We start from the raw sequence: 72,089 nt of genomic DNA, 5'->3' as shown, positions 1-72,089 counted from the left end.
ATCATTCTACTCTAAAGACACATGCACACGTATGTTTATTGCAGTACTATTCACAATAGCAAAGACTTGGAACCAACCCAAATGCCCATCAGTGATAGACTGGATAAAGAAAATGTGGCACATATACACCATGGAATACTATGCAGCCATAAAAAAGAATGAGTTCATGTCCTTTGCAGCAACATGGATGAAGCTGGAAACCATCATTCTCAGCAAACTAACACAGGAACAGAAAACCAAATACCACATGTTCTCACTCGTAAGTGGGAGTTGAACAACAAGAACACATGGACACAGGGAGGGGAACATCACACACTGGGGCCTGTTGAGGGGTGGGGGGCAAGGGGAGGGATAGCATTAGGAGAAATACCTAATGTAGATGACGAGTTGATGGGTGCAGCAAACCACCATGGCACATTTATACCTATGTAACAAACCTGCACGTTCTGCACATGTTATCCCAGAACTTAAAGTGTAACTTAAAAAAAAAAAAAAAAAAAAAAGAAGAGACACAGACAGATGATCTCTCTCTGCCATGTGAGGATACACTGACAGGACAACTGTCCACAAGCCAGAAAGGGGTCTCTCACAGGGAACTAAATCAACTGGCACCTTGATATTGGACTTCCAGACTCCAGAACTGTGGTAAATAAATATCTATTGTTCAAGCCACCCACTTATGTAGCAGCTAAGTTCAAGCCACTTAGATAGCAACTCTAAGACAGTTAGCTTACCCAAAGTATCACAGCTAGCGAATGGAAGCAGCAGATTTAAAGACAGTCTAACTGGAGACCTTACACTTAACCTCCAAGCTGTAACAGAATCCCCAAGTGCACCACTGGGATTCTGTGCAACTGCCTGGCATTGCCAAGCAAAGGAAGAGCCAGCAAAAGGGTCTCCCAGAGAGAAATGCTGCAAGAGGTACTGTGCAGGAGGTGTCCACAGACAATTTCACTGGAGTACCAGCAAAGGTAAGGAAGCCACCTTGACTATCTAGAGACCCCAACAGTGATTCCACAGCCTACTGTGAAGGCCATGGCTGGAGAGAGTTGAACAACAGAAGAAGGGATAATGATGGTGTGAGGAGAGATGAGGAAGTGGAGCAGCAATGATGGATGCAAAGTGGGGTAACAATCTAGGAAACGTTGCAATGCAGGGCAGTACCTTAGAGATTCTGGACTCACTTCGTTTCAATGAAATAAAATTTCCTGGCAACAAATTATCCCAGTTTCTAAGGTCTTTTGTCTATGCTGAAATGCGATGAACCAAATCTTTTGCTTAAATTTTCATGATGAGGTTGACCAAGGTGTGTTTGTAAATCCTTGGCACATTCACGAAGGCATGTCCTGAGTCTTCCTCTTCCAGATACTGTTTACTCCATTGGCAGATAATAATATTGAAACATGTTTGGGAGGCGGCTCTGGGAAAATAGATGAAGAACAGCCCCTGCCCTCAAGAGGCTCACAGTTTAGGGAACAGTCAGACACTGACATGATCAATGGCAATACAGTGATCCTGAAAATAGAACAAAAGGTGCCCAAAAAAAAAAAAAAAAAAAAAAGCACTGACAGAAAAGCCTGACTATTCAAGAAAGTTTCGGGAAAAGTGTCATGACTGACTTTTGCAAGACGAATAGGAGTCGGCCAGGTGGAGAAGGATAAAGGACGGATGTTCATGGCAGAGGAGACGGCTGGACAAAGCTAGGGACGCATGAAAGAGCATGCTGGATTCAAGCATTTACAAAGTGAAGATCTGATCCTATGCTGAAGATCCTGTTTATTGCTCATTTTCTTTTATTCCCACTTAGGGATAGTTAGTAACAGATCAGTGGTAGATGATGGGGAGAAACGTAGATTGGTAACATGCTACACATATTCCCTGCCTTATAAAATACTCTCCTTCAGTTGAAAAACACAATGTAAAACTCTGGATCTATCTATAACTGTCTTTCAAATTGCTTTTTGTCTTCTGAGTCACTGCAGGGGTTTCGTGCACCTCCTTTGTACCCATGAAACCCAACCCCTTCCTAAGGATGGCAATAGCGCCAGCTTCAAGTCTCTTATTTCTTGTCAGTGGCAAATTTCTCCCTAATCTGATTACTACTTTGTTATTAGACTCTATTTTCATATTACCCTTTTTAGCATATGGAATTTTTAGTTTTTTCTAAATGCTTCAGATAATCTTTATCCCTTTAAACACCCTTTAAATGCGTTTTCAAAGAATGTTACTCATTACCGTGAGATTCATTCCCCTCTGGTTCTTTCCAAAGGGCAGAGCATTGAGGAGATAACAGATTTTGACAAGTTATTAAAGAAGGGTTAAATCTACAGATTTCATTGTATTTTCTCGCACAGAGTCTGGAGTAATACTTTATATTTATTTTGTTACATGTGACCTTATCATATAATCCCCCCACCTGCCACCACCACCAAAGGAACCTACTATGTGGGAGTTCCTGTGACAATATGTGGCTTGCGAGTTGCCTGAAAGAGATCAGAGAGTATCTTAGAAACAAAGTAGAATTTCTCTCTCTCTGATCACGATAACCAGAAATGGAAAAGAACACTGAACCAAAAATAGTAGCACCATTTACTCTGACAAAATAGGAAACTAGCAGCTTCTGCTTGTGAGTTTTAGGATCTCAAGCAAGCAACACCTCTGTGACTCCTTTTACTCATCTGTCAAACAGAAAGGATAATATAGATGCAAATGTATTTCCCTAAACAGAATCCAGAATTAGTACAATTTTCAGTCCAATTTGTGCAGCTCTGCATTTTACCAAAAGAAAGGACTAAAATAGTGAAGTTGTCCACCAGCCAAATGGCGAGCAGAGATTGCCACGGGCTTTAATAAAATTATATTTATAGTCAGAATTCTGGAGCCATATTCACCACTGTCTGTTAGATAAAATAAATACCTGATTATTGTATACACCATTTACAGTACAGTTTTAATAGAACATTTTAACACAGAAATGAGCAATCTTTAAGAGTTAGATGTTATGTGGGAAGGTAGAAAAATCACATGCTTTGGAATCCAAAAATGTGGTTCCTATGCTCTGCTTGGTTTCTTTGAGAGTCTCACACCCACCATAGCCTAAGTCATTAGTTCCCAAACTGTGTCACATGCGTATCCCTCTCTGCAAAAAAGAGCAAATAGGTCACTTGCCCAGGAATTTGGGGGAGATCCTGGAACCACCTCTTGTCATCAGAATATCGCCCATTGAAAATATTCTGATTTACTGTAAAAATCTATTTGACCTTCGTGGTCGAATCCCTCTTATATGTATTCTTGGTTTTTAAATAAAAACGTTTAAAAGTTATCACTGTCATCTAAAAATTTTAAAAGTTGTTCAGAGCTGTCCCTCATGTAGCCTCCATTTCCTCGCCTCCCTTCACTTTTAAAATTATTTCTGGCCAAGCACAATGGTTCACACCTGTAATCCCAGCACTTTGGAATGCTGGAGGATCACTTGAGGCTGAGTTCAAGGCTAGCCTGGGCAACATAGCAAGACACCATCTCTACAAAAACATTAACAATTAGCCAAGTGTGGTGGTACACACCTATAATCTCAGCTACAAGAGAGTCTGAGGCAGGATCACTTGAGCCCAGGAGTTTGAGTCTGCAGTGAGCTGTGATGGTACCACTGCACTCCAGTCTGGGCAACAGTGAGATCCTGCCTCAAAACAAACAAACAAAAATATATATGTATGTATATTCATATATATTTATATTCACACACATATATACACATTTGTATTTTAAAAATCCATGCATATATTTTTAAAAATTCAAATACTACTACAAAGTATTTATTGAAAATATAGTCCCCTTTCTTACTCTCTAAGTCCAAGTCTGCTGACCAAGGGCAAATACTTTCCAGTTTTTTAGCTTTTTCTTTGGATACTTATGGTCATATTTTAAAATAATATTCTTGGACCTTATGGAACTGAACACACAGTATGTAATCTTCTGCACATCGAATTTTTTGTTCAATGTTGTATGTGTAAGAGGCAGCCATGTGGTTCATTTACTTTAATTACATGTTGTGTAACATTTGGTTCAATAATTATGCCACAATTGACATATCAATTCTCTTGAGATTGGTCACTTGAACTCTTTCTACGTCTTTGCTATTATAAGCAATTTACTATGAACATTCTTATACATGTCTCCAAGAAATATAGGCAAGATTTTCTTTCCATCCTGAGATGTGGAATAGCAGGATCACCGATATACACATTATCAACTTGTGTGTTTCACTTTCTTAATAAAACAGAAATTCTTTCTTTAAAATTGTATTTTTAAATTTTTAATTACTATGGGTACATAATAGTTGTATATATTTATGGGGTACACGTGATATTTTGATTCAGGCACACAACACGTAAGGATCAAATCAGAGTAATTGTGGTATCTATCTCCTCAAACATTTTTCACTTCTTTGTGTTAGGAGCATTCCAATTTTACTCTTTTAGTTATTTTAAAATATACAGAAATTATTATTATTATTATTTTGAGACAGGGTCTCACTCTGTCACCCAGGCTGGAATGCAGTAGCATCACCTTGGCTCACTGCAACCTCCATCTCCTGGGCTCAAGTGATCCTCCTGCCTTGGCTTCCCAAGTAGCTGGGACTACAGGTGCATGCCACCATGCCCAGCTAATTTTTGCAGTTTTTGTAGAGATGATGTTTCCCCATGTTGGCCAGGCTGGTCTTGAACTACTGACCTCAAGGGATCTACCCACCTCGGCCTCCCAAAGTGCTAGGATTATAGGTATGAGTCATCACACCCAGTCAAATTATTGTAAACTATAGTCACCCTATTGTGTTACTGAATAGAAACTAAAATTCTTAATATAAAGCTAGGCAAATGTATCAGTCTTAGCTTTAGGATTTGTCCTTTTCTTATGCATTCAGAAGTTTTTTCTTACTCTAAAATCATGAAAATATTCTTCCATGTATTTGTAAATAAGTCCTGAATCCACCTGTGATTTGTTTTTGAGTACTGTGCCTATATCCTCTTCAAACCCTCTCATCTGGCTCCCACTTTCACCACGTAACTGAAAGTACTCTTGGGAAGGTAACCAATGGCTTCCACATTGCTTTATCCAATTCTCCTTTCCAAGCCTTATCCTAGATAATCAGTCAGCAGCTTTTGACACAGACGACGCCTTCTCCTTTGTGAAAGATCTTCTGTTCTTGGTTTCCATGAAACCACATTCTCCTAGTTTTTTTTTTTTAACACATCGGGCAGCTCCTTCACCTTTGCATGTCTCCATTCCCTTCATGACCTCCGAGGTTTAAGCAGTTCTCCTGCCTCAGCCTCCCGAGTAGCTGGCCCTCTCTTCTTCTCTTTCTATGCTGTTTTTCCAGGCAATCTCGTCTAAGGGCTATATGCTGATGATCTTTAATACTGAATCTCTAGCCTATACCTTCCTCCTGAGCTCCAGCCTTATAACCCCTTATGGATGTCTCTTGGCATCCAAAATTATTATGCCCAAAACTGAACCCTTGATCTGCCTTTCCCAATTCCATAAATGCCACCCACATCCACCCTGACATATACCAAATATCTGGTGAGGTCTTCCTTGACATCTTCCTCAACATCCAACACAACAGCAAGTCTTACTGAGTCTCACTAAAAGGCATCTGAAATCTGTACACCTCTCTCTCCTATGTTCGCTACCAGGCATTCATTATCACCCGATGACTCCTAATAATTCTCCCAGCTTTTTTTTTTTTTTTTTTTTGAGACGGAGTCTTCCTCTGTCGCCCAGGCTGGAGTGCAGTGGCGCAATCTCAGCTCACTGCAAGCTCTGCCTCCCGGATTCACCCCATTCTCCTGCCTCAACCTTCCAAGTAGCTGGGACTACAGGTGCCCGCCAATATGCCAGGCTAATTTTTGTATTTTTTGTAGAAACGGGGTTTCACCGTGTTAGCCAGGATGGTCTCGATCTCCTGACCTTGTGATCCGCCCACCTTGGCCTCCCAAAGTGCTGGGATTACAGGCATGAGCCACTGCGCCCGGCAATTCTCCCTGCTTTAACTCTTGTTCCCTCCAATTTTTTTCCCAGATGAAAGCCAGAATGATCTCACGAAAATATAATTGGATCCATGTCAATCATCTATATAAAACCCTTCAAAACTTATTATTGCAGTTAGGATAAAAATCCCAAATCCTTTATGTGGCCTAGAGGATACCTTGCATCAAATGACACCAGCCTCTTTATATATAATCCAGTATACCTTAAGGTCAACCTACAATACTCTTTCCCCATTTTTTTTGTTTGTTCGTGTCTCTCTTCCCTCAAGCTTCAGGTTAAGTGTCCACCCCTTTGTTATATGATCTCATAGTAACTTGACTTTATATCATCTAATATGATTTGTGATTAGATGTTTGTCTGATAGTTATTTTCTGTATCCCCACTAGATCCTGACTTCCTGGGGGCAAGAACCATGTCTGCATTATTCTTATTATTTCTCCCATACACCCTGCACCTAACACAGTGCCTACCCATATTAGGAACCCAATAAGCCCTGTTAAACGCCAAAGGAACGTAGAGAAGACAATGCCCCTCTTCTCACTGAGAAGACTCAATCTCGCAGAGTTCCTAGCAGCTGAGACTCAGTCTTAGGGCTGCATTCCTGTTTCCAGGAAGATGATGCTGGGGAATTCACTCCTCATGACTTCATCTTTTTCTTCTTTTTTTTTTTTTTTTTTGAGACAGAGTCTTGCTCTGTCACCCAGGCTGGAGTGCAGTGGTGAGATCTCGGTTCCCTGCAGCCTCTGCCTCCTGGGTTCAAGCAATTCTCCTGCCTCAGCCTCACAAGTAGCTGGGATTACAGGCACACGCCACCATGCCCTGCTAATTTTTGTATTTTTGTAGAGACGGAGTTTCACCCTGTTGACCAGGCTAGTCTTGAACTCCTGACCTCAGCTGATCCGCCCACGTCAGCCTCCCAAAGTGCTGGGATTGCAGGAGTGAGCAACCGCCCCCTGCCTGGGCTTCGTCTTCTTTACCTGGAAGCTTCCCCTTTCCCTGGCTCCTGTTCACACCCCCTGCCCCATAATTCCCACTACACTCCCTTTTGGGGCTAGGATTTCCTTCTAAGGGAGAAGACAGCAGAAGTGGATAAATTTTCCCCACAGAAGCCTGCCTAACTGTACAGGCTGTGTACACTGATTATTACTGTTACTTTAAATCAGAAATGTAATTAGTGTATTAGTACTTAATTGTATAGTAGCACAAAATCTATTCACCTAAGATTATTCTTGTAGGTGATTTGGACACAGTAAAGTCAAGCTTATTACTATTTCAGCATCGCTGTGGTATTATTGCCCCCTGGTGGCTATGCTAATTACTTAGCCCTGACTGACTGGTAGCTATTGCTCTTCAAAATAACAGCCAGGATGTTCTCAGAGGACTGTGGTACTTGCTTCTCTCCAAACAAACCTAGAGACAATCCGGGCACGGTGGCTCACACCTGTAATCCCAACACTTTGGGAGGCCAAGGCGGCGGATCACTTGAGGTCAGGAGTTCAAGCCCAACCTGGCCAACATAGTGAAACCCCGTCTCTACTCAAAATGCAACAATTAGCCGGGGCGCACACCTGTAATCCCGGTTACTCAGGAGACTGAGGCAAGGGAATCGCTTGAACCGGGTGGGGAAGGCTGTAGTGAGCCAAGATCGTGCCACTGTACTCCAACCTGGGTGACAGAGTGAGGTTCTGTTTCGAAAAGAAGAAAACAAAAACTAGAGACAAAAAGGGCATGAGAGCATTTTTTAAAATGGAATTCTCTATGTCAACCCCACCCACCCCTTTGTCTTTAGGGTGACCCACTGCAATCCTTTACTCCCCCCCTTCCCCTAGACTTTTCTGTCTCTTCTTAGGCATCATTCAGTCGGGCAACATCTGGAATCATGAAACAATGTGGTCTCCAAGAACAGCAGCTGGAGACCCCCAGTTTAGAGAACACCTGCAGTTCAACCCGATAGGCAGCAATTCCATGGGCCTTAGACTTTGAAGCAGCAAAAAAGTTTCAAATGTATAAAATCATAGAAGCACTGCCAGTCATCAGCCAGAAGTTACCTATAATTACTGTGCACTCTTAGGAAGTGTCACCTGTGCACTTTGGTTTCATGTTTCCAAATGCACACTCTTCAAACTTATCCACAAGACACAATTCAACCACTCACAATTGTACAGTCTGGTTCTAGCCTTTAAGATGAAATACGAGAAAGGTGGATATGGGAAATTTTGTGTCTAATAGATAGAAAACACTTTGGACGAGTTGAAAAAATATGTATAGCAGTTTTTGCTGTATATTCTTTCCAACAGAGAGAAGCATTTCCAAAAAGCCAGAGGTAGTTGCTTTTATCCATAACGGAAGCAATTCAGTTAAATGGTTGTTCACAAAGCATAACTTGCTATGGAACTCGGGCTTCATTGCTTTCTGCATTCCCATTTTTTTTCTCTCTAGCACTGATTTAAGAATCCTACAGTAACTGGCTCTGATTCTTGATCCCTTCGTTACTAGCTGTGTAAGGCAAGTTACTCAACGATTTCTAGGCCTCGGGATCCTCCCTTTATATCCATAAAATGGGTATAATACCACCTACCTCCTACATTTGTTGTAAAGAACTTATGCCAGGCACATATTAAGCATTCAAGAAGCAGTAGCTGTCATCACCACCACATTCTTATAGTTATTCAAAACCTTACGATTGATCTCAAGGAAGAAAATAAGCCAAAGCTCATCGTTTGCATCAGAGAACAGTATTTAGTCACTTCAAAAAGACTGTAACAACTGACAAATGACATCCTTCCCCTGCCCTTCTTTAATCTCTGTGGCAGGCAGAATTCCCAAACGGCCCCTCAAACTCCCGGCCCCTGGAGTAAGACTTTGGATAAGCCCTTTCACTTGGATAGGGGTAGACCCTGTGATTACGATGGAATGTCACAGTCATGAACAAGTTACACTGCATGGCAAAAAAAAAAAAAAAAAAAAAAAAAAATTCTGCAGATATAATTAGGGTTCCACATCAGCTTTTTAGTTCACAAAAGCAGATGATCCTGGGTGGACCTGATCAAATTAGGTGAGTCCTTAATTTTTATTTTGAGAGTGTCTAGCTCTGTTGCCCAAGCTGGAGTACAGTGATATAATCTCAGCTCACTGCAACCTCCACCACCCAGGTTAAAGGGTGCAAGCAATTCTCGTACCTCAGCCTCCCACATAGCTGGCGTGTCCGGAATTGGCAGGTTCTTGGTCTCACTGACTTAAAAGAACGAAACCGCAACCTCTTCTGGTGAGTGTTAACAGTTCTTCAGACACTTCTTCAAAGAAAGCGTGTTCAGAGTTTGTTCCTTCACGTGTCCACTTTTTTCCTTCTTGTGTATGTGTACTTGCTAACTGAAAAAGTGTCCTAACACTGAAACCCCGTCTCTACTAAAAATACAAAAATTAGCCAGCTGTGGTGTTGCACGCCTGTAGTCCCAGTTACTCCTGAAGCCGAGGCAGGAGAATAGCGTGAACCACGGGAGGTGGAGCCTGCAATGAGATTGCACCACCGCACTCCAGCCTAGAACACTCAGCACTAAGTTACAGCAGAGAAAAACAGTTACACCACCACAACCGAAAACGACATCAGAGCGACTGGTGCTGCTGACGCTAGCAGCCTACTTTTATTCCCTTATCTGACCCCACCCACATCCTGCTGATTGGTCCATTTTACAGAGAGCTGATTGGTCCGTTTTCCAGAGAGCTGATTGGTCCGTTTTGAAAGAGTGCCGATTGGTGCATTTACAATCCCTGAGCTAGACACAGAGTGCTGATTGCTGCAGTTTCAATCCTCTAGCTAGATATAAAAGTTCTCCAAGTCCCCACCAGATTAGCTAGATACAGAGTGCTGATTGGTGCATCCACAAACCCGGGGCTACACAGAGAGTGCTGATTGATACATTTTCAATCCTCTAGCTAGACATAAAAGTTCTCCAAGTTTCTGCCACACTAAGGAGGCTAACTGCCTGCGCCTAGTGGACCAGCGCTGGGGCCACGGTTGGAGCTGCCTGCCAGCCCGCATTTTTCAGCCTTTGGGCGGTCGATGGGACCGGGTGCCGCGGAGAAGGGGGCAGTGCCCCTCGGGGATGCTCGGGCCACGCGGGAGCCCACGGGAGGCAGCTGAGGCCCGCGAGAATTCGAGCGCGGCGCTGGCGCGTTGGCAGTCCTGGGGAACTCAGCGCACCCTCGGCAGCTGCTGGCGCGGGCGCTAAGCCCTTCACTGCCTCGGGTCGGCGGCGCCGACAGGCCGCCCCCAGTGCGGGTCCCACCGAGCTCGCCCCCACCCGGAACTCGCGCCTGCGCGCAGCCCCAGTTCCCGCCCGCGCCTTTCCTTCCACACCTCCCTGCAAGCAGAGGGAGCCGGCTCCGGCAGCGGCCAGCCCAGAGAGTGCCTCGCACAGTGCAGTGGCGGGTTGAAGGGCTCCTCAAAAGCCGCCAGAGTGGGCGCCGAGGCCGAGGAGGCGCTAAGAGCGAGGGCTGTTAGAACGTTGTCACTTGTCACTGGGACTACAGGCACGCACCACCATGCCCAGCTAATGTTTTGTATTTTAATAGAGACATAAATTCACCATGTTGCCCAGGCTGGTCTCAAACTTCTGAGCTCAGGCAATCTGCCTGCCTCAGCCTCCCAAAGTGCTAGGATTACAGGTGTGAGCCACTGCGCCCAGCCTGAGCCCTTTAAAGGAAACTCTAGAGGTTGGAGACAGAAGATGCAGAGGCTCTCTCTTGCTGGCCTTGAAGAAGCAAGTTGCTGTGAGTTCCACAGCTGCAAGGAAATGAATTCTGCTCATAATCACATGAGCTTGGAATAGGCTCTCAAGTCCCAGGTGAGACCCCAGCCAACACCTTGATTGCAGCTCATGAGTCCTGAACAGAAGACCCAACTAAGTCATGCCTGGACTCCTGACCATGAAACTGTGAGAAAATAAATATGTGTTGTTTTAAGCCACTGAATTTGTGGAAATTTGTTATGCAGGTATAGAAAACAAATACATTCCAATACCTTGAAAAATATTAACATGATATTCACTGGTGTTTAATTTCCCAAAGTACTAGGAAAGAGCCCAGATGTCAAGACTCTCAGCCCAGTATTTGATGGCTTCTTTGACTTGTGGGTTATTTATAGGAGAATATTTTTAGTTTCCAAATAGGAGCTTATCCAGTGATCATGTTGGTTTTTTCATTATACTTCCAGTACATTTCCATTTCTCCCCTCCTGGCCTCTGTGCTATCATTGTGATCCCATATTGTACATTCGCGTATGTCATGAACTCCACACTGTATTGTTGTTATTATTATTTAAACAATGAATTATCTTTAAAGTTAAGCAATAAAAAAAACTCATATTTACACATGTAGTTACCATTTCCAGTGCTTTTCGTTCCTTTTTGTAAATCCATAGTTCCATTTGGTATCATTATCCTTCCACTTGAAGGACTTAATGTTTCTTTTTTTTTTTTTTTTTTTTTTTTTTTGAGACGGAGTCTCGCTCTGTCGCCCGGGCTGGAGTGCAGTGGCCGGATCTCAGCTCACTGCAAGCTCCGCCTCCCGGGTTTATGCCATTCTCCTGCCTCAGCCTCCCGAGTAGCTGGGACTACAGGCGCCAGCCACCTGGCCCGGCTAGCTTTTTGTTTTTTTTTTTTAGTAGAGACGGGGTTTCACCGTGTTAGCCAGGATGGTCTCAAACTCCTGACCTCGTGATCCGCCTGTCTCGGCCTCCCAAAGTGCTGGGATTACAGGCTTGAGCCACCACGCCTGGCCAGACTTAATGTTTCTTATATATGGGTCTGCTGGTGATGAGTTATTTCAACTTTTGTATGCCTAAAAACGTATTCATTTAGCCTTTGTTTTCAAGAGATATCTTCACAGGGTATAAAAGTATGGGCTGCCATATTTTTCTTTCAATATTTTACAATGCTTAGTACTTTAAAGTACCTTGGCACATAGCATGTTTTCTTTCTCTGTCTGCTTTTAAGATTTTTCTTTTTATCACTGGTTTTGAGAAATTTGATAAAGATGGTCCTTGATATAGTTTTTTTTTTTTTTTAATGTTTCTTATGCCACGTGTTCCTTGGGTATCTTCGATTTATGGGTTTATCGTTTACACCAAATTTGGAATTTGATGGCCATTATTTTTTCAAAATTTTTTCTGTTCTCACCTCCTGCCCCCGCCTTCTCTTCTCTCCTTTGGGGATTCCAATTACATGTATATTCAGTTGTGTGACGTTTTCCTTCAGTTCACTTACACTGTGTTCATTTTTGTTATTAGTCTTTTTTCTCTGTATGTTTGATTTTGGATAGTTTCTCTTGCTATGCCTTCAAGTTCATTAATCTTTTCTTATGCAAAGTCTAACTGATCATTAATTCTACTCAGTGTATTTATTTAAATCTGTATGTCCAAAAGTTCAAAGTTTTGGTCTTTTTAGTATCTTTCACGTTTCTGCTTAATGTATTCATTATTTCCTCTAGCTCTTTGAACATATGGAATACAGTAATAATAAGTTTTAATGCCCTCATCTGCTAATTTGATCATCAGTTCTGGGTCGATTTTGATCAGTTTATTTTTCTCCTAATTGTGAGTCACATTTTCCTGCTTCTTTGCATGCCTAAGTTTTGTATTAGATGTCCAACATTATCAGTTTTACCTTATGGGTGCCACATAGTTTTGTGTTCATATAACTATTCCTGAACATTGTTTTGAGAGGTAGTTCCAGTAGTTCAGTCCTTGCTTTTGCAGTGTGTTAGGTGGGACCATAGCAATGTTTAGTGTAGGGATAATTTTTCCCCACTAGCAAGGCCAAACCTGTCTTAGTACTCTATGCCTTTTGAATGTTCTGGTCTGGTTGGTAAGAACAAGCACCATGAGAGCTCTGAGTATGATTGCTTCTAGGCCTTTCTGTAGTTATTTCCCCAGCCTCAGGTAGCTTTCTCATATGCATGTATTGACCAGTCCTCTGTGGAATACTCAAGGGGATCCTCTGCAACTCTCCGGAATTCTCCCTCTGTCTCCTATCAGCTACTTTGCCCTGCAAACTCGAACCACTTTTTCCTCCCTTGATTCTCAGCTCCTCCTCCCCAAATCAGGCAATCCACAGGGCTCTGCTGGGGTTTCCTCTCTCTGCACTACCATCTATAAATGCCTTCAAAGTAGTTGGCTGGAGTTAAACGTAGAGCTCACCCCCTTAGTTTTCCATCTCTCAAGGATCACTGTCCTTCATTGCCTGATGTCCAATGTCTTAACAACCATTGTTTTACATAATTTGGGTTTTTTATTAATTTTTTTCCTTGAGAGAGTAAATCTAGTGTTTGTTACTCTATCTTGACTGGAAGCAGAAGTCTATCTGAACCACGTTGCATCAGAAGAAAGGGCAGGTGAGAGTCATCATTCTACTGAATTTTTAGAAGCTGTCTAGATATATGGTAATCATACAATTGAGATAGTTTTCTGTTTTACTCTCCATTTCTTTTTACATAATAGACTGAGACAAGGGGGCAGGTAAGATGCATCTATTTTTCTCTTGCAGGAATTTATAAATATTTTAAAACTTGTTTTCCTAACAGAATGAGAAATAAAAGAATTGTAAAATTATTGGTGAATTTAACTCAAAGCAAGTTAAAAGTCTAAGAAGATAACAAGCTGAATTTTTCCCTTTAGTAGTTTGAGGTGCTACCACATCTGCTCTGAACAATTGAAAGTACAATCTTACTACATTATGTAGAATCCTTTGAAATTAAGATTCTCCCTGCTAGGCGAACATCCTTGCTAAGATCACTGCAAATATCTATCACTGTTGTCCGTTCCGCATTTATCTGGTAAATGTTCAGTCTAATTAATAGTCAGTTGGGATTAACTCTAAAGGGGAACAAGAATAAATTCAGCAGGAAAGTTTTAGGCCCTCCCATTATGGCGAATTCTTCAGTTACTCCTTTTAAGTTTTCAGAGACTGTGCTAAAAAGGACTGATGGTGCTGTTAGCTATAAAACCTGTCGGGGAGAAGAATGTTCCCTGCTGCAGTGTTTCCTGAAGTTACATCAATGTCTGAGCAACATCCCCATCACTAAGAACACCACCTGTTTGTAAAGCAAACTATATTTGGAAAAAAAAAAATGAAGGCATTTTGTCATGCAATACGGTATCATCCTCTGCTGAGTGCCAGAGAAATTCTTCAAAGGAGATAAGAACTAGCAGAATCTGTGCAAGCGTAGTAGACTAGGGGCAACAGGAGCAACCCATATCCCAGGCTTGTACCTCGATACATTATCCCCTTTTTGACTCTCTTGCACCTCATACAATCAGTATATTAACACGTGACCTCCTCATCCTCAAGAACAAAAACTAGACGGTACTATTTAATACTTCTTTTGGGGTCCCACCCAGTCCTAACAGCAATGATGCTGGCATTGGCTACCTCTCTGACCTTGTCCCTACATCTTCCAAACCCCCTTGCAGCCACACTGGCCTTCATGCAGTCCCTCACGTGCCACATAAGCTTCTACCATAGGGTGCTTTCACTTGCTGTTCCCACTGCCTGAAGCATTCCACCCACTTAGTCTGTAACAGTCATTTCTTCTCTACTTTTCCTGACGCTCCAGCCTAAAATCACACCACCCCTCCAGTGCTTTCCATTCTTTTCCAACCTTTATTTTCTGCCCAGCCCTTTCTACCACCTCACATGATATATATTCACTTTCGTGTTTATTCTGTTGACCCTTAAACAATAAGGCACATGAAGGCAGGGGGTTTATTTTGATCTTCCTGTCTCCCCAGCACCTGACACAGCAGCTAGTGCACAGTAGGGGCTCCATAAATACTTGCTGAATGAATAAGCAAGCATATAGAACAAATTGTGAGCTAAATAAATGTGTGTGCATCATAAGGAAACTGGCTTGGTCAGATGGAAGTAGCAATGATGTTTGGTTATAAAGTTAAAATTTAACACAGCACGCATTTGGAGATGCTATTGGAGTTTGTTGGTATCGGGTCAGCTGAGATGTAGAGTAGCAATCTAGGAAGGCAATGAAGAAGAATTCATGGGAAAATTGAGGCTAGTTGAGTCTGAGACACTCCCTCAAGAAAGGCTTAGTACGAAGATCCTCAATCATGAGTCTTGCAAAACATTTCTCAGCAGGCTGATGTACAGTTGTCCCTCGATCTCCGCAGGTTCCAGGACCCTGCAGATGCCAAAATCCATGGATGCTCAAGTCCCTTATATAAACCGACATATCATTGTATATAAACTACACACATGCTCCCATATGTCTTAAATCCTCTCTAGATTATTTACAATAGCTAATACAATGTAAATGCTATATAAGTACTTGTTATACTGTATTGTTTTTAATTAGCTGTATTTGTTATTGTTGGATTCTTATTTTATACATTTTTCATCTGTGGTGGCTGAATCTGTGGATGTGAAACCTGCAGACACCAGATACCCTGATACCAAGGGCCGACTGCATACCCTGTGGAGTGTGAAACAGCATAACCTTTTTTTGACCGACACTCTTACTTAATGTTAGCACCTGGAAGTGTGGTGGCAAGGTAGGTAACGACATTTACAAACTGACCTGAACAGTATCTGCACAGGACCATTTACAAAACTGAGCTAGAGTTTTCCACTGGCACATTCCCCTTCCAAGATGGCACCAACTTTGTTATTTTATTTTTTTAAGAATAAATGACATTTTCATATTTGCAGTGCATCAGTCTTGCCAGGGCTCCTCTACTCCCTTAATGGTTGTCATTATGAGGATTCCATCTGCCAACACACAGCTGAAAGGTGGGCCAACAGGAGGGCCCAGCTGAGCACATAATAGGTGCACAATACATGTTTCAGAAATTAAAAGTGGCAGAGCCACTTCTGCAAGCAATGACGCTGGTGCCACCTGGTGTGAGGATGAAGCCCCTTCAGGCAGAGGAAGGTTGAAGAATGGAATTTCTCTTTCCCAGTGGAGGCTGGTCCCCAGCACACTTATGCACCCTCATCTGTTTGGGAAAGGTGTCCCAAACCTTTCTCAATCCATCTCTCTCTCTCTCTGTCTGTCTCTCTCTCTCAGTCTGTCTCTCTCTCTCTGTCTCTCTCCTCTCTGTCTCTCTCACCCCCCTCCCCCCGCCCCTTCTTCGCTTCCCCACCCTACTCCCACCCTACTAGGCTTGTACCTGAGTTTCACAGTACTTGCAGAGAGAATTGGTAGCAGCCTCCCTGTGAGATTCTCCTGGTGAGACTCAGCAGACTTTCTAGGGGAGAAGAGCTGTAATTTTCCTCCAAGTAATTTTGACTATCAGGCCCTCACTGCAGCTTGTTCTGAAAAAGAACAGAGAACAGGCAGCTCTCTGTAGCTGCTATAATTGCAGAGCCAAATGAGAGAAGACAGAGGGAAGGAGGGTGTGAGCAAAAGAAGCGAGAATCATGGGAGTTACACAAACCCCATCCATGCTCAGGAGGGACCTTCCTGAGAGGGACAGTGGGGATAGCCACTGCGATGAGGGTAATGCTTGAGTCTAGTTGGTGATATATGCCACAGAGTACTTGCACACTTTTCTGATTTTGTTTATTTGTTGTTTTTTATTTTTATTTAGAGACAGGGTCTTACTCTGTCGCCCAGGCTGGAGTACAGGCTACAGTGCAGTGGTGAGATCTCAGCTCACTGCAGCCTCAACCTCCCAGGGTCAGGTGATTCTCCTGTCTCAGCCAACCAGATGGCTGGGACTACATGCCACCATGCCCAGCTAATTTTTTGGTATGTTGCCTAGGCTGGCTCGAACTCCTGGACTCAGTTAATCTACGTCAGCCTCCTAAAGTGCTGCCATGGCAGGCATGAGCCACCACACCCATCCCTGATTTTCCTAAAGCTTTGTGGCTTGATATATCAGTTGAACTATGTTGGTCTAAAAATGAGATGTAATCAAACTTGTGGTTTAAAAAAAAACAAAATCCTGTTTAAAACCAGATTATTTGACAGAAAACTTTTTCTTCACTTGCAATAAGGCTAATTTGATAAGTTTGTGAATTTCAGTCAGAATTTATAATTTTATCTCTTTTACAATTAAAATACATCTACCCTAAATGTCAAATGTGTAAATCATCTCAGTTGCCATATATTGCATAATTATTGTGAAGGAAGCACTTTTCAGACCTTTTTTTTTCCAATTTAATTTTCCCAATAACCCTAGAATATAGGTATTATTACTAGCTTCTTTCCTTTTCTTTTTTTTTTTTTTTGATACAGAGTCTCACTCTGTTGCCTAGGCTGGAGTGCAGTGGCGCAATCTCGGCTCACTACAGCTTCTGCCTCCCAGGTTCAAGCAATTCTGCCTCATTCTCCCAAGCAGCTGGGACTACAGGCACACGCCACCATGCCTGGCTGATTTTTGTATTTAGAGTAGAGACGGGGTTTCATCGTGTTGGCCAGGATGATCTCAAACTCCTGACCTCAGGTGATGCGCCCGCCTCAGCCTCCCAAAGTGCTGGAATTACAGCCGTGAGCCACTGCGCCTAGCCTACTATCTCCTTTCTTAAAGAAGAGTAAACTAGGACTTAGGAAGGTGAAATAACATCCCAAGGTCAAAGGTGAAACCAAGTCAGTCTCCCTGGGAAGCCCAAGTTCTTCTCTACACTGCTCTCTGCAATGTGTCAGTTATCCCTGTGCATGTGAATAACCTGAGGTACTTGTTGAAAACAGATTCCCAGGCACCAGTCCTGCAGGTTCCCATCCAGCACACTTGGTTCTTGTTGCTGGGAATATGCATGGATGACAAGCCGCAGAAGCTATTCTAAAACAGATGCTGTAGTGCCTCGCTTGGAGAACCAGAGCTCCAGGAACTATTAAACATCCAGCACCTCCTAGTCCAGCCCCCAGAGATTAAATGGCTTCCTCAAGGCGGCTCCACAACAGAACAGGGCTGGGATCAGAAGGGACCCAGCCGGCCCAGCATTCTTTCCACCGCATTCCAGTGGAGAAAAAATTCAGGTTTCTGAGAGAGTTTTGTTCTTCCCCTCATTTTTTCCGTTCTTCAAGCAGCCAAACTCCCCTGGAGCATCAAACAATATGTTCAAGGCCAGCACAGAAAACTCACACTACTAATTCGAAAAGTCTCAGTGCTTTGTGCCCACGTACTGCCAAAATTGGAAGCAGTGAAAATCATTTAAATAATACTTTTCTTTAATTGTGAGAATATCAGCGTGTGAAAATTGCCATGTGTAACCTTAAGAGTTGTTACAGCTTTCTAAAAAGCAAGCTTGCCTTTCCAACTGCCATTCAGCAAGTATTGTTTCTACTTTTACACATCCCCATTAAACTCAGCACAGTATTAGACCTATACAATATCTAAATGCAGTTCAGAACTGCTTCTTAACATAGATGTAAACGGAAGTCTTACAATTCTATGAGATTATTACAGCTAAATTTACTGTTACGCTGCCATTCTCTGAGTTATTACCCGAGATTGGTGTTTTACTCTCTGTATTTACCCAGTTTGTGTTGAATGAGCAAACATCAAGATTGTTGGCTTAATGCCAAGGTTCAACAAACAATTGTTCCCCTGTTTGTGAGCTTATTTATTTATTTATTTCTAGTTGTTCTCTGCAAGAATCTGTCAAACCAACTCTCTTAAAGGGATACCTAAAATATGCTTGGACTCTGTATTTGGGGGCAACACCATTCATTCATCACTGGTGTTATTGCACGCATTGGCACATGAATTGCAAAAATCTTAATTATGCAAATGTGTTTGTGTGTGTGTGTGTTTTTAATGACAATATTCTGATACAGATTTCCTTTAGCAATAGTAGTTTTCTTTATCACACAACTATTCATAGACAGATTTGTGAGCTTCCTGAACGTGCTTGGTAGAGTTACTGAGGCAACCTGCCCCAGCAGGTTCAGAAGCCAGCAACTTCAGAGACCCCTCATATCTGAGCAACACAATGTAAGTATATGAGGGATGAGGGGTGACTGTTTTCAAGTAATGCAATGTTTGGGTTGAAATGTCTGGCAAAGGGATGTGAAGAACCAGAACAACATGAGATTTTAAAATTAGATCTTAGGCTGAGCACGGTGGCTCATGCCTATAAGCCCAGCACTTTGGGAGGCCGAGGCAGGATCACCTGAGGTCAGGAGTTCGAGACCAGCCCGGTCAACATGGTGAAATCCTGTCTCTACTAAAAATATAAAAATTAGCTGGGTGTGGTGGCGGGCACCTGTAATCCCAGCTACTTGGGAGGCTGAGGCAGGAGAATCACTTGGACGCAGGAGGCAGAGGTTGCAGTGAGCCGAGATAGCGCTACTGCACTCCAGCCTGGGCGACGAGCAAAACTCCATCTCAAAATAGAATAAAATAAGTTTAATTTAAAAATAAAATTTGATCTTGAATTCAAGATGACACTCAAAATGCCACCTGTTTCCTACAAGCTGGTGCCCTCTTGTCTTTTTCCAGAAGCCACGATGCTCCCTGCACTACATCTCAAATGCAAAACAGCAGGGCAACGCAGTGAAGTTTCGTTCCCACCCTATAGCCCTCCTGTTGAACAGAGTGCTTCAGGGAAGCATGGGAGGGCTTATCAGCTGAATGAAACCACTTAACATGTTTCACAGGCTTGGGAATTCTGTTATTTAATGAGATAAATTCCCTTGTGTGGCATTTATACCCTCAGAGTTTTTTGCCCTTCTGAAAGTAGCACAAACTCTTTCTGGCTGCTCGGGTTCCATGTAATGATTTATTAAGTTTGTGGGAGTTACTTTATCATTTTAAATCTGGGATCAGCAAACAAGTTCCATAAAAGGCTGGATAATAAAGATTTTAGGCTCTGCAGGCCTTATGATCTCTTCCATAACTATTCAACTGTGCCAGAAAAGTAACCGTTAATGATAATATGTAAACAAATGGGAACGTCTGTGTTCCAATAAAACTTTATTTACAAACACTGACATTTGAATTTCATATAGTTTTCAGAAATCACTAAATCGTACTCTCCATTTTTTTTCAGCCACTTAAAACAAAATCCATTCTTAGCTCATGTGTCCTATAAAGACAGAGTGGGCAAGATGTGGTGGGTGGGTTTTCTAGTCTTTGCTTTAGACTAATAGTGGGCTGATAAAGTAGAAATGCCAACATTAGCCTCTGGCTGCCCTCCTTTACCCAGTCCTTAACAAGCACTCAAAATATTAGCTATTATTGTAATAATTAGTACATTGAGACATGTTTGGGAATGAAAATCAGCACATAATTTTTCTATTTATGGAGGAATGCCAGTAAACTCAGTAAATGTGGTATTGGGATTAGAACTGATTTTTCTGTGTGACTTTCCACTTCTTAGAAAAGCTTGGAGTTGGGGCCGGGCGCAGTGGCTCAAGCCTGTAATCCCAGCACTTTGGGAGGCCGAGACGGGCGGATCACGAGGTCAGGAGATCGAGACCACCCTGGCTAACACGGTGAAACCCCGTCTCTACTAAAAATACAAAAAATTAGCCGGGCGAGGTGGCCGGCGCCTGTGGTCCCAGCTACTTGGGAGGCTGAGGCAGGAGAATGGTGTGCACCCGGGAGGCGGAGCTTGCAGTGAGCTGAGATCCGGCCACTGCACTCCAGCCTGGGTAACAGAGCAAGACTCCGTCTCAAAAAAAAAAAAAAAAAAAAGAAAAAAGAAAAGCTTGGAGTTGGAACTGAAATCAGAAAGCTTCCACTTGGAATTTGAAGCGTCTGGGCTGCCTATGACTCACCCTGCCCTAATACACTATTGCTCAGAGTGCTGCAGGGAGACATGGCTGCTCTCTGGTTTATCCTGCATCCCGTGTGGGTTAACTTTCTACCAGAACAGAGAGAAAACCGACTCCTAGGTTTGGGTAATGGCAGGCGAGGATTTTCTTTTCTCCTTCACTCTGACCCACTAAATACAAAGATACTTACTCTACCAGGGCAGAGAAATAAGCAGCTGCTGTAACATCCGGGCTCCTAGTTGTAATTTTATGCATAAAGATCTTCCTAGACTGCAAATTCATTGATAAAATGAGGCCAGTGTTTCTTTTCTTCTATACTTGATTGTCTAATGGACTTTGTCTTGATTCTTCTCCTTCATATTCCTCCTCACTTCTTTCTCCTGTCTTCCATTTTTCTTTTCTATTTTCTGTTTTTGCAGTAATGATTTAATATTCAGAGGTGTTCTACAGCCTCGCTATTCGAAATCTGGTTGTATTTATTACCTATGGTTTTTTTAACATAGCCAGTTGAATTTTAAGTTTATATAATTTAATTTTAATAACAGCTATATTTAACCACTGGGGCCACATTTCCTGTTAATCAGTTCTCATCAGCCACTAAAAACTGGCCCTAACAGACCCCTAGAAAAAGGGCCTTTTCACAATTTTTGATATGTTAACAAAAAACACACACAATATCTAGAAATGTGGAAAGGAGAGAAAATTTCATTTCTTATAAAGGATTACAGCCTGCGAGGTGGCCATCCTTCAGGGTGGGAAGCTTGCCTCTTGCAAAATCCAGAGACAGGCACTTCAAAGGAGGAGGGGTTGGGGTAGCAGCTTTATCCTGAACAGGCTGGCTAAACATACATATGCAACAGGTTGTAGGAGGAGCTATGAATATTCATAAAGGTAGTTCCGATGCGTAGGTATTAAACAAACATGCATGTTAACGTATGACCCCATGTTCACTTTGGGGTGACTTAACATTTGAATGTATTACATCCTATACATCAAAATGTCTTTTGAGGAAATGAAGCACGCAAGTATATAACCTCTGTCAACTGGCCAGAAACAGTCCATGGTGGTGGTCTTCCTATCAGGAGAAAGTTACTGAAATTGATTTCTTGTCCAATCAAAGCTGTAGTTAGGGCTGGTGTCACTTGAGGTCAGTTAGTCAGAGTCTGTGAGCTGGATAAGCTGTAATTGTTTCAATATTACTTATTTCCGGCCAGTGCTTGTTTAGCTGCTAGAGATAAAGAAAAACTTCATAGCAAGATTAGAACATAGTTTCTTCTTTAAATGTAGAGGTGTATGACTTAAACATTGCCTGGCATTGCCTTAGGTCCTGTTTATAATTTGGTGTTACTGCCACGAAAAGTCTGTTCTGTCAATCTTCTTTTTTTTTTTTTTTTTTTTTTTTTTTTTGAGACAGAGCCTCACTCTGTCACCCAGGCTGTAGTGCAGTGGTGCCATCTCGGTTCATGGCACTCTCCACCTTCTGGGTTCAAGCAGTTCTCCCTGCCTCCACCTCCCAAGTATCTGGGATTACAGGCACCCGCCACCACACCTGCTAATTTTTGTAATTTTAGTAAAGACGGTGTTTCGCCAGGTTGGTCTCGAACTCCTGACCTAAGGTGATCCACCTGCCTTGGCCTCCCAAAGTGCTGGGATTACAGATGTGAGCCACCGCCTGTTCTGTCAATCTTCTGGTCTCTATTTTAACATTAATGCTGATCAGTTGTTGTGTCTAAACCAAGAGGCATGTCTGACCTCTCATTCCGTCATAAACAGGAACTTGGTTTTTAAGTTTTTCTGGGGTCCCCTTGGCTCAGAGGGGGTCTGTTCTGTTATGGTGGGCTTAGGATTTTATTTTAGTTTACACACTATAGTCCTGGGATGCTGCAGATTACACCTGCACAACACACTTGGGTACCACCTACTCGTTCTCTGTTCACGGAGAGCCTTAAAAGAAAAAAAAAAAAAATTGTGTGCAGTATTTTACCCTTACAATTCTACAAACATCCATTTTGAACTTGCTGAAGAACATTTTATTGGTGTTCTTTGTGTTGGAATATTCTAACTGAGAATTTCCCCCAGTTTCCAGTTGGGGCATTACATGTGACTTATGACATCCATGAGTTAATACTGTCACAGCTGTTCCCCCAACACCATTTTAGCTTTGTTTCAACTCTTCATTCAATAAATCTTCAATGTTTCTTGCTCCATAATTATAATACTTTGAGTTGAGTTTCATTTCCTCGTCTTTCCTCTTCCTCAATTTTAGTAAAAGGAAAATTGACAGCAACATCCAGTAACAGCGAAGTGAGTTGAAATGTTGTAAGTAATCAGCTTCCTATCACAGAGCTGAGCATTAGTTTCCTTGGAAGGACCCAGGATTTTTACACCTCCAAGAATCCTCAGTTGTACTTTCCTGTTATTATGGAGACACAGAGAAACTGAGTCAGGCCACCTAGTTCCTCATTCTACCTTCATTAACTAGCTTCCCGTTGACCTTGGGAAAGTCACTCAGTTTCTCTGAACCTAAAAAAAGAGTTGATAGGAGACCTCTAAGATTCCTTTTAGTTCCTGTTTTAATTCTTTTTTTAAAAAAAATAATAATTAAGATTAAAAGAAAATATCCAGAAGACAAACTTGTTGCTCATTTGAGCAGTCTTCCTGGTCTGCCTTTTTTGACGAATAACACCTTCTTGATTTAATTCTCTGTTCGAATTATGCATAGCCATGCTCTTTCCATACAGCCTAACGGCTCATAAAATGCACCTGCGATTAAAATGATTTGCGTGATCCATTTGGTGACTACTGAGCTGTTTATGGTCCTAACTATATCTGCTTTTCTTCATCGTGTGGGTTTCCATTTGTGCGACCGTCTCTCTGAGGTCGCCTTGTGCCACTGCCTTCTGGTGCTGTCCGCCACGCCTCCACTCCGTCCTCCGGCCCTCAAGAGAGACTGGACACGTGCCTCGCGTTCCACACGATCGCCTTCTACACAGTTCAGACAGTGTCTAAAAACAAGGGTGTGGTCCAGGCACCAGGGGTAGGGGCGTGTCACACACACCGTGTTTTACAAAGAGGAAAAATAAGAGGTTCCCGCAAGATGCTTGCGACTCTGGTACTTTTCAAAGTAACGCAGCCAGGCAGCGGGCCTTCCCCTGGCCCCTCGCTCTGGTTAGGGCTGCCATTTGCATCCTAGCTGTGATTTAGACGCCTCCAACCTTCTAGTTTTCAGTTACCAGAGTCCCATCGCCGCCCAGGTCCCAGGTCTGCATGACGTAATTTATTGTGGCAACCATTCCTGGCAACTGCCCAGAAACCCAGTGCGTCGTGCCCGGGGTTTAAGCGCGGCAAGTGGGAGAGGCGCGTGGCGCCCAAGCGCAGGGGCAGGGGCGCAGGGCCCAGGAGCGCGGGACCACCGGTGCCTGAGCGCGGCAGGGAACGCTCGCGGCGGCGCACAGCAGCCAAGCCCGTGGAGGAGGAGCGCGCGCGCGCGCAGCATGGGCTGCGGACCTTCCCAACCTACTGAAGACCGGAGACGTGTCCCCGCGCCCAAGAAGGTTTGGAAAGAGGGATGCAAGGTAATAAATAAATAAATAAACAAACAGACAGACAGACATAAAGCCTTTTGCCTGGGAGGTCTCGCGATTCCCACGCTTGGGGGCGACAAGAATTGGCTGGAGCAGTGTGGGTCGAGGTCCACAGCTAGCCTAGTTAACAGGTGGGAGCAACTTTATTCTGCCGGTGTTTAACTGCTGTCTTAACCAGGACTAGACACATAGATGCATAAATATCAAAATATATCTATCTATATCGATAGAAAGTAGAGATACAGATACATGGCTATAGGATCAATTTTGAGAGCCTTTGGAGTTTAAAGAGATTGCGAAGGTGGTCACACCCCAGGGTAGAGGCACGGAATAACGGGATGAGCAGTGTGTTCTGCACAGATCGAGGGTTGACCGTGATTCTCGAGAGAAGGTTGGAGTCCCTAGGAACTGTCGTATATTATTGGCTTCTGGAAAATAGGCCCTTTGGTCGTTTCTTAAAGCTGGGAGAGATCTCAGAACCTATCTGGCTGCGTTCTCTCGATTCATAGATGAGGATCATGAGGCCCAGAGAGACAGGCGACTTGCCCAAGGCTGCACAGCTAATCTGGGGGCACAGCAAAGGTAGAATTTAGTTTTCAAGAGTTTCGTTCCAATACTCTTTTCCCTAATTCCTCAAAGTTGCATTCCCTGTAATTCTGGAGACATTATGGGGACTTTTTTCCAGAGGAAGACCTAAAGGGATGAGTTGGTTGAGGCGGAAATGAGATCCATGATTTCTTTGCATCCTTACCACCCTCCAGATTCCACAGACAGCACTAGCAACCCTCAAGGGTCCACTTCGGAGGGGTTACACCCAAAGATAAGGCTACCATATAATTTGTCATCAAAATCATGCTTTTAAGAGTGAAAGGGAACCCTATTAATACATTTTCCCAAAGACTCTGGCTGAAGCCTAGCAAACTGGGACTTATAGCTACCTTTCCGAAGGGTCATTTTTGGAGCTACTGTTCAAAGAGCACACACTTGGTCTCAGCAGGCACTGTGCAAGACACTATTAAGTGCCAGTTACAGCACCTACTTCATATAGGGCACATCTGTTGGGCTCTTGGAGTACATTTTGAAACAAGCAAACCAGAATCTAGTGAAAGCTGACTCCAGACTTAGTACCTGGTGCCCTGGGGAAAGCCTGTGCCCAAATGGCCACCCATCTTAACACTGTTTTCTGCTTTCCATCCTGAAACTGCCACTGTCTGTGTATAGGGACCCATTACTTTTTTTTTTTTTTTGAGATGGAGTCTTGCTCTGTCACCCAAGCTGGAGTGCAATGGCGCGATCTCAGCTCACTGCAACCTCCGCCTCCCGGGTTCAGGCAATTCTCCTCAGCCTCCTGAGTAGCTGGGATGACAGGTGTGCGCCACCATGCCCGGCTAATTTTTGTATTTTTTATTACAGACAGAGTTTCTCTATGTTGGTCAGGCTGGTCTTGAACTGCTGAGCTTGTGATCCACCCACCTCGGCCTCCCAAAGTGCTGAGGTTACACCTGTAACCCACCACACCCTACTGAGACCCATTACCTTTTATGGGGTCTTTCTGCCTCTCCTCCCAGGATCCTAACAAGTTTCTCCTCCACACTGCCACCTATCTTGGCAAGGGAAAAATTTCCCTTCGTGTGCAAAACCCTTTAGTTTATAGTCTATCCTGTCCCTCTAATGTCATCCTCTTCTCTTCTCTTCTGCCAGTGCCTGTCACTCATGGGCTCTTGGGTCTGCTAAACCAAATGACTCTCCAGGCTCAGTTCTTCCAGGCTTCTCACACCTCCATGCCTTTACCTGTGCCATTCCCTCTTCCTGGGATGCCCTCCCTGTTACCCTCTCCTATTGGCCTGGTGAACTCATGATCACTTTGGACTAATATGTAGAAATACTTTTTTCTCCCATTTTCTACAAATACATTAATGTCACTTAAAAGTGCTAATCCATTGTTCTTGTCCCCTTTTTCATACAAAAATCTTTCTTTTATTTTTTATTTATTTTGCTGGCCTTGTTATTATGCTTTAAACATACAGTACAACAACTATTTACATAGCATTAACATTGTTTTAGGTATTTATGAATAATCTACAGGTGATTTAAAGTATATGGAAGGATGTGCATGGATTATATGCAAATACTACACCATTTTCTATAAAGGACTTGAACATCCATGGGTTTTGGTATCCGAGGGAGGTCCTGGAACCAATCCCCTACTAATGCTGGGGATGACTGTACTTATTTAGTAGAGTTGTTGTGAGGGTTAAATAAACTCAATATACATAAAGTGCTCATACTAACGCTGACTTGGAATAAGTGCATGATATAAGTTATTTCAATTATTATTATAAAATAAAATCCTGGTCAGATGCGGTGGCTCACGCTTGTAATCCCAGCACTTTGGGAGGCTGAGGCGGGTGGATCACCTGAGGTCAGGAGTTCCAGACCAGCCTGACCAACATGGAGAAACCCCGTCTCCACTAAAAATACAAAATTAGCCAGGCGTGATGGCACATGCTTGTAATCCCAGCTATTCCGGGGGCTGAGGCAGGAGAATAGCTTGAACCCGGGAGGCGGAGATTGCAGGGTGAGCTGAGATCATGCCACTGCACTCCAGCCTGGGCAACAAGAGCAAAACTCCATCTCAAAAGATAAAAAATATAAAATGAAATGAAATGAAATGAAATGAAATGAAATAAAACCTAAATCCTTACTTAGCGTGCTGTCTTGGCCCATCTTGGAGCTGACTTCTGCTAACTCCTCCAGTCTTGTCTCTCCCCACACTCACACCATAGACAAACCTTAGGACTTGTTTCCCAGGCCCATTCTGTCCCTAGCTCCATGCCTTTGCACCTACTGTTTTCTCTCCTTCCAGACTTTTCCTTCTCCCTTTCCTGGGTCACATGATAAATGTGTACCCATTTTACAAGACACTCAAAGTCACTCCTCCTGAAGCTCTTCATGACCTCCCATCCCCAACCTCTGCCACCATGCTGGTAGGGTTGATCTTATACCTTCTACTATCATATTTCAAAACATTTTATTATATTTATTTGCTTCCATATTTGCCTTTCATCCTGTGCAGTTACCTCCTCGAGGACAGGCATTGTTTTTTAATCTTTGTATCTCCAATTCTTACTACATTGCCTGATACTGACCAGGCACTAATGAATCTTTCTTGAGCGAATGCATGTCCCTTCTGCTTCCAAGATTCCTTAATGTCTTCTTGTCTCCTAGTAGCATAACTGGACTAATGACAGTCTGCAAGGAGGAAATTCAATTTTAAAATAATCTGAAAATAGAATGAGAGTCGATTCATGCATATACCTTCTTTCCTAGCCCCAAGCACTTGACTTTGGAAATCTGATCTGGGAAAGGTATGATTATCATTAATTAAACTAAAAATAAATAAACTAAATCATTATTATCATTAAATAAACTAAAAAATAGTTATTGGAATGATAATAATTTCTTTCACAGCTTTCATAAATGCATAAGGCTTAGGGTTCAGTAGTTCAGCAGTATCTTTAAAATGAAATGAACATGTTTGCTTGCATGAAATATTTATGTTTCTTAGTAACACCACTTTAAATATTCTAAGTCAAATTTCTTGAAACCTATATATAGACTTCCCCTTCACTTTTACTTTAGTCTAAAGTGGTGAGTAGATACAGTAATAAAATAATGCATAATAATAAGAAAAAGCATGGAAAACTTCCTAGTTGGAGAAACGTTATTCATCTATAAGAATAACTCAAAATTCCTTGCCTGTTATAAAAGAGGAGAGGCTGGATTGGAAGAGATGGTCTCCAAGGACCCTGCACAGTTTTTTCCAAATACGTGATAAGAAAATTCTAGTTGATTGTCAGTAAAGGGGAGTAAATTACTTCTTAAAATCCAACTTTTTAAGCAATCATATTTCTGAATGTTCTTCGTATAGTTGCTATTTAAAATTACATTTATTAGAGGTAAACTAGAAAAAAATCAAATTTTGAAGAAATTCTTCCTATATGTCTATAGACAAATATATTCACAAAATGCATCTGCCAATAATTTGACTTAAGAAAGTTTTAACTCCAGGGTGCCTTGACAAATTATTCCCTTCAAGCTGTTTGGTAAATATGTTTCCCAAAAGCTATAGAATAAATGTAGTACATCCATACCAAAAAACAAATAAACAAAAACACACAACAAACAAACAAACAAAAAACACCTGTCCATAGTTAAAGCAATACCTTATTTGGAATGCTGATGATTTCTGTGCATAGCTGTTAGCTTATAATTCACAACTTTTTACTTCTACCTAAAATTGATAAAAAATTTTATTCCCAAGACACTGAGGTATAAAATAAAGTTCATAAAATGTAGAAACACATTGAATCTGTACCCCCAAGGAAAAAATGGAGCATTCCACTCACCATCCCATCCCCTCCCCAAGTATCATTACCTATATAATAATGCAGATACACTTCTTTTCTTTTTCTTCCTTCTTCCTTCTTTCTTCTTTCTTCTTCTTCTGAGACAGGGTCTCACTCTGTCACCCAAGTTAAAGTGCAGTGGTGCAATCACGGCTCTCTGCAGCCTCAGTCTCCCCTGGCTCAAGAGATCCTCTCACCTCAGCCTGCTGAGTAGCTGGGAATACAAGCATGAGCCACCACACCCGGCTAATTTTTGATGCTTTGTAGAGATGAGTCTCGCCATGTTGCCAAGGCTTAATGTAGGTATACTTCTTATTGGTGTGAAAATATAAATTCTTCATGTATGTGTAGAATACGAACACTGCTATATCTCTGAGAGGCATAGATCTAATTAACTTATAAATATGTCTGGTCTTTAAACTATGTCTGTTCTCAAGTCTACACTCATTATGAAATTGGGTTAAAATTTCCAGAATGTGTTACACATGGGTAAGATATTTGAAAGACATTCTGAGTTTTCAAAAGAGAAGAATCTTAAATTTCTGCTCTGGAAACTGAAGGCTGGTTTATGTTGTTTCATGATAAAAGACTGTGTTTTGTCTGCTACAATTTGGGTTTTGGTCACCAGCAGAGCTCAAAGGCAGACTATCTCTAAATAAGAACAGATGGGTAGAGATCCTTGCTAAGGCCTGGATTCCAAATCCAAGTAGTTATAGTAGCTTTGATAAAACAATTGTGAGGTCACTGAGGTTGTGGTATTTAAATCTATGCCAAGTTGTAATGTACAGAAAGTCTTTGTGAAAAGCCATCGTTTAGACTGAAAATATTCAGATTCGCTCTCAATTCCAATGTGGGCATTTTGCTACTGTTGTTGTTGTTGTTACTATTGTTAAATCATTAAAATTTTTCTATTTGGAAAAAGTCCAAGAGTCTTCCAAGAGTCTCCACTTGGAAATGTTAAATGACAAAATCAGACCCTGTTTGTAACTCAGTGCTTCTCTAGGATCAAAAAATGATGGATTTGCAAACCAAAATAAACTTGTGAAAATACTTGTCTTACTGTCACTGCAGATACTGGCTTTTAGTAGTTTATTTGGAAAGAAGGAAAACAGTGTTCAACATGACTTACATGATGTGCATCTTTACCTTTAGCATGAACTGTGAGCATCAGATAGGGTCTCCTTCCTTTTCTTTTCTTTTCTTTTTTTTATTTTTTTCGAGATGGAGATGGAGTCTCGCTGTGGCCCAGACTGGAGTGCAGTGGTGTAATCTTGGCTCACCACAACCTCCGCCTCTCGAGTTCAAGTGATTCTCCTGCCTCAACTTCCTGAGTGGCTGGGATTACAGGTGCCTACAGCCACACTCAGCTAATTTTTGTGTTTTTATTGGAGATGGGGTTTTGCCACGTTGGCCAGGCTAGTCTCGAACTCCTGACCTCAGGTGATCTGCCTGCCTCAGGCTCCCAATCTCCTTTTCTTTTGTTATATGTTTTACATACATATATAACATATGCACATATGTTACATGTAATATGGTGTATGTAAAGACTCCTTTCTTGGTTCTGCTTACTCTTCAGGGACAGGATGGGCAATAACTGTCCATGAAGAAGGACAGATAGACAGAGACAGAGAAAAGCACATCGTTGCTTTTAGGCTTTCTCCTTGTGCCAATTCCGATTTCATGTCCACAGAGTTTTTGATTACTTTCTTGTTTCTTTGGTTGGTTTTTCATTATTTCCTATGTAGCACTGAGACACAGAAATAATTAACCCTCAACACAAGGAACTGATATTGGTTTAGCTGTTTAAACACAGTGGTAAGGAGCTATGTTAAGTCCCGCTACAAGCATGCAAGAATCCCTAACTGAATTATGAAAACCTGATGGTGACAGACACCACCATAACCTAGCCACTGAGATTTCTACTTAGCCTCTGAGGAACTTAAAACGTTAGAGTAATTCCAGAAAGTGGTTAAACATGCTTGTATATTTTTTAAAAATTTGTATGACTTTTACTGTGAAAGTACCAAAAGTTTCATGACAAGGCCTTATTTTTAATTCATTTTTCTTTTTTTTTTTTTTGAGACAGAGTCTCGCTCTGTCACCTAGGCTGGAGTGCAGTGGCACGATCCTGGCTCACTGCAAGCTCCGTCTCCCGGGTTTACGCCATTCTTCTGCCTCAGCCTCCTGAGTAGCTGGGACTACAGGCGCCGGCCACCTCGCCTGGCTAGTTTTTTTTTTTTTTGTATTTTTTAGTAGAGACGGGGTTTCACCGTGTTAGCCAGGATGGTCTCGATCTCCTGACCTCGTGATCCGCCCATCTCGGCCTCCCAAAGTGCTGGGATTACAGGTTTGAGCCACCACGCCCGGCCTTAATTCATTTTTCTTAAAGAAAATGTTTCCTGCCGAGAGTCATAATTTTAGAGCCAGAGGACCTCCCATCTTCAAACTGAAGCTCTCAGAGGTTGCTTCTCACAGTGCACTTTCTAATATTTCTGGACCCACTTCTTCCCCCATTTTCACTGTTACCATCTTTGTTCATGTTTAATCACTTCTCACCTTGACAACTGCAATAATTGCAACTGATCACCCTGTTCTGTTCCTTCCATCCACTCCTGTCACTTGCATGAACCCAAGAGTGATTTTTTTCTAGAAAACCCTCCTGATGATTTTCCTTTATTTCCATGGATAAAAATCCTACACAGGATTCCTGCTGCATTCAAAATGGAATCAATCTCCTTTGCTTGTCACAAAATACTTCACTTTTTCACCTCAGCACCTTCCACTGTCTACCCCAATCTGTTTCTGCTACACTGGAGGAATTCATATTCCTGGACACACGATATGGTTTCATTTCCCTGTTTTGTGTATGCTTTTCCCTCTGCCTAGAATGTCCTTTTCTCCTTGTCCACTGGAAGCTCATTTATCAAGAACCAATTCAGGCATTTTCTCTTCTTTCATACCTTTTGCTCCCTCAAACAAGATACAAACTTTTATCACAGTACAGCAAGGCTTTGCTGCAGAGATTGGGAGGTTGGGCACAGCGTCAGGTTCCTGTAGTCCTAGCTACTGGAGAGACTAAGGCAGGAGGATTGCTTGAATCCATGCCCTTTGATTGTGCCTGTGAATAGCCACTGCACCCCAGCCTGGGCAACATATGCAGACCCTGCCTCTAAAAAAAAAGGGTAGGAAGTGGAGGGCAGAGTCCTGAGGTCCTTCAAAGACTGGGCAGGAAAGAAAAGCGCCCCTTGGGCCAAAAGGTAAAATCAGTAGACATCAAAGGAGTCCGGTCACGGTGGCTCATGCCTGTAATCCCAGCACTTTGAGAGGCCGAGGTGGGCGGATCACGAGGTCAGGAATTCGAGACCAGCCTGACCAACATGGTGAAACCCTGTCTCTACTAAAAATACAAAAATTACCCGGGCGTGGTTGTGCACGCCTGTAATCCCAGTTACTCGGAAGGCTGAGGCAGGAGAATCACTTGAACCCAAGAGGCAGAGGTTGCAGTGAGCCAAGATCACACCACTGCACTGCACGAGATCACACCACTGTTCTGGGTGACAGAACAAGACGCTGTCTCAAAAAAAAAAAAAAAAAAAAAGAGGCCGGGCGCGGTGGCTCAAGCCTGTAATCCCAGCACTTTGGGAGGCCGAGACGGGCGGATCACGAGGTCAGGAGATCGAGACCATCCTGGCTAACACTGTGAAACCCCGTCTCTACTAAAAAATACAAAAAACTAGCCGGGCGAGGTGGCGGCGCCTGTAGTCCCAGCTACTCGGGAGGCTGAGGCCGGAGAATGGCGTAAACCCGGGAGGCAGAGCTTGCAGTGAGCTGAGATCCGGCCACTGCACTCCAGCCCGGGCGACGGAGCGAGACTCCGTCTCAAAAAAAAAAAAAAACAAAACAAAACAAAAAACAAAAAAGAAAAGAAAAAAAAAAGAAATTAAAAGACTCCTGGGAAGACATTACCGAGTGGAAGATGCATGTGTTCTTTGTGTTCTTATCGCTTCTGGAGACACTGAGGAGACTTCCTCTGGTATGTGTGTCTTAGATGGAGAAGACGTTGATAACATCCATTGAAATGAGAAGTGGGAAACTTGCAATGAAAGAAGGCCAGCACCTGGAGAGAGAAGACATGGCAGTCAAGGGAGATACGATAAAAGTCTTTCTGAACACATTGACATTTAAAATTTACTTACTCTAAAAATAAATGACTGTTCTTTAAATTGAATTAATTCAGCTTTGTGAAAAACCCATTACATTGTTCTTATTTTGCTGTGGAACTGTGAAAAGTATAACATGGACCAGCATTTTGTCATCAATGATTTTTACTAAATCACCGAGAGACCATTTTTATGCTTTGTTTTGACCTATTTACAAGCAATGGAACTGTGGTTTGAAGAAACAGACACCCTTGAAAGGAGAAGGTGGGATTATAAATTAGTGCAGTATTGATGGAGAACCTTCTGGAAACACATATTAATATAAAATGTGCATATCCTTAGACCCAGCATATCCACATCCAGGAATTTATTCTCATGGAATGATTGGATGGGTTCATGGGTTCACAGTGATGTATATTCACATATATTATTCCAACACAGTTTATATTATTGAAAAGTTAGAAACACCTAGATGTCCTTCAGTAGGACTTAGCTAAATACATTGTGGCATAGTTACATAAGGAGCTCCAATGCCATCGTCAGATAAGTAGCTACTCCTTATCACTAAATAGAATGAGGTAGGCCTATGTATGCTGATATAGGTAAATGTTTCTTATATATTGTTAAGCAGGTTACAGAAATATAATATCGTTTAATATATAATTCTTTCCATTTTATTTTTAAAACAGCTGTATTAAAATACAATTCACATGATTCACCTACTCTCTTAGTCTGTTTGTGCTGCTATAACAGAATACCATGGACTGGGTAAATTATAAAAAACATAAATTTCTTTTTATAGGAAGTCCAAGATCAAGGCAATGGAAGGTTTGATTATCTGGTGAGGGCTGCCCTTCTGTGTCCTCACATGGCAGAAAAGCAGAGCAAGTTAACTGAATCTGTGTGAAGTTTCTCTTTATAACACCTTAATCCCATTAATGAGGGAGGATCCCGCATGGCCTAATCAGCTCTTGAAGGTCCCACCTCTTAATATTATCACATTGGTAACACCTGAATTTGAAAGGGACACATTCAAACCATAGCATCCATTTAAAATGTACAATTAACAGCCATTACCACAATCTAATTTTAGAACATTTTGCCCTCTGCAAAGAAATGACTACCCATTAATAGTCAATCCTCATTCCCCCCACCAGGTAATCAATAAATCTATTTTCTGTTTCTATAAATTTGCCTATTCTCAATATGAATGGCCTTTGTGATTGGCTTTTTTCACTTAGCATAATATTTCCAAGTATCATCTATGTTGAAACATATGTCAGTGTTTAATTTCTTTTTCTTGTCAAATAATATTCCTTTGGCTGACTGTACTGCATTTTATTTATACATTCATCAGCTGATGGATACTTGGGTTGTTTCCACTTTGGGGGTATTATAAATAATAATTGTGAATATTTGTGTGCAAGTTTTTGCAAGAACAGATGTTTTTATTTTGCTTGGGGACATACTTAGGGGTGAAATTTCTGGGTTACATGGTAACTCTATGTTTCACTTTTTGAAGAGCTCTCAAAGTGTTTTCTAAAGGGCTGCACCATTTCACATTTGCCCAGCAAGATATGAGGGTTCCAATTTCCCCACATCCTCACCAACACTTGTTGTTATGTGTCATTTTCATTATAGTTATCCTAGGGGATATGAAGTGGTACCTCACTGTGGTTTTGATTTGCATTCCCCTACTGATTAATAATATTGAACATATTCTCGTGTGCTTATTGGCCAGTTCCAATGTATTTTTAAAGGTTATGTGAGCAAATACATCTGGGCAATGATATACTAAAATGTTAGTAGTGCTTCTCTCTAGAAGATATTATTTCTTATTTTCTACTGTGTTTCTCTGTCAATCAAGGTTCTACCAGAGGGAAAGAACCAGTAGGATGGACAGATAGATAGACAGGTAGATAGGTAAATTGTAAGGAACTGGCTGATACAGTCATGAAGGCTGGCTAGGAAAATCAAAATCTATAGGATAGGGCAGGCAGTCGAAAAGAACAGTCTGAGGCCGGGCGCGGTGGCTCAAGCCTGTAATCCCAGCACTTTGGGAGGCCGAGACGGGCGGATCACGAGGTCAGGAGATTGAGACCATCCTGGCTAACAAGGTGAAACCCCGTCTCTACTAAAAAATACAAAAAACTAGCCGGGCGAGGTGGCGGGCGCCTGTAGTCCCAGCTACTCAGGAGGCTGAGGCAGGAGAATGGCGTGAACCTGGGAGGCGGAGCTTGCAGTGAGCTGAGATCTGGCCACTGCACTCCAGCCCGGGCGACAGAGCGAGACTCCGTCTCAAAAAAAAAAAAAAAAGAAAAGAACAGTCTGAAGTTGAAGCTACATTTCACAGGCAGATTTCCTCTTCCTCAGGAAGACCTTAGTTCTACTCTTGAAGCCTTTCAGTTGACTGGATGAGACCTACCCAGATTATCAAGGGTAATCTCCTTTACTTAAAGTCAATTGATTACATATATTAACCACATCTACAAACTACATTTACAGTACCACTAAGATTTGTGTTTGACAGAATAACTGGCTACTATAGCCTAGCCCAGTTGACACATAAAACTAACCATTGCAATTCTCTTTTATATTATTTAATTATTTTTTACAATAAGTCTAAGTCGGCATCACTTTTTTTTTTTTTTTTTTTTTTTTTTTGCGATGGGGTTTCCCCATCTCGCCCAGGCTAGTCTCGAATTCCTGGACTCCAGTGATCCTCCCTCCCCCACCTCCCAAAGTGCTGGGGTTACAGGCATGAGCCACCACATCCAGTCTGTATTACTTTTTTAATCAGCAAAAACAATATTGCTTCATTATTATAAATTGTTTTAATACCGTAGTACCTCTACTCTCACACTCAAGGCTGAACTTGTCTATCTTGGTATCCTCCATAATGCTCAGCATAGTAGCTTTTACCTGGTAGATGCCTATTAGATACTATATTCATTTTCTATTGCTGCTATAGCCAATTCACACAAGTTTAGTGGCTTAAAACAGTAGTTGCCAACCTTTTTGACACCAGGGACCAGTTTTGTGGAAGACAGTTTTTCCATGGACTAGGGTTGGGGGAATGGTTTCAGGATGACTCAACAGCATTACATCTATTGTATACTTTATTTCTATTATTATTACATTGTAATATATAATATAATGAAATAATTATACAACTCACCATAATGTAGAATTAGCGGGAGCCTTGAGCTTGTCTTCCTGCAACTAGACAGTCCCATCTGGGGGTAACGGAAAACAGTGACAGATTAAAAGGCATTAGATTCTTTTTTTTTTTTTTTTGAGACAGAGTTTCACTCTTGTGGCCCAAATTGGAGTGCAGTGGTGCGATCTCGGCTCACTGCAAATTTCGCCTCCTGGGTTCAAGCAATTCTCCTGCCTAAGCCTCCCTAGTAGCTCAGATTACAGGCGCCCACCACCGTGCCTGGCTAAGTTTTTGTATTTTTAGTAGAGAAAGGATTTCACCATGTTGGGCAGGCTGGTCTCAAACTCCTGACCTCAGGTGATCTGCCCGCCTCAGCCTCGCAAGGTGCTGGGATAACAGGCATGAGCCACTACTCCCGGCCTCATTAGATTCTTAAAAGGAGTACGCAACCTAGATCCCTCACATGTGCAGTTCACAATAGAGTTTGTGCTCCTATGAGAATCTAATGCCACTGCTGATCTGACAGAGGCAGAGCTCTGGGGTAATGTGAGTGATGGGGAGCAGCTGCAAATAAAGATGAAGCTTCGTTGGCTAGCCTGCTCCTCACCTCCCACTGTGCAGCCCGGTTCCTAACAGGCCACGGACTAGTACTGGTATGTGGCCTGGGGGGTTGGGGACCCCTGATCTATGGCTTTCTGGGTACTATACAGCCCACCACAGACACTAGCTGGCTAAATATTCGCAAAGCAGACCCTGCAACATTGTTTTTATTTACCAAGAAATCTTGATTCTAACAAAGCTGTTCCCTTTTCACAGGCTGATGTCGGTGTGCCTCATAGTGGGGAAAACTGCAGCCCCCAGATGGAAGCTGCTCTGACCAAGAATACTGTGGACCCTGCAGAAGGCCTGGAACAAGTCCAGATGGGAAGCTTACCTGGAACCATTTCAGAAAAGTCTCCATCTCCTAGTGAAAGAAACAGACAAGGAAATTCAGGTAACCTCCCTCTGCCCCCATTCACATAGACCTTCACAAAATACTGTTTCTCTAAATACGTTTACAAGGTTTACTTAGTGGTCCTTTCATCATTGCTTTCTGGGCCATGAAGTATGTTAAATGGCAATGTTTTTATCTCTGAAACATTAGAATTTAGCCTTAGGCCTTCATTACGTGAGTCAAGCATGCTAAACATTAATCTTCTTGTCGATGAAGTAATTAAGACCATCTTTTAAAAATAAATAAATAAATAAACTAAGAGACTTTATTGGGAGTTAAGGCCAGACTTTAGGAATGGGACTTGCACAGTTCCAAGGAATTTAAACTCCCACGATGATAATATCTTTCCAAGGAAATGTTCTACATTTACACAAATAAATAAAATCTACAATAAACTGTTTTCCCTGTCTTTCCCCATCCAAAGCATCAGCAAATATACAACAAAGGAATCTTTCAGAAATGTGAACGAGGTAGTTATGACTGACTTGTGCTATTTAGAAACTATTTGTGGGTTTTCCTATGGTGCGTTTTCCCTCAACTTGAATTACTGCCTGGTGTCGATTTAAGTCATCTTATTTATATTCGGTCAGCCTTTGAAACATATTGAACTTCACAGCCCTCAAGGAAAAGTACTCTTTTTATTTCGGGGGGGAAGACTTTTGCTCCCCACCACTGTTATTTCTTCTCTAGGTACAAGTTGGGATTGGAAAACAGATGGGTTCATACATGCAATTCTATTTCTTGAACTTTCCTGGCACACTCAGGTTATCACAGATTTTCTATTCACCCTCCCCTTGCTGTTCTGATGTAGTCAGCGTGACCTCTTAGAATGACTAGGAGGTTGAGGAATGCAGCACAGGAATGGCCTCTTCCTCCCTTCTATATGTTAGGTTGACAAATACATCTTTTTTCTTTCCAATAATTTTGTTGATGCAACTTCCCTCTAGACAGCAACGTGAATGCTAAATATCAATGTTGGTCACAGACTGCAGGGTGTCAGGCAGACAGGGACCTGGTGACCCAGGACAGTCAGTGCTGCCAGGTGTACGTACAATGTTAAAGAGGGTGACAGGTAAGCAGAAACGTGTTGAGAGAGAACAGCTAGGGAGGAAGTCAGCCACCAAAGCAGATGTTTCTAAAATGCAACATCAAGGAGTCCTCTGGAAGCATCTTACCACAGAGTGAGTAGGACCTAATACCCTGAACTTTCTATTTGTCCTCTGCCCAGTTTCCACTCTCTGTCTTAGCCCTTGGCATCCTCCTTTTTGTGTCTCTGCTCTTCAAATCTGCAGAGTATACTTCTTTTTTTGAGACAGAGTCTTGCTCTGTCACCCAGGCTGGAGTGCAGTGGTGCAATCTCGGCTCTCTGCAACTTCCTCCTCCCAGGTTCAAGCAGTACTCCTGCCTCAGCCTTCTGAATAGCTGGGATTACAGGCATGCGCCATCACGCCTGGCTAATTTTTGTATTTTTAGTAGAGACGGGGTTTCACCATGTTGGCCAGGCTGGTCTCGTACTCCTGACCTCAAGTGATACACACCCACCCAGCCTCCCAAAGTGTTGGGATTACAGGTACGAGCCACTGCACCTGGCCCTGCAGAGTATATTTCTTAAGACCATCAAGTTTAACACTAACATTCCCCAAGTGTTTCCTTTTTTAAAATATTTATTTCATATAATTTCAGAGTCAAGAAAAGGTGCAAAAAACAAAGAACACCTATATTCTTTCACTAAGATTCCCCAAATGTTAACCTTCTGCCACATTGCATTATCATATCCCCCCTTATACAAGTAGATTTTTTTCTGTTAATAAGTTACAGACATAATGGCACTTTGCTTTCACATACTCCACTGTGTATTTCCTAAAAACAAGGACACTCTTTGCATAATCTCTGTACAAGGATCAAAATTGGGAAATTACCCTTTTTTTTTTTTTTTTTTTTTTTAGAGACAGAGTTTTGCTCTTGTTGCCCAGGCTGGAGTGCAATGACGCAATCTCAGCTCACTGCAACCTCCGCCTCCCAGGTTCAAGCGATTCTCCTGCCTCAGCCTCTGGAGTAGCTGAGATTACAGGCGCCCGCCACCATGCCTGGCTAATTTTTGTATTTTTAGTAGAGACGAGGTTTCATCAGATTGGTCAGTCTGGTCTCAAACTCCTCACCTCAGGTGATCTGCACACTTCGGCCTCTCCGAGTGCTGGGATTACAGGCACGAGCCACCACGCCCAGCCAGGAAATTACCTTTGATGTAGTACAGTTATCTCATCTATAGATCATATTCAAATTTGGTCAATTGTCTCACAACTATTCTTTATAAATGAATTTCTGATGCAGGATCTATCTAATCCAGGATCACATTTTTAATTTAGTCATCTGTGGTCTTTAGTCTTCTTTAATCTGAACAGCTCCTCAGTTTTTCTTAGTCTTTTATGAACTTGATATATTTGAAAAGTATAAAACATTTATTTTGCAGAATGTTTATCAATTTGGGTTTGTTTGAGCTTTCCTCCTGATTGGATTTGGGTTACACGTTTTTTTTTGTTTGTTTTTTTTTTTTGGAGACAGAGTCTCGTTCTGTCACCCAGGCTGGAGTGCAGTGGCGCAATCTCAGCTCACTGCAACCTCCACCTCCCAGATTCAAGCAATTCTGTCTGCCTCAGCCTATCGACTAGCTGGGATTACAGGTGCCCGCCACCACACTCGGGTTTTTTGTTTGTTTGTTTGTTTGTTTGTTTGTTTTTAGTAGAGACGGGGTTTCACCATGTTAGCCAGGCTGATCTTGAACTCCTAACCTCTAGTGATCCACCTGCCTTGGCCTCCCAAAGTGCTGGGATTACAGGCATGAGCCAGGGTTACACAATTTTAGCAAGAATACCAAAAATGATATTGTGTCTTTCTTAATACATAAAATTAGGAGGTACATTATATCTATATTCAACTCATTATGTTTATGGGGGGTTTTGTTTTACAAAAGTCATTTTTAATCTAGTAACTTTTATAAATGTTTAAAATTCAATTTGGATTTTGAGTCACAGTTAGAAAGCCTTTCCCTACACCAAGGTTAAAGATAAATTCACCCGTGTTTTCTTGTATAATTTCACTTTTTACACTTATGCTTATGAAGAGTTTCCAGTGACATCAGAAAATGCTCATATAAATATTAGCTAGATAACAAATGAAACTGTATGTTCAGTATGATGTCGAACTTATAAAAATAAAATTTTGTATATTAACAATGGTAATCTCTGGCTGGTGAAAGCATGGGCATTTTTTTAATCTTTTACTAGTTTCTGTATTTTCTAAGTTTACTACAGTAACTATTACTTTTATAATCAAAAGAAGCACAACATGGTTTTTAAACAATCTCCAATATTCTCCAATGTCCCAAGAAAGCATGAAAATTGTTGAAATGACTGACATATTCCAGGAATCTCTGTGTAAGTTAGTTGCTGTAAATATCCAGTCAAATACTTTAGAGAACTCCAAAAAGAACGGATCGCAATTGTTACAGTGATTTTATTACGTTAGCAACAGATGTCAAACATGACATTCCTTTTAGAAACATCCTGGGAGAGAAATGAACCACTGACAGTGGAGCTGCTTACATGACGTATTTGGGAGAACACTGGGACAGTTGAGAGAGTGAGGGTTGGAGCCAAGCAGACTTAGATTTAGCCCTGCATAACACACATGCTACGTGTGTCACCGTGGTAAGTTAATTAGCTTCTCTCACATCAGTGTTTATTTCTAAAATAGGGATAATAATAGCACTCTGAGTTGATGTTTGCATTTGATGTCATACAGTGTGTCAAGTACTTAGTGTAGTGTGGGTGCCTAAGTGCTCGGTAAATGATCATTATTATTATTATGACCCTTCCAAACAAGGCCACCTTCTAACCAAAAAAATCATTCCAATTCCTTGAAGGGGATTCACTTCTGACCTTTTCATTGAAATCTTCTCCATTGTTTCAAGTTTCTAGTTGAACTCCCCGTCTGACGTGTTTTACTACCCCATGCCAAAATCTGTACAGAGCACTTTAAAATCAGAAGCGGCTCTATTTCAAACACTTGCAAGAGTAGAAAAAACAGCACTAGACAGATATTGATAGGAGGAAAACTGTTGGAGTTACTTGCAGTGGCCAATCCTAGAAATCTCTTATACCGGAGAAGTTAATATGTTGAAGTGAGAGACATTTGATTAGTGTGTGTGAGTGTGTGTGTGTGTGTGTGTGTCTTCTACCATCCCAGCACAAATTCATGAGAGGTCTCACTGGTAACCACTGAGATTAGAAATTTTCACCGGGCAAGGTGGCTCATGCCTGTAATCCCAGCTCTTCAGGTGGCCAAGGTGGGCAGACCACCTGAGGTCAGGAGTTTGAGACCAGCCTGTCCAACATGGTGAAATCCCATCTCTACTAAAAATACAAAAATTAGGCATGGTGGCACACACCTGTAGTCCCAGCTGCTTGGGAGGCTGAGGCAAGAGAATCCTTGAACCCAGGAGGAGGAGGTTGCAGTAAGCTGAGATCTCGCCATAGCACTCCAGCCTGAGTGACAAGAGTGAAACTTAATCTCAAAAAAAAAAAAAAGAAAGAAAGAATTTTTTATGGGAAGATGCCATCTACTAAATGGAATGGACTTGGTTACATCAGGACTTCCTGATGATGACAGCGTAGAAGATAGCTTACTTCTCAGGACTTCCTATTGCACTGTTACAGACAGGAAAAGCAAAAGTGTCTTTGGCCCAACAGGCCAGCGCCGTTTGTTTTATAATGTGATGGCATAACCATGGCTGCTTATTTGCTTATTTATGTAATTGGATGATTTGTGATGGGGGAGCCTCTCTCATTAGTGCAGCTTATAAAGACTCCCCTATAAACTGTTTCAGTGCTCATTTTTAGAATCATGAATAAAAATTTAGCTAATATCACTCTAACTCCAATTCTGATTTGGTTCAAAGACTCTTTTCAAAAAGGCACACTTTTACTTATGTAGACTTAGCAGATGGCGTAATTATAAACTTAGGGTTGCAGAACTAGAAGTCTCTTGGCAACATCACGCTGTTTATCCTTTGTATACAAAGCATGGAAACCAAACCACAACTCAAAGAATCACCAAAAGAATATCTGATTCTTAGCTGTGGTTTAGCTTCATAATTACTCGAGCAAACCAACGTCGTCGTACCCAAGTGTATAAGTGTTGTCACCACAAAAAGGCAGTCCACAGCAGCACACAGAAAGGCTTTTTGTTATCTTAATATGTGATCTGCTAAGTAAACAGTATATTATGTTGATGTGTATCCTCTGTAAGAACATGAAGAATTTGAACTTCAAAGGATTACAAAGACTTATAATAGAAATATATTAAGTGTTGATGCTAAGATCTAATTAAGTAGCATGGTTTGTAAGGCATCCATTTAGCATTTGATTGAAAAAACCTTGATTCTTAAATTTTGCTTTCTTTTTTCTTTTCCCCTTTTTTGGAAGATCTAGTGACCAATGGATTAATCAATAAACCTCAACCCCTAGACAGTCGAGAGCGACAGAAGTCATCAGATATCCTGGAGGAACTAATTGTTCAAGGAATTATACAAAGCCACAGCAAAGTATTTAGAAATGGAGAATCATATGATGTCATGGCAAGTAATTTTGTAATTAACATTAGCTTATAGTTAAAATTAGCAATAGAATATGATGGATCATGAGTCATTATTTCCAGCATATGCAAGTTATAATACAGATAACAGCATTTATTTAAGTCCCTTAAATTCCCCCCACACCTCCACATACCATCTCATATGGTTTGGTTCTGTGCTCCCACTCAAATCTCACCTTGAATTGTAATCCTCAGGTGTCAAGGGTGGAACCAGGTGGAGGTAATTGAATCATGCAAGTGGTTTCCCCATGCTGTTCTCATGATAGTGAGTGAGTCCCACGAAATCTGATGGTTTTATAAATGTCTGGCATTTCCCCTGCTTGCACTCTCCTACCGCCTTCTGAAAAGGTTCCTTCCACCATGATTGTAAGTTTCCTGAGGCCTTCCCAGCCATGTAAAACTGTGAATCAATTAAACCTCTTTTCTTTATAAAGTTATTATAAATAAATGTAATTTATAAAGAAAAATACCCAGTCTCAGGTATTTCCTTATAGCAATGTGAGAACAGACTAATACACCATCCTTCTTTGTGGACTCAGGAATTGCTCCAATTATCAATGATTAATTGATCCAGTAAAACATATATTGGGTTTTACTAAATTTGAGAAACAATAGGCCCCACTGAATAACATACTTTCATTCTTTCAACAGTTTTTCTTGAGCACTACCTATGTAATAGGCATTGTGCGGGCATTAGAAATGTAAAACTGAATCTGATTTATTCAGTAAGAAAATAGGCCCGACAAGTGTTTGAGGTGATGGATATGCTAATTACCCTGACTTCATCATTACACATGTATCAAAACATCATACTGTACCCTATAAATATATACAATTCCATGTCCATTAAAAATAAAGTAAAACTTTAAAAGAGAAAATAAATAGGCCTAAATGCCAAAGCTAAAACAAATATGGCTATACATTTATCCATATGCACACCCCAAAATCAAACATGAAGAATTAAATAGAATTCTAGAAATTACTGTACTATTATTTTTCTTTGTTAATTTATCCTGATTAATCTGTCATAGTTTTTCCTCAGCATGAATAATATTTTTACTCTGATTTTAACTAGCTTGGTTAAAGTCTAGAGTTCTAAATTTTTGTTTTTTTTGTGAGATGGAGTCTTGCTTTGTCGCCCAGGCTAGATTACAGTGGTGCGATCTTGGCTCACTGCAACCTCTGCCTACTGGGTTCAAGCGATTCTTCTTCCTCAGCCTCCCTGGAAGCTGGGATTACAGGTGCCCGCCACCATGCCTGACTAATTTTTGTATTTTTAGTAGAGATGGAGTTTCACCATCTTGGCCAGGCTGGTCTTGAACTCCTGACATCGTGATTCGCCCACCTCGGCCTCCCAAAGTGCTGAGATTACAGGTGTGAGCCATTGTGCCCTGCCCTGACTGAGTTCTAAATTGTTAAATAAATTATGTGGAAGCCTGTGAAGAAGATAGCAGACTTAGTTGTTGCTGTTATTTTGTTTTGTTTTCTTGTTTGTTTGGGTTTTTTTTTTTTTTTAAGCCAATGCTCCCAGGCACTCCCAGTAGTCCTTGAAGTACAGGCAGAAGAGAGAAAGTGAAAAAAAAAAAAAAAGAAAGAACAGTGAAAAGAAGCCAGAGAAAGAAAGGAAAAGAAAAGAAAAGAAGTCAGAGAAAAAATGAATGAAAAAGAAAAGAAAGGAATGGAAATGGTGGAAATAGAGACTGGAAATTGCCCAAAGGCTACTTAATGGTTGTCTATCCCTGTGTTGTAGGGAAAACAGTCCATTAGGAATTAAAAACTCATTATTTCAATCAACTTTGCCACCTAGACTGAGTTATTTAGTGTTTGAAGAAAGTTAATTTCCTTCTTTGTGTATGGGGAATGTTGAGAACTCATGAATAAAAGCCAAAGTGGCATTTTCTTTTGAAAAAGGAAAATAAATCCTGCAGAAAGTATTTGGGAGAAAGGAAAGGAGATTGCCAAACCTCGTGAATAACATTATCAGGCTGCCAATAATAAGAGGATGTCGGGGGGTGGGGAGAGGGCGGAAAGGAAGGTAAAAATGGATTATATAATGGAAAAGATAATGCCAACATAATGACAATTTACATTTGCACAACGCTCTCATGATACAAGGCATTTTAAAGTGCCTTATCTTATTTGAAAGTACTAGAAGAAGGATGGGGTTTTTAATATCAAAGGGGAGAGGAAAGATTTTTTTCTAGCTGTAGGTCAGTCTGTAGGGGTCAGAAAAAAAGAAGGCGTGTCAAAAGAAAAAGGAAAGCAAGTTTGAGAGGAGGCAGATAGATTGTGGAAACATTCAGTAGCTAAACAATGTCTCCTTAAGGAAAATGCTATAGACACTTCGATGTCTACATACATACGCCAGTAGGAATCACATTAAAACAGTCTCCGTGATTCAATTGCCAGAGATGAATGAGTTCTGACTTAGACTTCACAAGGGAGCCTGCAAGGTTAATTAATATAAACTACCTTGTGAAAGAGATGCACCTTTAAAAAAATAATAACTATGGGCTGGACTTTTAATAGCATCATTAAGTGAACCAAAGATGAAGACTATTTTTCATATTATATAGGCATAGAATGGTTGTTGGGAATGTTCTCAAAAGGATTTAAATGTGACAGCCTTCAGGAATGGCACAATTTTGTTTTTTTGGCTTTGGTATTAGGCCAAGATATCCCAGCATAAGCTAGGCTTGCAACAGACCAGGCAATAACACACAGCTCTCTTGTTTCATCGCCTAATCCAGTGGTCCTTAACCTGCTGGTACATTGGAGTCACCTGGGGATATTTCAAACATCCCAGTGTCTAGGTACCACTTCCTACCACACAGCCTGGGCGTGTGGCCCTGCTCTCACACTTCTGAAAGCTCCCAGGCGATTCCCATGGGCAGCCCAGGTTGAGAACTACTGCCCTGAAGTTTCACCAAAACTCTACACAGTGCTCCCAAATTCATTATCAAAGCTGGGAAGGGTTAAAGCATTTGAAATCATTCTTGATTCCCTATTCATTGTGAAAGAGAATTCTGAAATATTCCTGAAAATATACCATTTCAGGAATAGGAACTAAGATTATACTCAGGAAGCCTAAGGAAATAAAAGAGATGCAGTTTCTGTGTCACAGATAAAACTTCTTTCAATTCAGGGGTAACTGAGAACATATGTGTGTCAGACACCAGGTGTCTTGCATATTTTGGGAAGAGTTATGAGGCCAATGTAAAAAGATGAGAATGAATATTGAAGGACTGAGAGGGGAACCGTATTAAGAATGGAAATATTATTAGATAATATTAATCATTAATAATATTAATACTTTGAATATCTAATATTTAATAAGTTTTTCAAACCCAGACTGATAAAACTGGCTAAAAACAAAACAAGAGGTCAAGGGAAACAAAAAAGGGATAGTCAATAAAAAGATATTATGTCAGCAGTTACTACAATGTGGTGAATCTTAACAGACATGTAAATATTATTTCTTCATTGCTCTAGGGGAAAACATTCTTTTAAATAAAATATTATGGGAAAAATGGAATAAATGCGAAAATACTTTGAGTCTCATGCTCTACCAACTGAACTAGCCAAGCAGTCAAGGAGAATAATTTAAAAATAAGACTTCTTATGTGGAACAATAGTGTATTTAAATACGAGGGCATTTCAGACTTAGATCTGGCTGCTTCTTAGCCAGGTCATTATCTTTCATTGAGTTATTTAGAGTGAAACTGAATAAACGATGTTGAAAATTGAGGGTTCACCTTCATGAAGGTCCCTCTTCTGAAGCAGGGGCATCCCCTATAAGCTAGTCTCTCCCTAGAGGTAAGGAGAGGATCTGTGTCCACCACAGAGCCCCCTTTGTCTTTTTTCTTAATTTTCTTTGTAAGCTTGCTAGTGAACACCACAGTAATTTCATAGTACTCTCTGGATAACCATCTTTCAAGAATGTTTATGCTAGAATATATTATGTTTACTTAAGAGTTAAAATCAGGCTGAGCTAGGTGGCTCATGCCTGTAATCCCAGCACTTTGGGAGACCAAGACAGGCAGATGGCTTGAGCCCAGGAGTTTGAGATCACCTGGGCAACATGGTAAAAACCCATCTGTAAAAAAAAAAAAAAAAATTAGCTGGGCTTGGTGGTGTGCACCTATAGTTCCAGCTACTTAGGAGGTTGAGGCTGGAGGATCACTTGAGCCTAGAAGGTCAAGGCTGCAATGAGCCTTGATTGTACCACTGCACTCCAGCCTGGGTGAAAGAGCGAGACCCTATCAAACAAAAAACCCAATTAAAAAAAAAAAAAAGTGTTAAATGTGCTAGGCTCACATTTGTAATCCTAGTGCTTTAGGAGGCTAAGCTGGGAGCGTCCCTTGAGTCCAGGTGTTCAAGACCAGCCTGGGCAACATGGTAAGATGCCATTTCTAAAAAAAAAAAAAAAGAAGAAAAAAAAATTAAGAGTTAAAATGATATGTAAGAAATATAAGATTAAGAAGCTAAGTATCAGATTGCTGAATGAATCTTTCAGTGTATTTTTAAACATTCTAATGAGACTTAAGTGACTATATTATAAACAAACATTGGTTTTATGTACACATGTCAATATGTGTATATGGATTGGTATAGACCTCTTTAGAGAAATGTGATTGGCTCTCATTTATCCACATAGGTATTATTGAGTTCGTCTTTTATCCCAAATTCATTTCTCCCTGCCACTTAGCACATCATGGGTCTACCTACCTGAGGCCTTGTGAATTCACTACTGACCTCTCTGTCTGGTCAAAGTTTATTCCCTTCTCTGTGCGACTTCTGTACTTGGGAACCTGAAGTGTAGTTGGAGAGTTTGTTCACGTTGCATAAGAGTCTCTAACATTATTTGTTGAACCTCACGGAGAGTTTTCAAGGAGGAGGAAGTTGACTGAGTTAGGACTCAGTAACGCCAGCTAATGATCAGAGTGACCTTCCCCAGGAGGCCTGACAGTGACAAAACAAGAATGAAGGATCTTTTGCAGGACTGGCCTGTTCTATCCACAAGACTCCCTTAAGGGAACAAAATGAAGACAGGTTCATCCGTAGGTCAATAGTTAATTAAGAAAGCTCTGAGGAATGCACAGTGTATGTAAGAAGTAAAATATACAAGTTAGTAGCTAGAAACAGGACTCTAATCTAATTGTAGCATTTTGAACTTGGCAGTCCTCTAAAAGTATTCTTTAAGAAAATAATTGAACTGGTAACTTCTGTAGGTTGATTTTGTTGTGGCCAATTTGTTGTTCTTTCCACTGGTAACACCTCTCTAAGCATAAGGTGATCATTGTTATTATTATTATTTTTTTAAAGAGACAGGGTCTGACTACATTGCCCAGGCTGGTCTTGAATTCCTGAACTCAAGCAATCCGCCTGCCTCAGCCTCCTAAAGTGCTGGGATGATAGCATGAGCCACTGCGCCCGGCCCATTGTTAACATTTTTAAGTGCCAACATTTGATAAATTCTGACTTCATAAAATTCAATTGTAAAGGGTACAGATATCTTTCTAGATGATTTTTGGTTTTTTTCCTAAAATGTGGAACTCAAGAAAGAACATGGTTTGCACAGGTAGGATTAACTTCCTCTGTGGGGAGGATCATTGTAGGATTAAGCCACGGGAAGAGGTGACCAAAACAGAAAAATTCAAGTTCTCTCAGAACTCCTGATCTCAGAATTTTAGTCAAGGTTCAGACTCCTATGTGTAGCCTAATCTGGCATTTCTTTAGTGGATCTTGGATTACTACTTAATTTTCTTTTAGCCTTCTACGCATGAACATCCCTAAAAAATCATTTTCTTGCTAATTTCACAGTATCTCTAGTTGAGCCACCAAAGCAAGTATTTCCCTCTTTTCAGTGGGTGGTTTTTGCCAGCAGGAAACTCAAGAGTCAATTGTCATAAATAATAATACAAAATGATGATGGCAGAGGGAACTTGGTTTGACAAACATTCCACGGTTTTCAAGTAGTGAAAAACTTTGCACCGGATAAACCGTCCGATGGGTCTAAAGGAGCCAAAACGTCAATACATGTTTTTTCTTTAGAAGATTTTCTAAGAATCATAGATTTTAGAGCTGAAAGAAAGCTTAATAGGCCTTCACCCCCTTGCTGCTTCACAGTTGAGAAAATTGAGTCCAAAGAGAAGAGCTGCCTGGGTCTCCACTACGCGCTGGGCATTCCTGCCGCCCCAGAGCTGAAGCTCAGGCCTGCTGCCTGATGGTACCCCCCGCGGCTGCAGGCTCTCCTTCCTCCCCTCTGTGCTTCTGTGCTTCGGCCCCTTTCCGCTTTGTCCTGGTTATGAGTTTGTGTTCTGCCTTTGGAAAAAGTCACTGCTTTGACTGAATGAAAAGTAGCTATCATTTGCAGAATGGCTACTTTATCCTTTTCTTTCTTTTTTAAAACCAATCCCAAAATATGTATTATTAAACTTATTTTACAAATGAGGAAACCATAGATTGCAGAGTTTATGGAACCATAGAGAATCAATGCACACGCTGGGCGTGGTGGCTCACGCCTGTAATCCCAGCACTTTGGGTGGCTGAGGCAGGTGGAACACCTGAGGTCAGGAGTTCAAGACCAGCCTGGCCAACATGGTGAAACCCAGTCTCTACTAAAAATACAAAAGTTAACCAGGCATGGTGACACACACCTGTAACCCCAGCTACTTTGGAGGCTAAGGCAGGAGAATCGCTTGAACCTGGGAGGCAGAGGTTGCAGTGAGCCAAGATCGTGTCAATGTGCTCCAGCCTGGGTGACAGGGTGAGACTCGGTCTCAAAAAAAAAACATCATTCGATAGTCCAGCTAGGATTCAAACCCAGGGCTGGCTAAGTCTCAGTCTGGTACCTTGTTTTACTCTGCGCTAAACTGCCTCTCTTTGTTTTATTTTGTCGGTACCTACAGCATTATAGTCTGGAAAAACAGTCTTTTAGAAATTACAATGAATATTAATAGCTCTTTTGTCTTTAAAAAAAAAAAGGCTTTAGAGAAATTATCTAGAATAATATTCAGTTCATTTTGTAATGCAGCCTTGGAGTTAACCACCCCCCACCCAGTTGTAATAAATCTATATTTATATAGAAAGTTGTCCGTATTAAGTTAATTGAAGAAAGTGAATTGCAGAGCAGTGTGTATAGTATAACTCCATTTAGGTTTTGTTTAACATTAAAGATATCCTTAACATATATATATGTGTATATATATGTGTGCAGAGCAGATATCTGGGAAGACACACACTAAACTCTTTACAATGATTCGTGCTAAGGACTGGGATTGGGGGCCAGGTGGTTAAATAGAGGATAAGGAGATGATTTATGTATCAGTTATACTTTTTATAATCCATCTATATTATCTTAAAACCAATTTTTAAAACAAAAATATATACATTAAAACTTTCTTCGTAAATACTTTATGACAATTTTACTTATTTTGGCACTAGAAATTATAATTAGAAAGTCATTATTACCGCTTTGCACTGTTGAAAGCGTAGTTGATCATATGAAGTGGGGTTTTTCCCCTACTGTCATGAAAATGTTTGTCAAGTTCCTCCAGCAAAGCCCAGCACAGAGTTGTTGTTCAGTAATCGTTAATTATCTCTTTCTACCACAAAACCAGAAGCAATGAGAACTAATCTCTACCCCAGATGAAAGTAACTTGTAGTGTGTGGAATATTATAAAATCATCAGGTTGAACTCTTCACCTTAAACTACAAATTCACCCGCATTCTCCACTGCTTTTCATCTTATATTCATTCTCAAGATTTTTTCCTTCTAAGGGGTCATCTTCTATGCAGTCTAAGAACACCTGCATTCGTAGGGCCTTTTTGTAATAGCCTGGTGCTTTTAAGGCATCGAATAGATCTTATCGTTATAATTCTGTTGTTACCAACTTTCACATCGTTGTTTTTTAAATCTGCCCCTGAAAAGTTAGATTTTTGGAATTGACTTTATTTATTTATTTATTTATTTATTTATTTATTTATTTAGAGACAAGGTGTCACTCTGTTGCCAAGGCCGGAGTGCAGTGGCGTGATCTTGTCTCACTACAACCTCCAGCTCCTGGGCTCAAGCGATCCTCCACACTCAGCCTCCCAAGTAGCTGGGACTGCAGGCACACACCACCACACCTGGCTAATTTTTTGTATTTTTGTAGAGACAAGGTTTCACTATGTTGCCCAGGCTGGCCTCGAACTCCTGGGCTCAAGCAGTCTTCCCACCTCAGCCTCCCAAAGTGCTGGGATTACCGGCATGAGCCGGTAATGTAAGAATGTAAATGTTCATTTTATATTGTTTATTCTAACTTAAATGCCCTTCTCCTCTGCCAGTGAATATGATTGTTTCTTCATGTAAAAAAAAAAAATGTTTTTATTCCAGTTGACCATGACTGAGAAGCCATTGAGAAAGCCACCTGCCAGACTGAAAAAACTCACGATCAGAAAGCAAGTGAAGGATTTCACAATGAAGGACATCAAGGAGAAGATGGAGGCTGCTGAGGAGCGCAGGAAGGTACTGAGCTCTCAGATGCTCTAGGCTTGAGGAGTTCACTGTCTGCTAAAATGATCTCACGCCAGACCTTTCCTATCAACAGTTTTAAGACAAATTGCATGGATCTATAATCAGTTTATTTTTTTAATTTTAGTAATTTTTTTAAGAGACAAAGTCTCACTATGTTGCCCAGGCTGGAGTACAGTGGCATGCTCGGAGCTCACTGCAACCTTGAACTTTTCGGCTCAAGTGGTCCCCCTGTCTCAGCCTCCTGAGTAGCTAGGACTACAGGCCCATACCACTACATGAGGCTGATTTAAAAAAAATTTTTTTTTTGCTTAGAGATGGGGTCTTGTTCTGTAGCCCAGGCTGGTCTTAAACTCCTGGCCTCAAATGATCCTCCTGCCTTGGTCTCCCAAAGTGTTGGGATTACAGACATGAGCCACTGTGTCTGGTCTTTAGCTAGGATTTTAATGATCTTTATGCTTTTTATGATATGTTGTATGTTTAGTGGTTTTTTTCTTAAAAATTTCCTTTCTGTTGTAAAGGAATAAATCAGGTTGGGTGAAAATTACAGTTGCATCCATATAGCCTAAGTAAGCAACATCCAATTCTTGGAATTAAATGAAGTATGGAGCATTCTTCATATTGAAAAAGAGAAACTTCAATAGAGGCTGGAGGCAGGAGGAGAAGCAGGGTTGGGTCGTGGTGTTAAACTGAGAGAAACCGCTACAGAGCATCAGGCTGCATTACTCGTGCTGCATTTTCACCAAGGGCCCCCATAGCCCTCCACGTGCCCTTGGCCAGACCCAGCCTTCACAGCTGGGTCCGACAGCCTTCGTTTCCCAGCTCTCTAATTGGCCTATCAGAGAGCAAGGACCAGACTCCAAGCTCCATGAGGGCAGGCCCCATGTCTGCCTTCTTCAACAAGAGTTTCTCAACAAATGTTTGTTATATGGCTGAATAATGACATAGAGAAGTCATGAATGTTCAATACAAGCAACATTAAACACAACTAGTAGAAAGTTATCAGGCTCTTTTTCATTCTTTAATACTGCATTTCAGACTAAAGAAGAAGAAATAAGAAAAAGGTTACCGAGTGACCGACTTTTGCCTTCAGCCAATCATTCAGATTCAGCTGAACTAGGTGGGGCTGAGGTTGCAGCATTTGCCAAAGGACTTCAAAGGGTGAGATCTGCTGGATTTGAACCATCTGACCTGCAGGGAGGAAAACCATTGAAGAGGAAGAAGAGTAAAAGTGATGCAACCTTGATTGATAGAAACGAAAGTGATGAAAGTTTTGGGGTCGTGGAGTCAGACATGTCCTACAACCAAGAAGATGACATAGTCTACTAAGCCATTTTTTGTGAATTTCGTAAGAAAGCATCCATTCTCCCCATTTGTGACATTTGTAGTATGTCTCACATTCTTTGACTGACCTCATTCCACTGGAATTTCTGCCTTGGGCTTAAGGATGATTGTGTGGGTTGCACAGGCTGAAGGTTAGTTGAGTAAATTAAGTAGCTATGCTAGCTTTAAAAAAATGAGCAAGGGGGGACTTGACCAGCATAGATATTTGGCACTCTCCTTTGTGTGGCTTCAAATATTATGGAGATGTCTTTAATGTATAAGTGCCTTCAGCTTACATGAATAAGTTCGTGCCAAATGAAATCCTTCCTGTTTACTCCTGCCTTGTGGCGGGGTCCATCTTCTGCTGGTCCTTTAAGACAAATTGCATGGATTTGTATTAAGTATTTTAATGGTTTGTATGTTTTTTATGCTGTATGTCTACGGTTTTATAAATTTTTTTCTCTGTGTTGTGAAGGAATAAAGCAATGTCTTGAAGTTGGTTGAATTACAGTTTTATCCATATAGTTTATGTTAGCAATATCTAATGCTCAGAATTATATAAAGAATGGAGTTTTCTTCTTGTGCAAATGGAAGAACTTCAGTTGAGGCTAGGGGTGGAAGGGAGGAAGTTGTGAGGGTGGGGATAGACTGGGAGTCAGCGGCTACCAGTGTCTGTCTTCCCTGCAGGAATGCTGAGCTGAGAAGCTGCTGGTTCTCATCTTATTGGAATTATACCTTGGTTCTTCTCTCCCTTACCACTCACATCCAATCAATTATCAGGTCTTATGAATCTAGATGCTTTTTTTTTTTTTTTGGAGACAGGGTCTCACTTTGTCACCCAGGCTGGAGTACAGTGACATGATCTTGGCTCACTGCAGCCTTGACTTCCTGCAGCTCAAGCGATCCTCAAGCCTCAGACCTCCAAGTAGCTAGGACTACACGCACACATCACCACACCTGACTAATTTTTTGTAGAGACGGGGTTTTGTCATGTTGCCCAGGCTAGTCTCAAACTCCTGAGCTCAAATGATCCACCCACCTCATTTGCTTGCAAACACATATCACAAGTCAGTGAGTGGCAGTGACAATGAAGCTGCATCTGGCGGCAGGCTGTAGAGTGGCAAGTGAGTCGATGTACTTCAGTTGTACAGCTGCATCTGGTGGCCTTAAAAGTATGTTTGAGGCAACTTCAAATCTCCGTATGTTCTGAATTAAAGTCCTGGTGGAATATCCTGACATTGCCACAAAAGCACTGAAAAGCCTGCTGCCATTTCCAGCATCCTATCTTTGTGCAGCAGGGCATTCTGCAGTGATAGCAACCAAAACGAGATTGTGGAGTAGACTGGACATAAGCAACACAATTCGGATGTCACTGTCTCCCATCACCCCAGATGGGACCATCTAGTTGCAGGAAAACAAGCTCAGGCTCCCGCTGATTCTACATTATGGTGAGTTGTATAATTATCTCATTATATATGACAATGTAATAAGAATAGAAATAAAGTGCACAATAAATGTAATGCACTTGAATCATCGTGAAACTATCCACACCCCCTCCCCCATGTTCATGGGAAACTTGTCTTCCACAAAACGAGTCCCTGGTGCCAAAAGGTTGGGGACCTCTGTTGTATATGTTCCTATAGCCTGTAGGACTTCAGACACCTACAGCCAGTGAGGTATGATGGTGGTGGTAGAAGGGGGTAGAGGGGCTTCTTCAAAACTCATTGCAGAGCCAAAAGCTTTAGAGTCAGTCTACTTCTTACAGTGTGACCCTGAGGCATGCAGGCTCTCTGTGTCTCGATTACCTTACATGTTAATTTGGGATAGCCACAGTCACAGAGTTGAATCAAATGAAATAATGTGTTTAAAGATACTGTGTACCTGCTTGCCTGGTTCAGCAGACTGAGTTGTCCCACCCCTTCTATGCAGATATCTTGATTCAGGGGTGCCCTGTCCATGCCCAGACAGCTCTCCAGGCATTTGTAGTACCCACTCACCTGGAACAGCAGCCTGAATCACCCCACCCTTCCTGTGCAGAGATCTTGGTGCAGAGGGGCCCTCTCTGCTCTACTCCCAGGCAGATCGTCAGGCATCTGGAGCACCTAATCTCCTGCATTAGGAATTTGGGCCAACTCCCATCCCTGTGCAGAAAACTTGGGACTGAAGAGGTTTCCCAGCTCCACACCTAGGCACAAGTCTGGATGCTTGGTGGCTACCCACTAGATTATCCCTCAGAGCTTGTGCTTGTGTCTGCCACTGGGAAATGCGCAGGCAAACCTGCCTGGTGTGGCCCCACCCATCATGGCCCCTGCCCCTGCCCCCTCCAGGGTTGCATAGGGGAACTCAGACCACTGCGAAATCCACAAATCACCCCATTGCCTAAGGCAACAGACAGTTTCTGCAACAAAGATCAAGTATATACACAGCCATATCGGCCACAGCTGGCTCCTACTTACAAGCGCCATCTAAGGGCTTGTAGGTCAAACTGCACAGCCCAATATAAAACCTGCTGAAAGAAATGCATAGGACTATAGAAGCAAAGCCAAAAGACCCTACACTGTTGGGGTACAGTACAGTACCCCAGTAACAGGAACTGTATGGGGAGAAGGGGGAAAGGAAATGGAAAGAAAAAAATATATATATATATAGTAGGAAAAGAAAGAAAAAGAAAAAACCCTATCTTCAGGAAAATAATAACAAAAATTAGAAGTGCCAGTATCTCCAGATGAGAAGGAACCAGCACAAGGATTCTGCACCATGAAAAATCTGAATATAGTGACAAACAAAAGGATTGCACTAGCTCTCCAGCAATGGTTTCTAATTAAAATGGAAACTCAGAAATGACAGATAAAGAATTCAAAGCATGGATTGCAAGGAAGCTCAATGAGATACAGGACAAGATCGAAAAGCAGTACAAAGAAACTTCTAAAGCAATCCAGAAAATAAAGGAAGGCATAAACATCTTAAAAAGAAATCAATCAGAGCTTCTGAAATTGAAAAACTCAAGGAATTTCAAATACAACTGAAAGCTTTATCAATAAACTGAATAAAGCAGAAGAAAGAATTTCAGAGCTTAAAGGTTGGTCTTTCAAATCAACCCAGTCAGACTGAAATAAAGAAAAAATAATTTTTAAAAATGAACAAAGTCTTTGAGAAATATGGGATTATGTTAAATGGCAAAACCTATTAATTACTGGTATTCCTGAGAGAAAAAAAGAAAAAAAAAAATCCTGGAAAACATATTTGAGAGAATAATTCAAGAAATTTTCTCTAATCTTGTTAGATAGGTAAACATCCAGATACAAGAAATCCAGAGAACACCTGCATGATACTATACAAAATGATCAACAAGGCATACAGTCACCAGATTGTCAACATTAAAAAAATAAATAAATAAATAAAGGCAGCTAGAGAAAAATCCCAGATCATGTACAAAGGGAACCCCAGGAAGGCTAATAGCAGACTTCTCAACAGAAATATTATGAGCCAGGAGAAATTGGGGGCCTGTTTTCAGAATTCTGAAAGAAAAGAAAATCCAAACAAGAATTCCATATCCTGCCAAACTAAGCTTCATAAGCATAGGAGAAATAAAATCTTTTCCAGATGAGCAAGCACTAAGGGAACCTGTTAACACTAGACCAGCCTTACAAGAGATTTGTACTGGAATTCTAAACATGGAAATAAAAAAACAATATCTGCTACCACAAAAAGGCACTTAAGTTGACACAGACCTTATAACTACACAATAGAAACTGGAAAGCAACCAGCTAACAACTTCATGATAGAATCAAAACCTCACATATCAATATTACCCTTAAATGTAAGGGGTTTAAATGCTCCATTTAAAAGGCACAGAGAAGCAAACTGGATAAAATAATAAGACACAAGACCTGTCTATCTGCTGTCTCAAGAGACCCATCTCATACATAATGACACCCACAGGCTCAAAGTAAAGAGTTGGAGAAAGATCTACCACAAAAACAGAAAATAAAAAAAAAGAGCAGGGATCACTATTCTTACATCAGATAAAATAGACTTTAAACCAACAATAGTAAAAAAGGACATAGAAGGACGTTACATAATGACATAGGGTTTAATTCAATAAGAAGACTTAACTATCCTAAATGCATATGCACCCAACATTGGAGCATCCAGATTTATAAAGCAAGTACTTCTAGACCTATGAAAAGAGTTAGACAGCCACACAATAATAGTAGGGGATTTCAACACCCCACTGACAGCATTAGACACATTATTGAGGCAAAACACTAACAAAGAAATTCTGGACTTACATTCAACGCTTAATCAATTGGACCTAATAGATATCTACAGAATGAACACATCACCCATCAACCACAGAATAAACATTCTTCTCATCTGCACATAGAACATACTCCACGATTGACCACATGATCAACCATAAAGCAAGTCTCAATATGTTTTTAAAAAATTGAAATTATACCAACCATACTCTTGGACTACAGTGGAATAAAAATAGAAATTGATATCAAGAATACCTCTCAAAATCACACAATTACATGGAAATTAAACAACTTGCTCCTGAATTTCTTTTGGGTAAACAAAAAAATTAATGCAGAAATCAAGAAATTCTTTGAAATAAATGAAAACAGAGACACAACACACCAAAATCTTGCAGCAAAAGCAGTGTTAAGAGGAAAATTTAAAGCATTAAATGCCTACCTCAAAAAGTTAGACGTATCTCAAAAATGATCTCATGTCACACCTAGTGGAACTAGAGAAATGAGAACCAACTAACCCCAAAGTTAGCAGAAGAAAAGAAATAACTAAAATCAGAATGGAACTGAACAAAATTGAGACCCAAAAATTCATACAAAGAATCAATGCAACCAAAAGTTAATATTCTGAAAGAATAAGAAAGATCAATATATGGATAGCTACATTAACAAAGAAGAAAAGATCCAAATAAGCAAACTCAGAAACAATAAAGACGACATTACAACTGATCCCACAGAAATACAAAAGATCCCCAGAGACTATTATGAACAACTCTATGCCCACAAACTAGAAAATCTAGAGGAAATGGATAAATTCGTAGAAGCACACAGTCTCCCAAAATTGAATCAGGAAGAAATTGAAACTTGAACAGACCAATATCTAGTTCAAAAATGGAATCCATAATAATAATAGAAAAAAACTACCAACTAAATAAAGCCCCAGACTAGATGGATTCACAGTGGAATTCTCCACATGTACAAAGAAGAGCTGGTACCAATTCCACTGAAACTATTCCAAAAAATTAGGAGGAGGGACTCCTTCCTAACTCATTCTACAAAGCCAATAATTAAAAAAGAAAACTACAGGCCATATTCCTGATGAACGTAGACATGAAAATCCTCAACAAAATACTAGAAAACCAAATCCAATAGCACATAAAAAAGTTAACTCATCATGATCAAGTAGGCTTCATTCCTAGGATGCAAGATTGGTTCAACATATGCAAATCAATAACTGTTATTCACCACGTTAACAGAATTAAAAACAAAAACTATATGATCATCTCAACAGACATGGACAAAGCTTTTCACATTTGATAAAAACCCTCAAGAAACTAAGCATCAAAGGAACATGCCTCAAATTAACAAGAGCCACCTATGACAGACCCACAGTGAACATCATGCTGAATGGGCAACAACTGGAAGCATTTCCCCCAGAGAACCGTAACAAGACAAGGATGCCCACTCTCACCACTCCTATCCAATATAGTACTGAAACTGTGAGCCACAGCAAACAGGCAAGAGAAGGAAATAAAAAGCATCTAAATAGAAAAAAGAAAAAAAAAAAAAGAAGAAGTCAAACCATCTCTCTTCACAGATGATAAGATTCTACACCTAGAAAAGCCTAAAAAGATTCCACAAAGAGGCTACTGGAACTAATAAATGACTTCAGTAATGTTTCAGGATGCAAAATCAATGTCTAAAAATCAGTGGCATTTCTATACACCAACAACGTTCATACTGAGAGCCACATCAAGAACACAATCCCATTTACAATTGCCACACACAAAAACAAAATACCTTTTTGTTTCTGCAAGGAGAACTATAAAACACTGCTGAAAGAAATTACAGATGACACAAACAAAAGGGAAAACATTCCATGCTCATGGATTGGAAGAATCAATATTGTTAAAAGAGCCATACTGCCCAAAGCAATTTACAGATTCAACTCTATTCCTATCACAACTACCAACTAGAAAAAAGTACCCTAAAATCCATAGAACTAGAAACAAACTATTCTAAAATTCATATGGAACCAAAAAAGAGCCTGAATAGCCAAAGCAATCCCAAGCAAGAAGAACAAAGCAGGAGACATCACATTATCCAACTTCAAACTACACTATGAGGCTACAATAACCAGAACAGCATGGTACTGGTAGAAAAACAGAGACATAGACCAACAGAACAGAATACAGAACCCAGAAATAAAGCTGCACACTTACAACCACCTGATCTTTGACAAAGTTGACAAAAATGACGAATGAGGGAAAGGACACCCTATTTAGTAAATGGTGTTGGGATAGCTCGTTATTCATATGCAGAATGAAACTGGACTCCTACTTTTCACCATCGACAAAAATTAACTCAAGATGGATCAAAGAGTTAAAGATAAGACTTCAAACTATAAGAATCCTAGAAGAAAACCTAGGAAACATGTTAGACATCAGCCTTGGGAAAAAATTTATGACAAAATCCTCAAAAGCAATAGCAACAAAAACAAAAATTGACAAGTGGGAGCTAATTAAACTAAAGAACATCTACACAGAAAAATAACTATCATCAAAGTAAACAGACAAATTGAGAGAAAATATTTGCAAACTATGCATCTGACAAAAGTCTAATCTCCAGAACCTATAAGGAATTTAAACAATAGAACAAGCAAAAAACAAATAACCCCATTAAAAATGGGCAAAATACATGAGCAGACACTTCTCAAATGAAGACACACAAGTAGTTAACATAAAAAAAAAATGCTCCACATCACTGATCATCTGAGAAATGCAAATCCTAACCACAATGAGATACCATCTCACACTAGGCAGAATAGCTACTATCAAAAAGTCAAAAAAACAACAGATGCTGGCAAGGTTTATGCAGAAAAGGGAATGTTTATACACTTGGTGGAATGCAAATTCAGCCATTATGGAAAACAGTTTGGAGATTCCTCAAAGAACTGAAAACAGAACTACCATTTGACCCAGCAATCTCATCACTGAGTGTATGTCCAAAAGAAACAAATCTTTCTACCAAAATGACACATGGCCTTGTATGTTCATTGCAGCACTCTTCACAACAGAAAAGACATGGAGTCAACCCAGGTGCCCATCAATGGTGGATTGGATAAAGAAAATATGGTACATATATACCATGGAATACTATGTAGCCATTAAAATGAATGAAATCATGTCCTTTGCAGCAACATGGAGGGAACTGGAGGTCATTATCCTAAGTGAGTTAACACAGGAACAGAACATCAAATACCACATGTTCTCACTTATAAGTGGGAGCTAAACACTGGGTACTCATGGACAAAAGATGGCAATAGAAACCAAGGACTACTAGATGGGGGAAGAAGGGAAGGAAGCAAGGGTTGAAAAACTAACTATTGGGTACTGTGCTCAGTACCTGGGTGATGCAATCACTCATATCCCAAAACTCAGCGTCATGCAATATACCCTTGTAACAAACCTGTGCATGTGCTCCTAAATCCAAAATAAAAGTTGAAAAAGTAAGTAAAATTTAAAATTTAAAATAAATCTATCTCAGATTTAAAACACAAATAAATAATAAAATGTACCATGTAAACTAGAATATGCCACTATTTTACAGCATATAAGTTATCTAAAATTCTGTGTAAGCAACATGATGTTTTCCACCCATCCTGAGACTTTTCTATGGAAGTGTTCATATGGTGGCATGTGTCAATCTTATAAAATATTAGAGTAGCTAAAATGATTGTCCAAGAACAACTTTAAAAAGATTTGGGTATCATTCGTATCTCTGCAAATAATAAAATTTAAATGACCACAAAATGTGTTCAACCCAAATTTATAGTACTTCCAAATTAAATTCCCAAATTTGACAAATACTGGAATAATATTTTCTCTTATAATCTTATGCTTTTGCCTGTTATTTATAATGGCTCAGATGACATGCTCATTGCATTAAAATCTATATGGTAGGCCAGGCGCAGTGGCTCATACCTGTAATTCCAGCACTTTGGGAGGCCAAGGCAGGCAGATCATGATGTCAGGAGATCGAGACCATCCTGGCTAACACAGTGAAATCCCATCTCTACTAAAGATACAAAAAATTAACCGGGCATGGTGGCACACACCTGTAGTCCCAGCTACTCGGGAGGCTGAGGCAGGAGAATCACTTGAACCTGGGAGGTGGAGGTTGCAGCGAGCCAAGATTAGGCCACTGCTCTCCAGCCTGGGCGATAGAGCAAGACTCTGGCAAAAAAAAAAAAAAAAAAAAAAAACCTATATGGTATAAATGTGAACATTATCATTATCATTGATATCCTGTCTTGAAAACCTCTCTACATATATACAGTTACATATGCAAAAGACAAACACATCCTAAATAATAATCTGTATATTTTCACTAAGAAAATGTATTTTCTTATGTGTATATTTTCACTAAGAAAATACACAGATTATAATGTACTGTATATCATCATTTATATGATATCATTTATATAATTATATCACTAGGAAAGTATACATATTATCATTTATTATATATTTATAAAATAGAAATTACCTTGTATTACTTTGTATATTTACTTAGTGATATCATTTTCACAGGATGAGAAGAGCGATTATTAGACAGCAGAGTGCCTAGATCACAGAAACTTCTCCAAAGTTCCAAGTGCATTACTACTCACAAAAACCATCTCAGGGTTTGGAGATAAGGAAACAGAGATCAGAGACCCTAAGCAACTTCCCACCCTCACAGAGCCATTACCATCAACCAGGGAGGGAGTTTGTATTTGAATACTACTCTGCCTTCAAAACGCCATCAATTCCGTTTCTTCGATATTTTTAAAAAACTTCAAATGCATATGTGGCTTTTTCCCTGATCATTTTTCTTTTCTTTCTTCTTAAAAGATGTTTTGTACTGATGAGTAATCTAAAAGAAAGATTGAGATAACTAAAATAGAGCTTCTGGGATAATGTCAATTTTATGTATCAAAATAATGTTGGTTTTCTAATGCTTAAAAGCTAAATATTTGGACAGCCACCAGAGTATTTCAACTAAAATCAAACTACAACCTTCTGGTAGTTATGAGGCAGGGAACACATGATTAGGTAAATTTTTTTTTTTTTTTTTTTTTGAGAGGGAGTCTCGCTCTGTCGCCCAGGCTGGAGTGCAGTGGCCGGATCTCAGCTCACTGCAAGCTCTGCCTCCCGAGTTTACGCCATTCTCCTGCCTCAGCCTCCGGAGTAGCTGGGACTACAGGCGCCCGCCACCTCGCCCGGCTAGTTTTTTGTATATTTTAGTAGAGACGGGGTTTCGCCGTGTTAGCTAGGTTGGTCTTGATCTCCTGACCTCGCGATCCACCCGTCTCGGCCTCCCAAAGTGCTGGGATTACAGGCTTGAGCCACCGCGCCCAGCCAGGTAAATTTTTATAATCATCTGAATTGGTAGCAACTGAAAAATGCCTGCATAGTTTTCCTTGTGAAAGGGGACCTTGCTGTGTCTAACAGAATGTACTTTGATAGTTAGCAATTCTTTAATTCTAGGTGGGAAAAAATAGTTATGGATAACTCATATTTAAGGTAATATATTTAAAATAATATTTGAGTTGCATTTTTAAATATTTCACATATATTTGAAATAACTCACATTGTGAGATACTTGGTTTGCAAAAGTAATTTTGTAATCACAGGGATAAAATCAGATTTATCACAGTGTTGCTATAGTGACTACCAGAAATGTATGACTGTGCCCATTTCTGTGTTCATTATTTCATTATCAGTAAATAGCTAGTATTTGAAGAAGAATTGATGCAGTAAGTACTACATTCTAAAGATGTGTAATGCTTAGTTGTGTCAGTGTATACATCACTTTTGCATCCACATAATCTGTATAAACAAAACCTTCATGTAGGGCAGAGTGGAGCCTATATCTCAGACAGCTCCATAAGGGCATTATTGTAAAATAAACTGTGAAAGATGACAATTAACATTCTCTTTGTGTCACTTGTATCTGCTTTTTAAAAATAACAGCTGCCTCTTTGGTTTTGTTTTGTTTTCTTGAGACGGAGTCTCGCTCTGTCGCCAGGCTGGAGTGCAGTGGCCCAATCTCAGCTCACTACAAGCTCCGCCTCCCGGGTTCAAGCGATTCTCCTGCTTCAGTCTCCGGAGTAACAGACTACAGGCACGCACCACCATGCCCGGCTGATTTTTTGTAATTTTAGTAGGGACGGGGTTTCACCATGTTGAACAAGATGGTCTCGATCTCCTGACCTCATGATCCGCCAGCCTTGGTCTCCCAAAGTGCTGGGATTACAAGCATGAGCCACCGCGCCCTGCCAGTTTTTTAAAAATTACATGAGTAATATGTAATAGGAAATATTAAAAACTATAAGAAGAAAACAACACCAAGAATCAACGCTTTCCCCTCCCCTTAAAATAACTGCAGCAACATTTTTTTATTTCAATAGTTTTTGGGGAACAGGTGGTATTTGGTTGCATGGATAAGCTCTTTAGCAGCAATTTCTTAGGTTTTGGTGCACCCACCACCCAAGTAGTGTACACTGCACCCAATATGTACTCTTTCATTCTTCACCCCCACCTCCCACCCTTTCCCCTGAGTCCCAAAGTCCATTGTGTCATTCTTATACCTTTATGTCCTCATGACTTAGCTCCTACTTGTGAGTGAGAACATATGATGTTTAGTTATCCATTCCTGAGTTACTTCACTTAGAATAATGGTCTCCAACACCACCCACGTGGCTGCAAATACCATTGTTTTGTTCCTTTTTATGGCTGAATATATATATATATCACATTTTTTATCCATTTACTGATTGATGGACATTTGGGCTGATTCCATATTTTTGCAATTGTGAATTGCTATAAACTCAAGTATTGTTTTTGTATAATGACTTCTTTTCCTCTGGGTAGATACCTAGTAGTGGGATTGCTGGATCCAATGGTAGATCTACTTTTAGTTCTTTTTTTTTTTTTTTTTTTTTTTTTTGGCAGAGTCTCACTCTATCCCAGGCTGGAGTGCAGTGGCATGATCTCGGCTCACTGCAAGCTCCGCCTCCCGGGTTCACAACATTCTCCTGCTTCAGCCTCCTGAGTAACTGAGACTACAGGTGCCTGCCACCATGCCCAGCTAATTTTTTGTGTTTTTAGTAGAGATGGGGTTTCACCATGTTAGCCAGGATGGTCTCGATCTCCTGACCTTGTGATCCACCCACCTCAGCCTCCCAAAGTGCTAGGATTACAGGCGTGAGCCACCACACCCTGTCTACTTTTAGTTCTTTAGGGAATCTCCACATCGTTTTCCGTAATGGTTGGACTAATTTACAGTCCCACCAGCAGTCTAAAAGTGTCCCCTTTTTGCCACATCCACACCAACATCTATTATTTTTACATTTTTTGATTTTGTCCGTTCTTGCAAGAGTAAGGTGGTGTCACATTGTGATTTTGATTTGCATTTCCATGATAATTAGTGATATTGAACATTTTTTCATAAGTTGTTTGACCATTTGTATATCTTCTTTTGAGAATTGTCTATATATTCATGTCCTTAGCCCACTTTTTTTTTTTTTTTTTTTGGCTAAGATGGAGTCTCGCCCTGTCACCCAGGCTAGAGTGCAATGGTGAGATCTTGGCTCACTGCAACCTCCGCCTCCCCGGTTCAAGTGATTCTCCTGCCTCAACCTCCCGAGTAGCTCGGATTACAGGCACACACCACCACGCCTGGCTAATTTTTTGTGTCTTTAGTAGATATGGGGTTTCACCATGTTGGCCAGGCTGGTCTCCAACTCCTGACCTTGTGATCCACCTGCCTCAACTTCCCAAAATGCTGGGATTACAGACATGAGCCACCACGCCTGACCCTTAGCCCACTTTTTGATGAGATTGTTTGGTTTTTTTCCTTGCTGATTTGTTTCAGTTCCTTGTAGATTCTGGATATTAGTTTTTCATTGGATGCATACTTTGCAAAGATTGTCTCCTACTCTGTGGGTTTTCTGTTTACTCTGTGGATTATTTCTTTTGCTGTGCAGAAGCTTTTTAGTTTAATTAAGTCTCACCTATTTATCTTTGTTTTTGTTGCATTTGCTTTTAGGTTCTTGGTCATGAAGTCTTTGCCTAAGCCAATGTCCAGGAGGGTTTTTCTGATGTTATCTTCTAGAACTGTTATGGTTTCAGGTCTTAGATTTAAGTCTTTGATCCATCTTGTGTTGATTTTTGTCTAAGGTGAGAGATGAGGATCCAGTTTCATTCTTCTTCATTCCTGTTGGATTAGTCCTTTTATCATATAATGATAAGGGGCATTATCATATAATGTCCCTCTTTGTCTTTTTTAATGTTACTTTAAAGTCTGTTTTGTCTGAAATAAAAATAGCTACTCCTACTCCTTCTTTGGTGTCCATTTGCATGGAATATCTTTTTCCTCCCCTTTACCTTAAGTTTATGTGAGTTCTTAGGTGTTAGGTGAGTCTCTTGAAGACAACAGATATTTGGTTGGTGAATTCTTGTCCATTCTGCTACTGTGTTTTTTAAGCAGAGCATTTAGGCCATTTCCATTCAACATTAATATTGAGATGTGAGGTATTATTCTATTCATCATTCTAGTTGTTGCCTGAATATCTTGGTTTGGTTTTTTTTTTTTTTTTTTTTCATTGTGTTACTGTTTTATAGGTACTGTGAGATTTATGCTTTAAGGAGGTTCTATTTTGGTGTATTTCAAGGATTTGTTTCAAGATTTAGAGCTCTTTTTAACAGATCTTGTAGTGCTGGCTAGGTAGTGGCAAATTCTCTCAGCATTTGTTTGTCTGAAAAAGACTGTATCTTTCCTTCATTTGTGAAGCTTAGTTTCACTGGATAAAAAATTCTTAGCTGATAATTATTTTGTTTAAAGAGGCTAAAGATTGGACCCCCATCCCTTCTGACTTGTAGGGTTTCTGCTGAGAAATCTGCTGTTAATCTGATAGGTTTTCCTTTATAAGTTACCTGATTCTTTTGCCTCACAGCTCTTAAGATTCTTTCCTTGATCTTGACTTTAGATAACCTAATGACTGTGTACCAAGGCAATGATCTTTTTGCAATTAATTTATCAGGTGTCCTTTGAGCTTCTTGTATTTGGATGTCTAAATATCTAGCAAGGCCAGGGAAATTTTCATTGATCATTCCTTCAAATATGTTTTCCAAACTTTTAGATTTCTCTTCCTCAGGAACACCAATTATTCTTAGATTTGGTCATCTAACATAATCCCAATCTTCTTGGAGGCTTTCTTCTTTTTTATTTGTTCTATTTTCTTTGTCTTTATTGGATTGGGTTAATTTGAAAACCTTGTCTTCAGGCTCTGAAATTCTGTCTTCTGCTTGTTTGATTCTGTTCTTGAGACTTTCTAGTGTATGTTGCATTTCTTTAAGTGTGTCCTTCATTTCTAGAAGTTGTGATTGTTTATTATTTATGCTATCTATTTCTCTAGAAATTTGTTCATCCATATCCTCTAACCTGTTTTTAATTTCTTTAAGTCAGTATTCACCTTTCTCTGGTGCCTCCTTGAATAGCTTAATAATTGACTTTCTGAATTCTTTTTCTGGCAATTCAGAGATTTTTTCTTGGTTTGGATCCATTGCTTATGAGCTAGTGTGATCTTTGGGGATGTTAAAGAACCTCGTTTTGTCATATTACCAGAATTGTTTATCTGGTTCCTTCTCATTTAGGTAGACTATGTCAGAGGGAAGATCTAGGCCTCAAAGGTTGTTGTTCAGATTCTTTTGTCCCACAGGGTGCTCCCTTAATGTGATGTTTTCCCTCCTTCCTCTAGGGATGGGGCTTCCTGAGAGCCAAACTGCCCAAACTGCAGTGATTGTTATTTCTCTTCTGGGTCTAGCTACCCAGCCGAGCTACCAGGCTCCAGGCTGGTATTGGGGAGCATCTGTAAAGAGTCCTGTACTGTGATCTGTCTTTAGGTCTCAGCCGTGAGTACCAGCACCTGCTCCAGTGGAGGTAGCAGGGGAGTGAAGTGGACTCTGTGAGGGTCCTTGGTTGCAGTTTTGTTTAGTGTGCTGGCTTAGTGTTGGTTGACCTCCAGTCAAGAGGTGGCACTTGTAAGAGAGCATCAGTTGCAGTAGTGTAGGGAGGATAAAGCTTGCCCTAAAGTTGCCTGGATACGTATTGGGATTTCTCAGGTGGTGGGTGGGGCCACAGAGCCCCCAAGAGATTATGACCTCCATCTTCGGCTACCAGGGTGGGTAGAGAAAGACCATGAGGTTGGGGCAGGGCTAGGCATGTCTGAGCTCAGACTCTTCTTGGGCTGCTGTGGGGATTGGGGTTGTGGTTCTCAGGCTGATGGAGTTGTTTCCAGTGGGATTATGGCTGCCTCTACTGCATCATGCAGGTCTCCAGGGGAGTGGGGGAAAGCTGTTACTGACAGGCCTTACCCAGCTTCCATGCAGCCAGCAAGGCCATTCTCACTCCAACTGTGTCCCCTCAACAGCACCAAGTTTATACCCAGGCAGCCAGTGAGCAGGCCTGAGATCTTGCCCCAGGCTACAAGCGTCCCCACTGAGAAAGCAAGCAGAGCTTTCAGGTTTCACACCTCCATACCTGCCATGGCCTCTGTGCTCCTATCTGCACTCCCAGATTGCCTCCTCCCCCCTGATTCTGTCCAGGAAACTTTGTGTTTGGTCAAAACTGTTACAAAATTTAACTGGAAGTTTTCTTCTCCCTGTGGTCTTTCCCCAGTTCCACTGGCAGCCCTTCCCAAGGACCCCTGTGAGACAAAGTCAGAAATGGCTTCCCTGGGCACCAAGAGTGCCCACAAGGCTCTTCCCACTGCCTCCTCTACCCCTACATTTCACTTGGCTCTCTAAATTCATCTCAGCTCCAGGTAACATCAAATCCTTCTCCCATGATACGGTCCTTCAGGTTCCCCAGTGAGGATGTACATTTGGGGGCGGACATTTCCCCTTTTACACTTTGGACACTCACAATTTTTCAGCTGTCTTATGGAGCCTGCAGTGGTAGGCCGCTTCTTTCAAAGGGTCTGTGGATTCTCTTGGCTTTCCTGGTATGTTCCTATGGTAGTTCTTGAAGTAAAAGTTCACGGGATGAGTCTCCACACACTGCTCTCTCTGTCCGAGTGGGAGCCTCCTATCTGCCATTTTTCTTGATCTTGCCACATTGTGTTATAGGTACTTCAATACTTTCTCCTTGCAAAAATAGACTTATCCTACATAAGCTGCTTGGTATCTTGCTTTTTTCACTAAAGAATAAAATATCTTCCCACATAAATAGATCTGCTTCCACAGTACCATTCTTAATGCTATGATCTCTCCTATTAGGTTCTCTCTTAATATTAATTAGTCTCTCCTATTGTGTTTCTAAGGGTTCCTATAGTTAAAGACAGTCAAAAACCTATGTTTCTATTTCTGTTTTGAAAATGGGTGAAAAGTAAAATAATTTGAACATTTCTCCCATCAAAGCAGAAGAGAGCAGACACTGCTATTCTCACTTTCCCCAATTACCCCTTTCCATTGTTTTTGTTCTTGATCAGAGCTCTTCGCTCAAAGACTATGAATGTAAACGAACACTGAAGCTTGATGCAACCAGTTTTGCAAATTCACCTCCAGACTCACTTCCTGTTCAGGAAGTTGAATTTGTCTCATGACAATTTTAGTTCAGCACACTGAGACTTCAAGTATGCTTGATTTTTAAAAGTCCATGTAATAAAGAGAAAAAAAAAAATGAGTGTTATTTACATATATCCAAATTGGCTTTTCATTGATAGGAATAAGGACTAACCACATTTTCAAAATGTTATTGGCAGAGAAGTGTTTGTAGATAAGGGTCTGAAACTTTTTCTCTTGTCATTTAGAAACAAGAAGTGAGTCATAAAAATCAAGTGATTGGCTACTTTTAAGCACAAAATGAAATCATTCTAAACATCCAGGTCATGAAAGCAGTAACTCAATTCCTAGTAATTTCCAGTAATTAATACATAAACTTTCTCTCCATATTGATGCAGTTCAATCTCTAAACCAAATGCAACGTATCATGGAAAAATGTATATGACAACAATTTATCCTTTTTCTTGCTTAATTTAAAATAAACAACAATGCTCACTTGTTAAATGAGAGAAAGACTGTGCAGAGGTTATCACTTAACTGACCTCCACTTACCAGCTTGCTTGATTGGCCTATGCCAGTGGATCTCTTTTTTTTTTTTCTCTCAATTTTTAAGTTCAAGGGTAGGTACATGTGCAGGTTTGTTACATAGGTAAGCTTGTGTCATGGGGGTTTGTTGTGCAGATTATTTCATCACCCAGGTATTAAGCCTATATTACCCGTTAGTTATTTTTCTGGATTCTCTACCTTTTCCCACTCTCTGCCCTCCAGTAGGCCCCAGTGTCTGTTGTTCCCCTCTATGTGTCCATGTGTTCTCATCATTTGGCTCCCACTTATAAGTGACAACATGCAGTATTTGGTTTTCTCTTCATGCATTAGTTTGCCAAGGATAATGGCCTTCAGTTATATCTATGTTCCCGCAAAGGACATGATCTCATTCTTTTTTATGGCTGCATAGTGTTCCATGGTGTATATGTACCACATTTTTTAAATCCGGTCTATCATTGATGGGCATTTGGGTCGATTCCATGTCTTTGCTATTGTGAATAGTGATACAGTGAACATATGTGTGCATGTGTCTTTACAACAGAATGATTTATATTCCTTCAAGTATAGCCCAGTAATGGGATTGCTGGGTCAAATGGTTTCTAGGTCCTTGAAATCACCACACCATCTCCCACAATGGTGGAACTAATTATACTCCCACCAACAGTGTAAAAGTGTTTCTTTTTCTCCAAAATTTCACTAGCATCTGTTTTTTATTTGTTTGTTTGTTTGTTTTTACTTTTTAATAATAGTCATTCTGACTGGTGTGAGATGGTATTTCATGTTGGTTTGGATTTGCATTCTCTAGTGATCAGTGATGAGCTTTTTTTCATATGATTGTTGACCACATGTATGTCTTCTTTTGAAAACTGTCTGTTCATGTATTTTGCCCACTTTTTAATGGGGTTGTTTGTGTTCTTCTTATAAAGTTGTTTGTGTTCCTTATAGATGCTGGATATTAGACCTTTGTCAGATGCATAGTTTGCAAACATTTTCTTCCATTCTATAGGTTACCTGTTTACTCTGTTGCTAGTTTCTCTTGCTGTGCAGAAGCTGTTTGGTTTAATTAGGTCCCATTTGTTAATTTTTGCTTTTGCAGCAATTGCTTTGGCATCTTCATCATTAAATTTTTGCCCGTGCCTGTGTCCAGAATGGTATTACCTAGGTTATCTTACAGGGTTTTTATAGTTTTGGGTTTTTTACTTTTAAGTCTTTAATCCGTGATGAGTTAATGTTTGTATATGGTGTAAGGAAGGGGTCTAGTTGTAATCTTTTGCGTATGGGGCCTATTCCAGTTGATCTCAAAATGTGATTCCTAACCAGCTGCATCAGCATCACCTGGGAACTTGTTATAAATGCAAGTTCTCAGGCCCCACCCCAGATTATCTGTATCAGATCATGGGGCTCAGCAATCTGGATTTTAACCAGGTCTCCAGGTGATTTTTATTTTTTGAGATGGGGTCTCACTCTTTTGCCCAGACTGGAGTGAAGTGGCAAAATCTTGGCTCACTGCAATCTCTGCCTTCTGGACTCAAGCAATCCTGCCACCTCAGCCTCCCAAGTAGCTGGGAACACAGGTGCATGCCACCACACCTGACTAATTTTTTGTATTTTTGGTAGAGATGGGGTTTCACTATGTTGCCCAGGGGTTCTTGAACTCCTGAGCTCAAGTGATCCACCTGCCTCAGCCTCCCAAAGTGCTGGGATTACAGGCATGAGCCACCACACTAGGCCCCTCCCAGTGATTTTGAGGCATGCTCGAGTTTGCTCTGTGCTTGCCATTTAGTCTGTAAACACACTGAGCAGTGCCCACAATAAGATGCACATTCCAGACTAGGAGACAACTTTCCAGCATGCCTGAGTATACCCTGTACGCAAGGGTCAAGTTGAATACCTACCAAGAACCACTTATGACTATTCTAAGGCCTATTAATGCTATTTTTACCAGCTGTTATATTTAATTTTGAATAGCTTCTTTTAAAATGGAGTTAGAAAAGGAATAGGCAAATTTGCCAAAAAATATTCAAAGGATGATTCTGCACTCACATCATAGTGTAAATTTCCAAACTTCATCCTCTAATTTAAGGGGACTAAAATTATAACTATAGATAATACATTATGGATATGATTTATATCAAATAAGAATTGTAATCACGCATTGATGTCACATCAAAGTATTTTCAAATGAAAGTATATATAAATGTTTTCAGTTAAAATATTTAAGATGTATGTGCATTGTTTCTTAAGACTCCTTAATCGACTCTTATTAGGAAAAGCCAAAGTGCTTTTCCTACTCTCATACACTCAATACAACACAGAACACTTCAACCCTGGTCACCAAAATGGGTGGTGCTTTCCCTCCACCAACAGTCAAGCAGTTCTCTAGCAGACACCAGCTGGGTGTTCTCTAATCCAATTCAATTATGACACGATCTACCTGGAGAAAGCATCAGATCCCACAGGCTAAGGGCTCAGTCCCACAAGACTGCCTCCCACTTCAGCTGCCAATCACAAGCAGTAGGTTGTTAAGTACTACCAAACTTCTGGCTATAAAGCAGGGACCCCACAGCCCCCTTCTCAGGTTCAATTAATTTGCTAGAGTGGCTCACAAAATCCAGGGAAACACTTTCCTTACATTTATCCATTTATTATAAAGGATATTACAAAGGCTACAGATGAATAGCCAGGTGAAAGAGATGCATATGGCAAGGTGTGAAAGAAAGGTCCCAAGGGCAGGACCTTCTGTCCCTGTGGAGTTGGGGAGGGCCACGCTTCGAGCATGGAGATTTGTTTGCCAACCCAGAAGCTCTCTGAACCCCATAGTTGAGGGATTTTTATGGCACTGTCCTCACACAGGCGTGACAGATTATTAATTCCATTTCCAGCCCTTTTCCCCTCTCCAGAGAATGAGAGACGGTGCTGAAAGCTCCAAGCTTCTAATCCTGGCTTGGTCTATCTGGTGATCAGCTCCCAGCCAGGAGCCATCAAGAGTCACCGCGTTAGAACAAAAGACACTGCTATCACCCAGGAAATCTCAAGAGAAGGAAGAGCGCTGTGTCAGAAACTGGGACAGAGACCAAACATTAGAACAAAAGATTTTCCT

General features: G+C 40.8%; 1 protein-coding gene across 1 annotated transcript; it reads left to right on the top strand.

Moving 5' to 3' along the window:
* The first annotated feature begins 24,075 nt into the window (after positions 1–24,075).
* On the top strand, positions 24,076–53,073 carry STMND1 (stathmin domain containing 1). Its single transcript, XM_023209672.2, has 5 exons — positions 24,076–24,353; positions 36,908–37,085; positions 42,569–42,720; positions 51,118–51,249; positions 52,294–53,073. Exons 1-5 carry the CDS (start codon positions 24,273–24,275, stop codon positions 52,582–52,584), a joined length of 834 nt encoding a protein of 277 aa, XP_023065440.1. The 5' UTR covers positions 24,076–24,272; the 3' UTR covers positions 52,585–53,073.
* The last annotated feature ends 19,016 nt before the right edge of the window (positions 53,074–72,089 follow it).

This window comes from Piliocolobus tephrosceles, chromosome 5 (genome assembly GCF_002776525.5).
Source record: "Piliocolobus tephrosceles isolate RC106 chromosome 5, ASM277652v3, whole genome shotgun sequence".
NCBI lineage: Eukaryota > Metazoa > Chordata > Mammalia > Primates > Cercopithecidae > Piliocolobus > Piliocolobus tephrosceles.
Note: the sequence above shows the minus strand (reverse complement) of the source record. Positions and strands in the feature narration are given on the sequence as shown.

What these genes read in the sequence shown, in the direction of transcription:
- STMND1 (XM_023209672.2), top strand. Translation starts at nt 24,273, where the DNA reads ATGGGCTGCGGACCTTCCCAACCTACTGAAGACCGGAGACGTGTCCCC. An exon ending in TTTGGAAAGAGGGATGCAAG is followed by an intron (nt 24,354 to 36,907) that starts GTAATAAATAAA and finishes CCCTTTTCACAG; the next exon opens with GCTGATGTCGGTGTGCCTCA. An exon ending in GAGAATCATATGATGTCATG is followed by an intron (nt 42,721 to 51,117) that starts GCAAGTAATTTT and finishes TTTTTATTCCAG; the next exon opens with TTGACCATGACTGAGAAGCC.